General features: G+C 47.7%; 1 protein-coding gene across 2 annotated transcripts; it reads left to right on the forward strand.

The window, feature by feature from the left end:
- Nucleotides 1-9,853: 9,853 nt before the first annotated feature.
- On the forward strand, nucleotides 9,854-41,896 carry ORMDL3 (ORMDL sphingolipid biosynthesis regulator 3). 2 transcript variants are annotated; one of them, XM_084804537.1, is made up of 4 exons: nucleotides 9,854-10,055; nucleotides 22,123-22,314; nucleotides 33,756-33,907; nucleotides 35,359-41,896. In XM_084804537.1, the coding sequence occupies exons 2-4, from the start codon at nucleotides 22,141-22,143 to the stop codon at nucleotides 35,492-35,494; spliced, it is 462 nt and encodes a 153-aa protein (XP_084660663.1). In that variant the 5' UTR covers nucleotides 9,854-10,055; nucleotides 22,123-22,140; the 3' UTR covers nucleotides 35,495-41,896. The 2 variants fall into 2 exon arrangements, with proteins under 2 accessions (XP_084660663.1, XP_084660664.1); XM_084804538.1 differs by lacking the exon at nucleotides 9,854-10,055 and adding an exon at nucleotides 12,570-12,674 and having other exon boundaries at nucleotides 35,359-37,411.
- The last annotated feature ends 29,725 nt before the right edge of the window (nucleotides 41,897-71,621 follow it).

A 71,621-nucleotide genomic window follows, 5' to 3' on the forward strand; every position in this document is an offset into this window, starting at 1 on the left:
AAGCTATGCTTCTATTCACGCAGCCCAAAATAGCATTTGCCTTTTTTGCAGCCACATCACATTGTTGGCTCATATTCAGCTTGTGATCTACACGGCAGCCTTTAATCAGGCGGGCCGCTGCATTCTGCCCAGCTACAACTTCCAAAACCACCTTCAAGGATAACCTCACATACAGCGCATTACAGTAGCCTAGGCGAGAGGAGACCAAGGCATGAACTACTGATGGGAGCAGATGGTGAGGGAGGTAGGGGCGCAGCTGCCGTATCAGATGGAGTTGGTACAGTGCCGCTTGGCTGATGGCTGACACCTGAGCCTCCATGGACAGCTGGGAGTCTAAAATGACCCCCAGGCTGCAGACCTGGTCCTTCAGGGGCAGCCACACCCCACTGAACACCAGGTCAACATCTCCCAAGCTCACCTTGTCTCCCACCAAAAGTACTCCGGTTTTGTCAGGGTTCAGTTTCAGCTTAGTCCTTTCCATCCAGCCACTCACCAACTCCAGACTCTTGGGTTTCTACAGCCACCCTTGGTGAGGATTTAAATGAGAGGTAGAGTTGCGTGTCATCCACGTATTGGTGACACTGCACCCCAAACCTCCTGATGACAGCCCCCAGTGGCTTCATACAGATGTTAAATAACATCGGGGAGAGAATAAAACCCTGTGGCGCCCCGCAAGTGAGCCACCAAGGGTCTGAAGTCTCTTCCCCTACAGCTACCCTCTGGTACCTGCCAGAGAGGAAGGAACGGAACCACCATAATACAGTGTCCCCTATACCCAACCCCTCCAGGCGGTCCAGGAGGATGGATACACTGGTCAATGGTATTAAAAGTTGCTGAGAGATGGAGGAGAACTAGGAAGGAGCATTCGCCCCTATCCAGAGCCCTCCTCATATAATCCACCAAGGTGACCAAGGCTGTTTCGGTCCCATGCCCAGGCCTGAAGCCCGACTGAAATGGATCCCGATAACCAGCTTCTTCCGAGTGTGCCTTCAACTGCAACCCACTCAATCACATTGCCCCAAAATGGTAGATTTGAGACCGGGCAAAAGTTGTTCAAGTCTTGGGGATCTGGAGGAGGGCTTCTTTAACAGTCACTGCCTCTCCAAGGGCTGATGGCATCACTCCCTCCTCAAGGGAGGCATTCACCACTGCCTTGACCCCTCACTGAGTCTCTCCCTGCAGCTCATCATGAGCCAAGATGGGCAAGGATCGAGGAAGCAGGTGGTCGGCCTTAAAGATGAAAGCACCTTGTTCACTTCATCATAAGGAAGAAGCTGGAACCGATCCCACACAACCGGTTTGCCACTGGCCGCCCCTCGTTCACTAACTGTATCCACAGAGCATGGAATAGCACTCCTGATCCGGTCGATTTTAGCTGCAAAGTGCTTTGCAAACTCATCACAGGAGGCCTTAGAATGCTCCACTGGTTGTGGAACAACCGGACTGACCAGGTTCTGGACCGCTTGGAGCAGCCTCCTGGGATGGCACTCTGAGGACGTGATAAGAGGCAGCATAAAAATTCATTTTTGCTGCTCTTATCACCACGTGGTAGGCTGAAGCTACAGCTCTAACCCATGTCCAATCACCTTCAGAGCGAGATTTCTGCCACCGGCGCTCTAGGCGTCTCACCATCTCCCGCTTCAGAGCTTGCAACCGTGGGGTGAACCATGGTGCAGTCTGAGCTCTGTTCAGGGGGAGGGTGTTTCAGAGCCGCCCCGGTGATTGCAGCATTCCAGCCATCCACCAGGGTCTTGACCAAGCGGACATTTGCGTGCTCCAAAGAAACCCCGATCCATAAGATGCCTGGGGCGGACCATCTTAATGGGACCTCCACCCTGGTGGAGGGGTTGTGGAACCACAAAGTCCAACCCCACCAGGTAGTGATCTGACCATGGCAAGGGGTTGGTGGATATACCCCCGACTTCCAGATCACTCCCCACCTCTCTGGAAACAAACCCAAGGTCTAATGCATGACTGGCTACATGGGTGGGCCCAGTTGGAATAGGGTGCAGCTCCCAGGAAGTCATGGTCTCCATGAAGTCCTGAGGCGCCCCCACGAGGATGGCCTCTGAGTGGACATTGAAGTCTCCCAACACCAACGAGCTAGGGGACTGCACACGCACATCAGAGACCACCTCAAGCACCTCGGCCAGGGAGTCTGTCATGCAGCGGAGCGGATGGTACATCAGCAGAATCCCCAGACTGCCCTTCGGGCCCAACCTCCACTACATGCAATCAGCAACCCTGGTCTCCCAGAGAGGGAGTCTGGTGAGGACCAAGGACTCCCGGTAGAGAACAGCCTCCCTGACCCCCAGCCCTCGGCTGCTGCGCATACGAAAATCCAGCCAGGCAAATGGCCGCAAGAGCAGGAGCAGTGGCCTCATCCAGCCAGGCCTCCATAACGTATGCCAGGTCCACACCCTCATCCAGGATCATGTCACGGACGAGGGATGTTTTATGGGCAACAGACCTGGCATTACACAGCAGCAGATGAAGGCCAGAGGATGGAGTCACGCGTCCCCCAGCCATCCTTCGGCTCTGGACAGGCTCAGAACAGGGGACAGTTATTACGCATCTCCCCCCGTCCCCCTTACGTGGCGTGGCCTGCCCCCAGCGCTCTGCCAGCATCTGCCGCTCAGCCTCGGTATGTTCTGGCCCCAAGAACTCCCCCCACTGCCTCCGCTGGGTGGACACATGCCCCCTCGCTCCCGCCTAGCAGGTGGGCACTCCACCCCTCAAAACACAAACACAACCCCAAAGCCCACCACCCACTTAAAAAGCTTCAGCCCAGGCCCCCTGCTCCCTTGTGGCTCCCCCAAGTTATAAGCCTACATAAGTGGCTACACCCCACCCCTAGTTGGATGGCGCTGACCTTTCGCCACCCCTGACTCTCACTCAGGGGAGGCCTCCACACACCACCAACTTCCCCCACCCTGGCTCTCGCCCTAGGCGAGGGCCACAGGCCTGTCTGTCACGCAGAAGCCTGGCAACCTCCCCACTCCCAGACCAAGAGAGGGACGCTCTTGCCCACGTGGCAACCCAAAGAGGCAACCCCCTTTCCTGCCGCCCCTGCCGCCCCAGGGCTAGTTCTTTATGAGGCTCTTCCCAGAGCTGCGCCACTCACAGGTGAGGCTCCGGCCCACTCCAGCCACCACAGTCAGTCCCCAGCTGCACACCCTCACTAGCAAGCTGCAGAGTAAAACAGTCCAGCAGAGCCAGCAGAAAAGGCAGGTAAGAAGGCGCTCTTGCTCGTAGGTGACCGCAGATGAGGCAGAGATGGCCTGGTGTTCCTTGTGGCCCTGTCAGCCCCTCTGCCGGTTGTTCCTCTGTGCTGCTCCCAGGAACACTGCACTCCTACACTGCTGCACAGCTGTGAACTGCACCATTTTTTTAAATTCCTGCACATCTGCAAAGCGGCACTTGCAGTTTTTTTTTTAAAAACTGAAATGGAACCATGACTTCCCCACCTCCTTCCCCCACCCCATGTATTCCTCCTCCTCCTCCCATTCCCTGCTCTTTCCTTGCAAGGATTTCAGTGGGATTTGGGGGCAGGAAATTTACGTGTGCGTGTAAAAGGCTATTTTTCAGGTGTGCAGCTGTGAGTAACCACACAATTCATTATTAAACCTGCATTTCTGCACATTGGCAAAGGTGCACAGGTAGAGAGCAGATTCAAATAATAAAAAAATCAGACTGAAATGGCAGCATGCCCTCCTGTTCCTCCTGCAACTGCGACACTATACTGTGGCTTGTGCTTGCACTACAAATACAAATGAAACAACACACGTGACCTTTCAAACTCCTCCTCCTTCTCCCACAGTTGCATTATACATCGGTGTGTGGCGCTTACCTGCATTATAAACACTGTGGACACTGCACTGCATTCATTACCATGGGCCTCCAGAACAGCAATTCCATTTAAAAAAAAATACTGGCACAGCTGCCTCAGAAAAAAAGAGAGGCTCCGATACAGAACCTACCCTCTTCTCTGACCTGTCGGTGGTTTGGCTATCCTGTACTGAATAATTCATGGCATTCTTGAGTCCTTACAAAAGCATCTGACCACAACCATCAGTTACGTCTTTTGGTAACTGGGCATAGGTTAATAAAATGGCATGTTTATTTCAAAATGTGCCGAACTCAGCAGAAATCCACACAACCAATATTCACAAATTTGGGATTGTATTGCAATTTATTATTATTTTAAATTGTTGTTAGCCACCCTGAGTGGTGCAGAAGCACCAGAAGGCCAGGATATAATTCTGCATATACATAAATAAAAATGCACCAATTTGGGCATGAGAACTGGCTTTATTTAACGCAGTAGCTCTTAGTGGATATATAACTGTTTGAGTTTGGCAAGGCAGGAAATATACAGAGCTGCCTAGGAGCCAACAAGGGCACCTAAGAGAACTGCTGTAATTAAATCTGCCCATGTGATGGAACAAGTCAAGCGCACACACCTGTTCCTTGCAAAAAACGCGCCAGCAAAACAAGTCATCAGACACACTTCCAAGACCTTTCAAGATCTCCATGCAGATGTACCCGAAATTTACCAAACAAACTAAATTTAAATATGAATGGGCTACATTCCCTTCTTCCCCAGACATCACTGTTGTATCTTTTCATGTTCGTATACATTCCTTGGTCTAATTAGACACGACACCGAACAGGTACACAGCAGGTGAGATTTCGTGTGGAAAGGGCATGAATCGGCGGGCCTGTCCCCTGCTTTTTTCTGGCTGGGCTTTGAGGTAGGGCCTGGTGCTAGGAGATTTACTGGAGAAAGAAGGATCCCGCACCACCCTGTGCCTAATACCCCACCCCTCTATGAAATTGCCACCCACACCTGCTTTACGCCAGCACCGCCATCACATCTTTTTAGCCCCACGTAGAAGCGCACAGCTTCCCAGAAAGAAGACCCAACCACTGCCTCTGCACATTCTCACTGGGCCTTTTCCTCTTATCAGGCTTCTGTACTTAAATCCAAAGTCCTGAGCCATCAAACTCCTTTTAATGCAGACGATGGCGTAGGCACCATCCAGAAGGAGCCAGGCCGGGGACAGTAGCGCTCCTGCTCAGTATGGGAAGGGGAATGAAATGTCAGAGAACAGCTGGGATCTTCTTGTTTCTAAGAACACCCTGGGAATCCTCAGCTGCTCCTCTCCAGAACGCAGCGTGGGGTTGGTATTCTCGCTGCGTGAATTCCAGTAAATGAAAGCCGGGGCTCTCGGAGGTGGGACACAGCGGAAAGAACTGCAAAGAAATTATCAGCGGGAACGGCATTCTCTTCAGGAATGAGCGGGTGGTGAAGAGGAAAGATTTGCTAATTGAGGCTTGAGAGGTAAGAAGAGCCAAGAAGAACTTCGGAGTGGAAGGTTGATTTAGCAGCACCTGTAATTCACTGAGATGAGACTGGCCCTCCCTACAGTTCCAGAGGCCCGCACATGCACCGGTTCCTTACAAAGGAGATCCTGGGATGCCGTGAAACACCTGTGGAGATGGTCAAGCGCTGAGGCTGCCAGCTGACCTGGAAAAACCAGCCTGGCTTGCTTCTGTACCTGTAACAGTAGCTTAGTCTTCAGGAAACAACGGAGGGAGCTTTTCATGGCAGAAAAATAAGCCATTTTTACGGAGCAGAAGCTGGGGAAAAAGTTGGCAGCCCTATTATTTATTCCCAGTATTTCTATGACAGCTTTCTGGGGCCAAAGACCTCCATAGGTGGCTTCCACACAGAGTTAAAACATAAAACGCAGACAGATAAAATCCATTTATGAAGATTATAAAACTCAAGCAGTGATCTAACACTCTTATTATCCAGTACAGCAAGTCCAGTAACACAATACAAAACCAAGGCAGTAGCAGTAAAAGCAGTAAAAGATTTGAAGGCCTTTTTAGTGGTGGCACCCCAGTTGGGGAGTGCCCTCTCCAGACAGGCTTGCCTGGCAAACTTCATTGAGGTCTTTTTGGCACCAGGTGAAGACTCCCCCCACCCCGCTTTTTAGTCCCTCAGTTTTAAAAGCGGTGTTAGTATATTTTTTAGGTCTTTGCACCGCTGCTTTTATTCTGGTTTTTACTTTGGTTTTATTCTGTTTTACACTTAAGGTTTTTATGGGAACAATCCTATGGCCCCTAGACATTTACCATAGGATACTGGGGATTCCCCTCTCCAAGATCAGAGATAGCGATCCCCCCCCCCTTCAGAAAGAACTGTGCTGGTTTCTCTCTAAGGTTAGAAAAGTGACCTCGGAGAGAGGGAAAGGGGGGCATTTCAGTGGGAGGGGAGGAGACTGGAGAGGCCAGTATATAAGCTGTCCCAAGCCTCTTCCAGCCTCCTTTCCTCCCCCTCTGAAGTGCCCTTGCTAGATGGGCAAAAAAATCCATCTTGCAAAAAAATGCTGGGCGGGAGGTGAAGATTGCCTCCACTGCTCCTCCTGCCCTGCACTGGATGATTGGAAGCCTCCAAGCTCAGGTGTTTCCAATCATCGAAGGCACAATGGATAGGATGGTGCCCTATATTGTGTTTTACTGTGTTACAGTATTTTATGAACCACTCGGAAAGGTTTAGCTACTGAGCAGTATAGAAATGTAATAAATAAATAAAAATCTGACACAAGACCTTTAACTAAAAGCAGAACCTGAAGCGTTTTCAAGGCTGTTTAAAAGCTGATAAAGCAGGGTCCAAACATATATCGCTCATGAGTTCCACAACTATGGGGCCACCACCAAGAGGTCCCTGTCTCTATTAGGCACACACTCGCCTATCTGGGAATGAGCAATTCCCAACAGGGTAATTTTTCCTGAGCATTCAATCAAAAATATAGCGCGGGGGGTGGGGAGGAGTAGGTGGCTGGGATCTTCTCTACTCCTGCGTAAATTTCCCTTTCTGATGTTAATATTTTGTATAGCATTCTAGACTAGCACAGAAATGTATGCTACCACAACAAACTCAATATTCCCAAACCCATGTTTGCTGAGGTAACCTAATTACAGGCGCTGAGGGTATTTGCAGGGGAGAGCAGGGGCAGTTAATCCCTTCAAAGCCCCTCAGCCGCACTGACAGGGCTGTGGGGCAGAGGTCCAGGCCCCACTCAGCAAAATGAAACGAAGGGCCTCCAAACACAGCAGGGCTGGCCCACCACATTGTGAAGTAATTAATACGCACCACCGTCTACAGAGGGTCTTGTGTAAGGCCATTACATTCGGAGACTAAGGGAGCAATCCTACCGGGATAATTGACTGCCTCCGAACTCGGAGGCGACCGCCTATCCAATGCAGGGCAGGAGAGGCATGGAGGGGATTGTCCCCTCTGTGCTTCAGCCACCCTGCATTTATGGCTAGACAGCCGATTTTGGCTGTCTAGCTGTGGGACCTCCGAGTGCGGGAAGCGACAGCCAGACGACACGTCGGATGTGTCGCACCGGCGTTTCCGACTTTCCCGCCCCGACACGTCCCAAGGAACGCTCCGTTTTTGCCGCTCCGTGCTCCTCTTCTGAGCGCAGAGCGCAAGGCTGTTCCGCACTGCCTACGAGGCAGTGTGGGAGGGGGTGGAGGTTGGTTCTCGGGGAACCGACCTATCCTATGGCCGTCTAGCCGCTGACTAGCGGCCAGAGGATTGCGCCCTAAAATTACCTAACTGTAGCAGCAATTCTCCCCCACAACTCCCTCTTTGGCCACTCCCCTGACCCAGCTTATTTCCAGCCCTGGAGCCAGGCTAGATGTGAAGAAGAGCGCTGGGGGGCATTTGCAGAAGAGCAATGGCGGACAGGGAAGGGTGGCTTGCGCCTGTCATCCACAAAGTGCTCTTGTAGAACTGCCCATCTACCCACCCACCTGCTGGGAATCCTGTGTTTTCCTTGTAACGGTGCTGGCCCCAGGTTTCAAGGGCCCTTGGGCAAGACACCCTTGGGCCCCCCTCCCTCAGGGGGTCTGCCTTCCCACCCCTGTTGTCACTGGTTGCTGTTGCTCCTCAGCCTCTCTCTCCTCATTGCTGCCACCCGCTTGCTTGACAGGCAGAGAGCAAACGGGCAGAGGTATCTGCTGCTCTTTCTCAACAGCTGACTTGGATTCCTGCACTGAGCAGGGGGTTGGACTTGATGGCCTTGTAGGCCCCTTCCAACCCGACTATTCTATGATACACCACCACTGTCTGGGTCTGAGCTAGAGGCAGGTGAACAAGCCGGGTGCAGTGGTGAGGAGGAAGAGGAGCGGGTCCAGGAGCCTCTTGTCACGGGGCCCCTGCTCAGGCGTGGGCCCTCGGCAGGTGCCCAACCACGCCTGCCTTTCACACCAGCCCTACCTCATAACATGTAGTTCTGCCTCAAACGTGCACCTCACCTCCATAAAACCATCGGAACGGCACAATGCTACTAGTCAGTGACGGCAAAGGCCTAGTTCTCACTGAGATGGTACATTTGTAACTGGGCTACGCCATTTCAGGCTGCAGAAAGCGGGGCTCACGACACACTCACCAACCAGGGCTGTTGGGCACTTAAATGATTTGGGACCCAGGTCCAAAAGATGCGAATCTGCATCGAATCTGCAAAACATTTGCATCTGCTAACTTGTATCTATATTTGCAAATTTAGAAACAATTATTAGGATTTCTTTTTAAGTTTCACAGAAGACGAAACCAGTCAATTAATTCTCTTCTATAATCACCTAAAATAAAATGTTTCCTTTAATTTGCACTCTGCCCCAGATGATCCCAAAGCAGTAGTTTCCCTTCAGTTAACATAGATATGCAATGGCGTGAAAAAATGCTAAAAATGTATAGTGGCTAGTGGAATTTTTTTTTTTTTCACGAGCCCTTTCTCTCTCTCTCTCTGTGTGTGTCACACACGCACACCTAAAAATGACAACTTCCGCATCCAAATGGGGTTTCAAAAATTGGATGAGTGCCAACCCCGAAGCAGGCCAAGAGCGTATCAGGAAGCCCCCGCTGAGTGCATAACTCCATCGAGGGGCAGGGGTGTGAAAATGCTGGGTGGGTGGCGTGAGAGCTGGAGACGGGGGCAGAGGAAAGGGGGCAAGGAAGATTAGGAAAAGAAGGAGAAGGGGGTCCCCCGCCCCACACAAGACTGCGAACCAGCATATAGTCGGGGTGCCTGCAGGAAGACCTCCTGTCCAGAAGGGCAAAGCCCACTTTTTCCTCCGTTTCTTGTCCTTTCATCTCTCCTCCCTAAGGAAAATTGCTCCCACCCCATGCGATTACAGAAAAAGGTTTCAACTGGCGGCATAGGAAGAGTCCCCCCCACAACCTTAATTTCCATGTAGAGGGGAGATTCTTGGGGCCACAGGGCAGGGAAGGTTACCCCTTTCCTCCCCGACGGCGGCCCCTCTGAAAATCCCCCATTGCGTGGCAATTAAGCCATCGGCACCAAAGGAAATATTTTTCCCAAGTTCAATTGCCACGCCGGGGGGCGGGGGGGGAGTCGCCTTGCAGCACTTGGGGAGGAATGACCCTCCCCGCCCCGCTTCTAATCCCCCTTGAAAATTGCCCCCTGCATGTCAATAACGCCGAGAAAAAAAACTCTTCCACGGGCACCAGCGGCCGCTTAGGACCCCGGGGGGGGGGTCCGGGCCCGGGCCCCCGGGCAAGAGACCGGGGCGCAGAGGCCCGCGGGCCCAGCAAGGGACGGGCAGACGCATCCCCTGGGCGTGACACGGAGACTCGCCGGTCGCGTTCCCCGCGGCAGGATGGCTCGCTTCTCCTGCGCGAAGGCGCGGGCGGCGCCGAGTCGGCCGCGCCCCCGCCTGCGGAGGCGGCCCGGCCCGCGCCCCTCCGAGGGAATTTGGGGACTTGCGGGAGGAGCGGCTGCGCCCTCGAGGACTACATTTCCCAGCGTGCCCCGCGGCCTGCGGGCGATGAGGAGGCCGGAGAGGAGGCGCTGCCGGAGCTCCTCGCCGTGTCGCCGGCGCTTGGGGAGAGCAGCCTGTGCCGCGGGGGTCTTCCGCGGCGGAGAGAGAGAGACCCCGCCCGGCCGCCCGCCCTGCCCGGCAGCTCGCGCAACAGGGGCCCAAGGGGGAGGCCTTGTTCCTGCCTGGACTGGAAGGTCGGCGCGGCGCGGCGCGGCGGGGAGGGGAGGACGGGGGCGCGGCGCGGGGAAGGCGAGCCGGGGGCGCAGCTGGGGCGCGCGGGTGCGGGGCGCGCGCTCGCGTTGGGGAGTGCGCATCGTCAGGGCAGGCAGGGAGCGTAAAATATGGGCCCCGCGGGCATGTCGGGCGGGGGGGCATCTTGGAGGGAGGGGGGTGCCACGGCGTGGCGAGGGGAGCATGGACCGTGGCTCTTCAGAAGGGGCGCAGGGATTCAGAAGGGCGGGGGCTGGAGAGGGGCGTGTGCGTGCCTTGGTGAGGGAGACACGGCACGTGTGAATGCTTGTGTCACGGAAGCTTGGCGAAGCTGGGGTGGGGTGTGTGTGAGGGTTTAAAGCTTACATGGGGGAGGAGGAGGAGGAGAGCATCTCAGAAGGGAGGAAAGTATTTATTTATTTATTACATTTATATCCCGCCTTTTTTCCTCCAAGGAACTCAAGGCGGCATACGTAATCCTCCTCCTCCTCCATTGTATCCTCACAACAACAACCCTGTGAGGTGGGTTGGGCTGAGAGGCCGTGACTGGCCCAAAGTCGCCCGGTGAGCTTCCATGGCCGAGTGGGGACTAGAACCCGGATCTCACTCTAGCCGCCACACCACACTGGCAGTACCTGTTTTCTTTTTTGCCTCGTCTTGAACCGTTGGACCCAGCTGAGGGAGTGTAGACAAATCTGCCATGTAGCCAAGGAGAAGCGGGGCTGGATGTTGCGGGGTATACACGCGCGTGTGCACATGCTGTGCCCCTTTTCTGTGCGTCAGAGCCCAGGGCTGAATTTAGCGCCTGGGAATTGTGAGTCGCTTTGCGTACGCGCCAGCATCGCACTTTGGGACTGTCCGACTTGATCCTGGAGAACGGACAAGAAGGGGCAGAATGAGGTTTTGGGAGTTGTCAAGAAAGCGTGAGGGATTCTGACAGGGAGCAGGGAGAGAAATCTCTTCCAGCCTGAAAAGAAACGAGGTGTGGCTGCATGGCTTTGATGGCATGGAGAGAGCGATCCCTCGTTGCGGCCCAGTTTGGGTATGTGTGTGTGTGTGCAGAAAATGTGTGCATCTGTATGACATACAGGGTGGGCTGTGTATGTGACTTCCTTGGCACACCCAACTCCTATCTACATTGGATGAGAAGGGGGTGGCTGAGGGGGCATAGCATTCACCCGTGCCATCAGAAAAGGACTTTGGGACAGATCTCCAGGGCCTCACGTGACAAAGTGAGCGGAAGGGCCCCCAAACGCAGCAGGGGTGGATGAACACATTCCAAAATAAAACCCAAAGGGCTGGGATGCTATAAGACCCTTAAGCCCAGCATCTAAAATTACCTAACTGCATCACTGACAGCACTGCGGCCCTTTGACCCTTCTTTGGGGATCTGGTGTGTCTGTTGAGGCTTCCAGCGCCACTGACCCAACTGCCTTATGTATATTTGGCCACCTGGCTTCAGACTTGCTGACCTTGAGTGATGGATCTGAACTGGTGGATCTCCAGGCAAAAGCCTTGCCCTGACTGACATATTGTGCAGATACACCTGGTCAAAGTTTCCCCTGCTGCTGCTGCTGCTGGATAAACTTAAATATTACCCTGCTTAGCATCAGCTGGCTCTCCTTTTCTTTAATATTTGTCTACAATAGAACACGCTGGAGAATCTTGGAGGTGGGTAGTGGGTTTGTGTTGTCCAAGGGTGAGTGTAGACCGGTACACTTTATAGACTAGCAATGAAGAGGTTAAGAGGCTTGAGAGGAAGCAAGGCAGGCTGTCCATGTTGATGTGTTGTAGATAAATACACAGGTGGGTGGAGAAACTGGTGACAGGTCTGCAATTTATATGCAAAATCTTTAGCCCAAAGCCCTAGAGCTGTAGAATAGCTGGGGGACAGATTCAGAGAAACTGCGGGGGAGCCTCAGTGCAAATTCATGACGGCTTACTTGGATTTTCTGTTCAAAGAGAAGCAGAACAAAAGTTGGCTATATTCGGCAGAACTGTTATTTTGGGAACTATTTGCTGCAGTTTCATAACCAAGGGATTGGTCACAATAATTCTCACCCTGCCTTACTTGGATCATGCCTCAGTTCGAACACTGCTGTAGAGTTTTCAAACCACTGTAAAAAGGGAGACAGAGGGTGGATTTGGGTAAAAAGTCCCGTCCCTCCCAGCCGTTCATGGTTAGTTCTGTTGGATTAGGCTGGATCTATTCATGCAGTAAAATGAGATGGTAGAGGTTTGAGTTGGCAAAGGATATACTGTATCAGATTACTGCAGTCACATTTTTGAATGCTTTCCTATGTAACAAACACACACAAGAGTTCCATGCAAATCGCAAACTAGCACATCAGGGGCTAGACTGGCCTAGAACCTTCCCCCTTGACCTACTAGATGTTTACTTGCAAGGAGGAGTGTTTTTCTACAGGGAGGAGCATTCAAAAATTGCACAGCCAGCTGCAACCCAAAGTGATATAGTTCGCAGTACTGCCTCAGACTTCTACCATCTAATTCTGTTGCATGGGCTGACCAGGCTATAGAGATTGGGCCTGAGAAGTGGGAATCGGGTGATATTGAAGAGATTACGCTACCACCATTTGGGCAAGGTCAGTTTGTTGTTGTTTTGGTAGCTTATCTAACAAGTGGTGGCTGCGGATTCCGTTGCTTGCGGGATCCTTTCACATAACCCGACTCCGCTTAATGACTGCAAAAGTCAATGCTTATTGTGAACAAACGTGGTTTCAGAAGTCAGCCCCACTTTATTCCCAGTTTTTGGCCATCTCCCTCCCCCCACCTCCCCCCAAACAACCCTTCGCATTTTGTAGTTTGAATCTGTGCACATATAAGAGGGAAGAAGGGCTTAGAAATCACGATAAAAGGGTTGGCTGAAAGGGGGAAACTGTTTCTGCATGTTGATACATTACTCTAATTTCCTTTTTCTGCGTGTGTGGGGATCCAAGTTAGGAATGCACTGTGTCCCCTTCCCAAAGGCCTTATCGCTGTATAGTTAATATTTCTGTTCATCCAGACATTTTGGATACTCTCCTCCAGCTCATTTAGATAACTAGAGTTATTCTGTAAAAGTCAATTTCAAAAAATGCTGTCGAAGTCCAAAGTGGCGCCATAATCAGAAATGGGGCTGTGGTTAAAGAATCACAGACCAGTGGAGCGGGAAGAGTCCCGAATAGGCCAGTCCTGTGGTACACTGTGCAGGGATGAAAGACAGGGAGTGAGTGAACCCAGTCCTAAGAGCCACTGTGAGTATGGCAGTTTGCCGTACTTCATGTGGCAACTTGGGAGGGTGTAACGATGCTGTGTTGTGTCGTAGTGGGCAGAGGTGGTGGCGGAACAGGGGAGTAAAGTCTGGGCTCACATGATGCAGCCTTGCATGGAGTCAGGCCGTTGGTCTGTCGAGCCCAGCCTTTCCTAGCCTTGACTCCCCAGATGCTGTTGCAGCACTATGCCCATCACCCCCAACAATTGCCCTTGCTGGCAGGGGATGGTGGGAGTTGTAGTCCAGCAACATTTGGGGATCCAAAGCTGATAGCTCTGTACTGCCTGCTCTGACTTGGAGCAGTGCACTCCAAGCAGTGCACATCTCTCCCAGGCAGTTCTGCTCCCTTGAACTGAAGATTGCACTTGGGACTTTCTGCAGGCCGAGCAGCCACTCTTCCGCTGATGCTCAGCCCAGTCTCCCGTGTCGCACTCCGGAGCCGCACTCCGGAGCCACGCTCTGGCCGAACAGAGCTTTGAAACATGGTTTAGGGTGGTATTTACCAGCCCGGCCCCCTTAACTGACTTTTTGCCATTTAATATTGCTGCAATAATATGGACACATTTCCGAATGAAGGCGCTTCCTTTGCAAAGCATCGATAAGTACTGTTTGTTTAAATTTGTATCCCAGCTTTCAATTAGCATGCTCAAGACTGAGAAAAATTGCATTAAAACAGTTACGTGACGTCAGTGCAAAGTATTCCACTCCTCATCTGGGGCTGTTGAACTGGCTCCCTCACACAGAAAATATGACTTAGAAATCAAAGAGGGTTCTTGCTTGCGATTGTTTGCTAAGCAAATAAAGAAGACGAAACGCTAGATTCAGAAGTTTCAGTTTCTGGCTGAGGTAAGCTGTCTCGATACTCTTGTCTTTCGTTGCACAAGTTGTGTTCCAGCTAACTGCAACTTCACTGCAAGTTCAGGAGCCAAGTGAAACCAAAATACTAGAACAGGAGGACAGGCAGACCTCTCAATCATATTTTGGGGACGGGTGGCAGGGACACGTCTCTCCCCACCATGTTTCAGATTACGTGTGATAAGTATCAGGAACACGTCTGTTTCTAGACAACTCACTGTATGCTTTAGGCTGCAATCAAATAGTTACTTACCTGGCAGTAAGCCCCATTGAATTCAGTGGGTCTTACTTCTGAGTAGCCATGTACAGGGTACATTGCATTGTAAATGGGCCTTTGGTTGTTGTTGTTTTAAAAAGACTTTATTGCTAGCATTGTTATAGTTATTATGAGGCATAGAAAGTAACCCCATTTTTAAATTTATCTCTTTGCTTTGTTAGAGTTCCATACAAAACGTTTTAGCTGTACACACACATAGAACATGTAAATCAGCCTTTCCCAACCTTTGATCCCCTGATGTTGTCACACTATAACTCCCATCATCCCTGACAATTGGTTTTTCTTTCTGGGATGATGGGAGTTGTAGTGCAGCACATCTGGAGAGCACCAGATTGGGGAAGGCTGAGGATTATAAACAAACACATATACATGTGTGTGTATATATATACTTGAAAAATTGCTTAGATTCAACATTGCCTGTCATCATTTTATGCTTCAATACAAAGTTAATAAATTCCTTGGATTGCCTGTCCTTGTAGTTCCCTGCTAATGTAACTTAAGACAGGAGCCCATTCATCAGACGTACTACTCTGGTGCCAGCTGTTGTTTCTGTGTGCTCTGCATGGTTAGCTTCACCATTTTAGACATTTTTAACAACCACTCTTTCTCATACGAAGTTACTTTTGTTTTCCGCTGGCTTGTGCATATATTCACGACCTACTAGAAGCTTTTAACATTATTTCTTTATCCCTTGAAACACAGGCTTAAAAAAAAAAGAGTGACAAATGCTGCGGTTTTGTTTGTGTTTTTGTCCACCACTTAAACTTGAATTTATCCAGAAGTGGGCTATTAAGGCTTTCTGAGAATCTTGACCTCTCCCTGCCCTGCCCCCCCAGCTCTCTGTTTCCACCGCTGCCATCCCAGTGAAGTCTGGAAAGGAACCCGTGCTCTAGCTTTTTTTATCATGGTGAAGAGGCTCTCTTGGGGCCAAGCTACGTGTGATGAGAAACTTTCCCTAACCCTCTAAGGGCGCAACTCTATGGCCTCTAGACAGCCGCTAGACGGCCATAGGGTTTTTCGTTTTTTGGGAACTGACCTCGGAGTTAGTGCTCTGAGATCAGGTCCTAGAAAACCGCCGCCTTGCCTCCTCCCCGGCCGCTTCGTAGGAGGTGTGGTTCCTCCCCGGCGGAGTGGGGGGAAAGGGGGCATTCCTGAGGGTGAGGCAGGGACGGTGGAAATTCCGGTGCGATGCTACATATGTGCCATCCGGCCTCCACCTCCGCTCCAAGCCGCCCTGGCTAGACAGCTGAAATCAGCCGTGTAGCCATAAGTGCAGGGCAGGTAGAGCCTGGAGGAGCGCATCCACTCCACCCGCCCTGCATCGGATAGTCAGTCGCCTCCGAGTTTGGAGGTGGCCGACTCTCTCCACAGGATTGGGTCCTCCGGAAGAAAAAGCAGCCATGGTAGGCTGTAATCTTGACTGGAGGACCAGGGGTGGTGCGGCGGGGACTGATTACATGTCCCTGTATCCTCCCCCCTTGTGTGACAAAAAGCAGCCAGGGAAAGGGGTAGTTTTTGAGAGGAAAAATGGGAAAGGGCTAAGCATCGACAGTGTTTTGTTCAACATGGAAGCCTCTAGTGGCTTTTCCGTCAACAAAAAAGAAGTCAGAGTGAACATGTAGTTTGGTTTTCAGTGCAGTTTGGCTTGTGCAGTGGCAAACAGGGTGCACCCTTCACAAATCATGTTAAGAAATGCCGAATTGGCCAAAATTATTTTTTCCAAGAGCAATAACAAAGAAAGAAAGTTAACCAGCTAAAATCTGCCAATGCCATGCTACGTACCTCCTCCCATGCAGGGCGTGGATTTCTAATGTGGATAGTATGGCAGAGCTTGGAAGAGGAACAAAGGCCATCCAGTTGAATCTCCTTTCTCCAAAAGAACTACTTCTGACTCATCAGTGCTCCATCCTGCCCTTTCTCAGATTTACTTCTTTAGTCCAGACCACAGCATCCCACAAATAAAGAGCAGGGGTGTGGAAGAAAAGTGGCTTAAGGGCTGGATACAGGCGATAATTTTCAAGTGAGCTGAAGATGATATGATGGAGGTATCCTTTTCCCATGATGTACATGGTCCTTTCTTCTGGCCCTGCTGTCATCTCTAGCCAAATACATTATTTGGAGCATTGCCACCCCCGCCCCCATGAACACAGATGATAGAAGGATGTGTATCCCGCAGGCCATGATGCCCCCATCATGCCACCTTTGAGCTTGCTTAAAAAGACCGCACCTCCCAACAACTCTTGTTTGTGCTAAACCAAGCTGGTAAACTAAGTCAGACACTACAAGGCATATGATGATGAGGGATCTCCAGCTGATGTCTCTAGCTGACATGAGGAAGAGTCCTTTCTGACCCCAGATATAGCTGACCACGATTAGAACCAACTGCCACATTTCCAAAAAGAAATGCTTTAAGAGGTGGGCCCAAGTTTCCATCTCCCAGCTTCTTGCGCATCAAGGGATGATGGGAAAAGGCACAGAAAGAAAAGGAAAAGCCAAGGCTGCTTCCCAGAATAGGGAGTCTTCATTGTTTGTAAGCTCTGGCTCTCCAGATATGGATTGAACTGTTTCCTGTGGCCCATTTTATTTGATCAAGAGATGACTTCAGTAGGAGTACTGGGCGTCAAGGCATGTAACCTTTTAAGAGGGCAGTTGTGAAGGGTGTTAGTCTGGGTGCTGCTTCTCCTCCTTAAATCTCAGGCCAGCCTGTATGTCTTGGCTGGTACAACTGCACTGATGTGGCCAGACCCATAAATTATATTGCACAACCAACTAATCCTTCTTTCCAAATCTCTTAATTCCCACATCTGCTCCAGATGGAAAGAGGCCTATTAAAACACACACATATGTATCTACCCCCCACCCAACTGATACCATTTAGATTAGGGTTGTTTTCATAGTATTTCATTTATTGTCATTTAGGAACGTAGGAAGCTGCCTTATGCTGTCAGACCACTGGTTTATCTAGGTCAGTATTGTCTAAACTACCTAGTTGTAGCTCTCCAAGGTTTCAGAAAAGAGACTTCACTAGCACTACTTGGAGGTACCAGGGATTGAACTGATATCTTCTGCGTGCAGGGCATGTGCACTTTCACTGAACTGCTTCCCTTCCTCCGAAGGGGGAAGCTAGTGGCCAAAGGTTCTGGCTAGATCCTAGTGAGAAAGAACAAGAGTTGGCAAACTGGAAGAGATTTGGAGAAGAGTGCAGAAAGTGGGTATAGGTTACGGCATTGGGCAGGGCTTGGGATCCTGCCACCCTCCAGATGTTGTTGGACCCTGCCCTTCGCCTCCCATGTCAATGGAACTGATGCTGTTTCATCTAGTTTGACCCTAATGTTTCTGTCCTGCTGTGCTGGAGAGGCAAGAAAAAGTGAAAGTTTGAGAGGTTATGAAACCCTTGCATAATTTGCACCAGTCCTTGGTCTGCCACAGTGGTAGAGCTGAGGACTAAAGCCCCCATCAGGAATCCATTCCAAATGTGTCCTTCTCTTACACCCAGAAAGAATGAATACTCTGACCTTTGTTCCCTGTTGCAAATGGTTGCTTTCTAGCGTTACATGAAGTCCCAACTTTGAAACCTCTGCCTAGGCCTGAGGAAAGCCATTAAAGTTTTCTCTGCTCCTGGGCATAGTCACAGAGCTAAAAGGGCTGGGCTGTCTCTTTTTTGTCCGCATTTGCTCATGCAAAGATGTGTCTGTGCACTCTGTTGCAGTCATCAGTAAAACAAAATTCCACATGTAAATTTTTTACAAGCCTTGTAAAATTTTGTTGCAGAAAGAGGTTGTTAATTTTCATAGCTTGGTCTTCTTTTTTCTTTTCATTACTCTTTTAAACCAATGTCCAATTGCTTGTAGAGTTCAGAATAATAGCTGGAGTCTCTGCAAGGCAAATGTTCATGAATAGGGCTGGAAGGAGCCACTGGATAAATTCATTGCCTTTTAATTACCTGGTTCATGGGCTAAGTTCAGATCAGAAGAGTGTATATAATAGAGATGCTTGTTTGCTGTTGCACACTTTTGGAACTCTCTGCCTTTGAAAACACACGTGCTTTGGGTATTGTTTTCCTGTGTCCACAAGCTACACAAAATACTAGATCAACAGTAATCCATACCACAGTGACAAAAATCCATGAAAATATTTTATCAGTGACTCACTTTTCAGTGGTGTAAGAATGGAGAAAACACAATACACCAACTAGAAACCTGGAACAGAGAGAAAGTACATATATTATATGGTAAATACAGAGAGCCCTGTTGATCCCAGACTAAAAACAATACATACATAATGTCTGGATAACCCCCTATAGATCAATGTAAATGGACAAATGTGCTGGACTGTCAAAGCAGACCGATCCATAGACTCTGTAAAGGACCCTTGCAGGGTAAGCCCAGCCCACTGTTAGCTCAGAATAGGAGGATCTATAAATAGCTACAGAAAATGTGCCTGATTTGCATCCCAGCTGTGCAGATAGCAGTCCTCAGACAGGCCAGATGTTTGGGATCTGAGATTACATGAAGCTTGAAGGACAGAGTAGCTGCAGAAGCAAGCTGTGTGTGAACTCACTGGGACAATGCAGAACTATGGCCTCCAAAGCAATTCAGGCCTAAGTCTAGATTTAATTGTGAACGCCTGGTGGCCGCACTGCGAAATGATGCCAGAGACCTGACTGCAACCTGTCCTTATGCTGGGACACATTAACTGTAGGAAACAGAAACATTTTGAAAATTGGAGCCTTGGGAATCCCTTATTCAGAGTGGGAGGGAGATGTGTGCAATGTGCATACTGGGGTGAACGCCTGCTGGAACGTAGTTTATTTATTTATTGCATTTCTATACTGCCCCATAGCCGAAGCTCTCTGGGTGGTTTAGTTGCATGCACATTTTGATAGCGGTGCTCATCTCCCTTACAGGGCGGTGGTAAGGATTGCCGAGAATAATGCATGTAAAGTGGGCAGTGGCTGTCGCTCAGTGCTCAATAGCAGAGCACCCGCTTTGCATGCAAAAGGTCCCCGATTCAGTCCCTGGCGTCTCCAAGGAGAGCTGGGGAAGGCCCCTGCCCGAAACCGCAGAGAGCAACGATCATAGTTGCAGTTCAGTAGTTTTAGGCTCTGGCTGCATGATCCTTCAAGCCCCCACCCCCTTAAGATGGAAATATGTACTCCTTCCCTTTACTTCGAAATGTGGCAAACCAGCCTTGCTGCGTTTGGGCGCCCTCCTGCTCATTCTGCAGCTGGGGCCCTGGGCGTCTGCCCCACATCCTGCCCTGAGAGCACCACAGGCCACTACCAGGCACCAAGGTCAATACTAAGCTAGACGGCCTGATAGGTTGTAAGACAGTTTCCTGTGTTCATTCAGAATCATTAGATATATGCCAAGTGATGTTGTTAAGGAAGGGGCAGGGACTGGGGCAGCTTTCTAATTCCTTATGCTTCCCAAAGCCTCCTGTAGGCCCCATATGCTCCACCTGTAGGGCCACTCCCTACCTTCACCATCCTTACAATGCCTACAGGGGAGACGGTGGAGATGCCTTTTAAAAGACGTTGCTAGCGTGTGCACGCATGCAGGGTGGTGTCTGCCCCTGGTCCCTAGGAGTTACGTCTGAGTGGGAGACGGATGTGCCTTGACTCTGGCGTGCATGCTTGTGAACGCAAAGTGCCCATGCACAGTTCCCTTTCCAACCCTCCCTGAAGCACCTCTCCAGATAGTAGGCGTTGTGGAATGCGTTCCGAGTTGCCACTTCTCTATAATAGGTACAAACTGATCCATTGTGAGAGTAAATATTGTGAAGGGTTTTTTTTTTTTAATAAAGGAAGATATTAACTAGCTGTGACAGTATTAACATCTTTGGCCCTGGCTTTTCCCCTCCCAATAAATAGCCAGCATGATGGGTCCAAGCCAGACTGAAACGATGGCGTGGGGGTGGGTGGGAAGGCATTAATGTTTCTCCTGCTGCAGTCACAGTCTGCACTGGGGGTCTGTGTACTTGCCGTTTGTGCCAATGAGAGCTTTCCTTCTATTGCAACTAGCAGGCGCAGGGGACACGGATTCAGACTGTGACCACAGCAGGGGCAAAGGGTTAAACTCCCCCACCTTTCTTCCTGTACCACAGTTTCAGTCCAATTTGGGCCCTGCTGCACGCACTATTTATTTAAAAAACCCATCAGCCACACAGGCCTAAAGTCATGAATAACATCCTGTCCAATTTGGCCCTACCTAGCATCATCTGCTTTGGAAGCCAACACAAGGCAGAGTAATTGAATACAGCGTACAGCAGATGGAGCAGTATCTCATTGTGAGCGTGCATGTGGGTGGTGCTGAGGCCATGGCCCTTGGTATGAGGATTGTGGGTGTCACAAGTACACAGGAATGGCCCTGTGTTCATGTGTTCTAGTTGGAGAATCTGAGAGCTTCAAAATTGGGATTTTAACCCGTGCACCACCACCATGTCCCGGCTAAAGGGGAGGACTACAAGCTGATTATCCAGACCTGCAAGAAGCGTCTTGAACTTCAGTAAAGCTGAAATTCTCACTGCCACTTCTGGCTTCTCATTCATTTAAATCCCCATTCCCCTCCCACATAGATGTTGGATCAGGCTTCCTTTTTAGTCTGATGCAGGACGAGATTTAGGTTGCTCCTGGTCCCTGCCATTGACACATTTAGACCTTTTGCCTGCCTGTGCCCAGCTTCACTTTGCTTCGATTCCTGCAGCTCTTTCTCCCTGACTTGGCAGGAGTAGGGCATGGCAGTGCTCAGCTGAGTGATCTCTGCAACCAATAAAAAAAAGATTGCACCAAGAAAAGAGAGATTCTGATATATGTAAATCACGCGCGTGTACAGAATTTGTCTCTGCTTCTTTTCTATGCACTAGTCATAGGGAGGAGCAAGAAGATGTGTAGGATGAATGAACCCCTTCTCCCTCTGGACACTGGAAATCTTATTTGGTCCCTTTAGGCTTCTTAGATTTCACACACTTCCAAGCCTTTCTTCTCAGTCCTAAGGACTAGGAACCTGAGTTTTTAAAATGAAATCTAAATTTCTCAATAAGTTGAATTCTGTGCCCAGCATCACATTCCAGGATTATTTATTTATTACGTTTATATCCTGCCTGTCTTCCATCAGGGAACTCAAGGTGGCTTCATGTGGTTCCTAGGCAGCCTCCCCTCCAAGCACTGACCAGACCCAAACTTGCTTAGCTTCAGCAAGGTGGCTGCCTCATGTGCCTTCAGACTATGCCCTGGAATGTTGGATTATATTGCCAAATGCATACAGTTCTGCTTCTGTCCAACCCAGTTGTCAAGGTCTACCTTGGAAAAACTCAGACCAGTCATGGAGCTGTCAACACCGGCGAGCAGCTTTTTCCTTTGGAGCCAGAAGCTATGCCTGCCCCCACCCCCCGCTGAACAGTGTTCCCACGTTCCCCTCCTTTGCATGGGCTCATCCAGGCCCCCAAAGAAATGTACATAGCTACCTCTTCAGGGAGTGGGAGAACCCAGGCTAATGGGTCTGTTCACTTATTCCTAACTGCTTCCAATTCTGTTTGAGGCACAGATGGGATGCAATTCTGAGTGTGAGAAAGAGAGCATGCAATTTTTTGGCATTGGTGAACTGTGAATCCTCCTAACCTGGGTTTGTTACTCTGTGTTCTGTTCCAGGGCTGCGGAGCTGGAGAAATGAATGTGGGCACAGCACACAGTGAAGTGAACCCCAACACTCGAGTCATGAACAGCCGCGGCATCTGGCTGTCTTACATCTTGGGAATCGGCCTCCTGCACGTGGTCCTCCTAAGCATACCTTTCTTCAGCGTCCCTGTGGTTTGGACTCTAACCAACGTCATTCACAATATGGTTTGTCAGCCCCTCTCGAACAGCGTTGGGCTCTGATGATTCGGAAGGAATTTTGGGAGGCGTTTTCCATTGTTATTGCATATTCGGATCCAGTTGAAATGCAGACTTGTAGTTTAATGTGTTTAATGTCTGCTGGAACCCATGACCTGAGTCTGATTGTGACCTTAGATCTCTTAGGGTGCAATCCTATGCAGATAGGCAGCCGACTCTGAACTCGGAGGCGACTGCCTATCCAATGCAGGGCAGGAGAAGCACGGAGGGCATCATTCCCTCTGCACATCTCCTGCCCTGCATTTGTGGCTAGGCAGCTGATTTCGGCTGTCTAGCTGTGGGAAGGTGGAGTGGGGGAAGAGGCTGTGGACAACACATTGGATGTGTAATTCCGGCATTTCTGCCTTCTCTGCCCCGGAATTCCCCATTTTGGCCACTCTGTGCTCCTCTTCTGAGTGCGGAGCACGGGTCTGTTCAACGCTACCTGCGAGGCAGTGCGGAATGGGGGGAGGTCGGTTCTCCGGGAACTGACCTTGGAGCACGGGCTCCGAGGTTGGTTCCCGGAAAACCACATATCCTACAGCCACCTAGCCACTGTCTAGTGGCCATAGGATTGCTCCCTTAATTTCTCCCTATCCACCTTATGCTCTCAGATCACCTCCATGAGGGCAGTAGGTGCCACCTGCCTAGTTTACAAACCACAGCTCCTCAGCTGAATCGTTGCTTTTCACGGCTCCTGTTTTGACTCCTGTGAAACTGTTTCCCTTCAACCTTCTCCCCCAGAAATAGCAATCTGGTCTCAACAGCCACCAATCCAGGTGCAAGACTGAAGCTAGATTGGCCAGGAAAAATCCGTCATGTTACCAGTGGCCAATTTGCTGTGGTCAAGGAAGCCAAGCAGACTTGCTCCGGTCTTCAGTATCTGAAGCAGTAGTACCCGGATGGCAAACGAAATATATGGAGTCACTCTGAATGTTGCTCTGCCTGTCTGTTTGGTACGACAGGCATTGATTTTGTCAGAGTTTTTGGTTTTAGTTTTTAGTATCTGTCCACTTCTAACGGAGACCTCCTCCCAATTTCATTTCTCTATTAGGCTTGCAGTCAGTGTTCATTTCACACTGTCTTAAAGAGAACACATGCATACATGTGCACACAGGAAAATGTGCTGGTTCAGGTACAGCTGAACACAGCTGGGTCAGGCACAAACAAGCTCTCATTTTATTACACAGCTGGTTCAGGTACAAGCAGTGGTTTTATTAAGCCAAGAAGGAGCGTTGTGCCCGTGCACTCCCCGTGTGCCTCGGCTTCTGTCATGTAATGGGAAACTGTTTAAATCACAGTTTCCCATTACATCCAAAATGGGAAATGGTGGTTTAATCTCAGTTTACTTAACAAACCAGGCTTCATATGCTGGTGAATAAACTGAGATTAAACCACAGTCTCCTGGTTTGAACATAATGAGAAACTATTAGTTCTAACGAACTATGATAGAAGTTACGAAGCAAGTGTACAAGGGGATGAGGGAGCACAACCCTTATTCTCGGTTTAATCAACCATGGTTTATTAAGCCAAGATTGTTACATCTGAACTGGCCCCAACACACATACGCACGCAGGCACACACTTTTTTCTTTCAGGTGTTCATCACACCCACGCAGGGTGCTTCCAGACAGAGGGGACCTAGTGCTAAGTATCAGAAGACATTGTGCAGCTGTGTTCTGCAGTAAGAAGAAAGACAGGAGAAATGGTGGGACAACACAGGAGGGTTAAAAGTAGGATATCGGAGGAATTCGTCCGGGGGGGGGGGGGGGTCAGGTTCATCGAGCTTTCTGCAGCTCAGCCCCCTGGGCTCTGGGTTGCTTGTCTGCAAGCTGGCCTGACTCTGTCTGTGTCGAGTTGGGTTAGTTCATAGATTTTTGTGGTGTGGGCCTGTTTTTTTTGTAAAAACACCATTTATGCAATTTGTGGCTGCAATTTATGCAAGTTAGGCATATTTATAGCCACAGTTTGTGCAAATTGTGCAAATTACAGCTGCAAACTTGCATAAATGACGTTTTTACAAGAAAAAAGATGCAAAAGTTTCCAGATTTCGGGAACATGCACTCGGCTCGGCTCGTGAATGTAAGCCAAGCTGGGGGGGCTCGGGGAAATCCGGCGAGGCAAAAAGGGGCCAGATTTCCCTGCGACAGCCATCCCCAGTTAAAAGCGGATGATGTCATCTGAACCCCCTTAAAATTCTGTGAATGAGTCAGGGCAATTGCACCTTAAAAACCTCCATCCGGGTACACCTAAAGTCTGCATCTGGCTGTGTGCGGTTTAAGATTATTTAGGAGGGAAACCCCTCCCTAAACCTGTTATCACAACGAAAATAGCATCCCAGTTCTGAAAGGAAGAAACGCACAAGTAAACAAGAGTACGACATGCAAGGCTAACAAAGCAGGTTGCCTGCAGAGCTCTTGGAAACACGGTTTTAAAAGCAGTATGTTGAGGATTGTGTCCAAGACTGGCTGTGGTGTGCCAGTCTTGGACATAGCTGTATATTATATTATATTCTCCCTAGTTTTGTGGTGTGAGCACATCAGCCAGTCCTTTCAGCCAGTCTGTATCTCTGGGGGCCTGCTTTCTCAGTGCACCTTGACTTGCAGGGTCAGAAACCTAGACGCTGCCTCAGTGCGGCTACATCAGCCTGCTGACTTGTGCCCTGTGCCCACAATGATGTCTCTCTCTCTCTGCATCTAACCGGAGGGAAGAAAGCAGCTCTCTGACTGGCAACCCCAGCTGCTCAGCTGGCAAGTATGACTCCACTTTAGCAGTGAAACAATCAGGAGTGACAACAGTGCCGTTTGGGTTCCTTCTCCCTTGATATATTTCACTTGTCATTGCGCTGTACCGGGTCTGGCTCAAGACCATTGGAAGGATTTTTAAAATGGCATCAGCATAGAGAGATGTACCTTGTTCAAATGAAGACCAGCAACACAGAAGGAATCAATGGTAGAGGTTGGAGTTACTGCGTTAACTAAACTGGCCCACCTCCTGGCCTGCTTCTGTACAGCTGCCACCTGACTGCCCCTGCTACTCTAGTCCTTGCCGCTATATTAGCTTACAAATACTGCACAAGCACTCTGTGTGTGTGTGTGTGTGTGTGTGTGTGTGTTGTGGAGCGGGGGGGGGATAGCCACGTTCCCACATGGTCCTTTCTATGTATATTTCCACACAGTGCGTATTTTATTTAGCAGAGCAGAGGAAGCTGGTCCAGGGACTACAGAAGCAAGCAGGCTCCCAGACAGCGAGTGAACAGAGGGAGCGAATGGGGGAGCAAACAGGAGTTTGGCGGGGGAGGTCAAGGGGGAGGCCCCTAACACTATTTTGAAATTTCTTTTTCTTGTAACACACACTTCCAAAAAGTGGGACTGTGTCGTTAACCTCCAGTGAATAGAGGACAAAGCACAGACTACCCCAGTGCCATCAGAAAGCTAGAAACATAAAGGGAATAGAGACTACGGAAGGAAAAGACTCTCAGACCTGCAGCGTCTGTGCCATGTTTGTTTTCTTGCCTGAGATCAACATGGCCTACATGTGCAACAAGTGCAAGCTGATCACGCTGCTGGAAGAAAAAGTAAGAGGACTGGAGTGGCGAGTGGCGTCCCTCCAGGGAATAAGAGAACACAAAGAGTTGTTGGACAGAACGGTGGAACTACAGCAAAGTGAAGAACAGAAGCTAGAAAAGCAACAGCAAGCTGAGGCAGAAGAGGAAAACGCTGAGGTGAGGAAAAATGGAGGTAGAGGATATGCCTTGGAAAAGGGTGCCGGTTAGGAGCAGAAGAACTAGAAGCCATGCTGCACCGGTAGAAGCAGTGGAACTATGGAACTGTTTTCAGGTACTTGAGGATGAGACTGGAGGACAGCCTGCAGAGGAGGAATTACAGGGGACCCCGCAGGAGAGTGAGCAAGAGGCTGAAGGTCAGTCAAACAGAGGCAATGAAACCAAGGCCTACACCAGGAAAAGAAGAGTAGTAGTTGTGGGAGACTCCTTGCTGCATGGGATCAAAACCCAAGTATGTTGTGGAGACCCGTGGACTCATCAGGTATGCTGTCTCCCAGGAGGACAGATTAGAGACGTGACTGAAGGGTTGTCTACACTCATAAAGCCCACTGACAGGTATCCCTTTCTTCTCATCCATGTGGGAACAAATGATACCGCCAAGCAGAGCTACGAAGAAATCATGTCAGACTTTGAAGCTTTGGGAAGGAAACTCAATAACTTTGGGGCCCAGATAGTTTTCTCATCCATCCTTCCAGTAGTTAGAAGAGGGATAGAAAGGGAACGAAAAATACTCCGGGTGAATGACTGGCTACGAAGGTGGTGCCGACGTGAGAGATTTGGATTCTGGGACCACGGGCTATGCTTCCTGGAAGATGGACTGTTGGCAAGGGACAGGTTGCACCTCACAAAGGCTGGGAAGAATGTGTTTGGCCACAGCATGAAGAACTTCATCAGGAGGGCTTTAAACTGAATCCTACGGGGGGAGAGGGATGTAAAGTTGGGGGTAACAATGGACCGCTCATGCACCGCAATGGACACAACAACAGCTCTAATAGTGCCCAATCATAGTCTTCAGAAACATGTAGGAATAAAGCCAGACTATGAAGCACATGGTCTTCGATGTCTATATACTAATGCCCAGAGTATGGGAAACAAACAGAACGGACTTGAACTCTTAATATGGGAGGGAAAATATGACTTGATAGGTCTAACCGAAACTTGGTGGGATGACTCCCATGACTGGAATACAGCAATTGAAGGATATAACTTGTTCAGAAAGAACAGAAGGAACAGAAAGGGAGGTGTGGTTGCACTATATGTTAAAAATACGTATCTCTGCACAGAAATATAGGAGGAGGAGCTTTGTAGCCCCACTGAGAGCATCTGGGTTAAAATAAATGGAGCAAAGAATAAAAGGAACCTGGTGGTCAGTGTCTACTACTGGCCACCCAGTCAAGGAGTAGACGAGGATGAAACTTTTGAAAAGCAAATTGCCAGTGTCTCAAGGAAGCATGATGTAGGCGGATGATGACTTCAATTTCCCCGATATTTGTTGGGAGACAAATTCTGCAGAACATGGCCCCTCCAAGAAATTCCTGTCTTGTGTTGCTGATAACTTCTTCCTACAGAAAGTGGAGGAAGAAACTAGAGGATCGGCTATCCTTGACTTGATCCTAACCAACAGAGATGAATTAGCTGATAAAGTAACAGTTATGGGAACTCTGGGGGAAAGCGACCATGTTATACTTGAGTTATTGGTTCTAAAGAAAGAAAATGCTGAGTGTAGCCAAACGTGTACCCTGGATTTTAGGAAAGCCAATTTTAATCAACTTGGAGCAATGATAAGTAAGGTCCCATGGCAAGCGACTCTAATGAGAAAAGGAGTCCAAGATGGGTGGGAGTTTTAAAAAAAGGAAATTCTAAAGGCACAATTACAAACAATTCCAACAAGAAAAAAAGGCGGAAGACAACAGAAGAAGCTTCACAAAAAGCTTAGAGATGACCTGAAAACAAAAAGGGACACATATAGGAAGTGGAAGGAAGGCCAAGCAACAAAGGAAGAGGACAGGCAGGTAGCACAGAATTGCAGGGATGGCGTCAGGAAGGCTGAAGCTGAGAACGAGCTGAGGTTAGTGAGGGATGCTAAAAGCAACAAAAAGCCTTTCTTCAGCTATGTGCATAGTAAAAGACAGAGGAAAGAAATGGTGGTTCAGCTATTAAATAAAGATGGCAACATGATAGCAGATGACAAAGAAAAGGCAGAAGTGCTCAGTTCCTACTTTGGTTCAGTCTTCTCCCAAAAGAGGGTCTATGACCCCCCTGGCAAAGGCAAAGTACAGGCTGAAGGGGCAGGATTGCAGCTTGAGATCGATAGGCATATGGACAGGGAACACCTAATGACTTTGAATGAGTTCAAATCTCCAGGGCCAGATGAACTGCACCCTAGAGTAATAAAGGAACTTGCAGAAGAGCTCTCAGAACCACTGCCTATTCTCTTTGAGAAATCATGGAGGACGGGGGAAGTGCCAGATGACTGGAGGAGGGCTACTGTTCCTATCTTCAAAAAGGGTAAAAAAGAGGACCTGGGAACTACAGACCAGTCAGTCTGACATCCATCCCTGGGAAAATTCTGGAGCAGATTATGAAACAATCCATCTGTAAGCACCTTGAAAACAATGCAGTGATTACTTGAAGCCAATATGGATTTGTCAAGGGCAAATCCTGCCAGACAAATCTGATCTCATTTTTTGATCAGGTAATCTCCCTTGTGGACTGTGGGAATGCTGTGGACATAATATACCTCATCTTCAGCAAAGCTTTCAACAAATTGCCCCATGATACCATGATGAGCAAACTAGCTCAAAGTGGGCTAGATGAAACAACTATCAGGTGGATCCACAATCGGTTACAGAATCAGACGCAAAGAGTGCTTATCAATGGTATCTTCTCAAACTGGGGAGGGGTAACAAGCAGGGTACCGCGGGGCTCAGTCCTGGGCCCAGTGCTCTTCAACATTGTTATTAATGACTTGGAGGAAGAGGTGCAGGGAATGCTTATCACATTTGCAGATGACACAAAATTGGCCAGGATAGCCAAGACAGAAACAAAGTTCTAAGTGAACTTAGACTGGTAGACTGAAGCTCTGGGCAGAAAAGAACAGAATGAAATTTAATAGGGGTAAATGCCAAGTTCTGCACCTAGGAAAAAGAAACCAAATGCACAGTTACATGATGGGGGATACTTGGCTCAACAATACTACAAGCAAGAAGGATCTTGGAATTGTGGTAGATCACAAGCTGAATATGAGCCAAAAATGTGATGCGGCTGCAAAAAAGGCAAATGCTCTTTCAGGCTGCATTAATAGAAACATAGTTTCCAGATCCTGGGAAGTATTAGTTCCCCTCTACTCAACACTGGTTAGGCCTCATATGGATCACTGTGTCCAGTTCCGGGCACCGCACTTTCAGAAGGATGCAGACAAACTGGAGAGGGTTCAGAGGAGGGCAACAAAGATGATCAGGGGATTGGAAACAAAGCCCTATGAAGAGAGACTGAAAGAACTGGGCATGTTTAGCCTTGAGAAGAGAAGACTGAGGGGAGATAGCGCTCTTCAAGTCCTTGCAAGGTTGTCACAGAGAGGAAGGCCAGGATCTCTTCGCCATCACCCCAGAATGCAGGACACGGAATAATGGGGTCAAGTGAGACTAGAACCGGAAAGAGCATTCGGAAGACTCAAAGGCCTCCATTCCAGTCGCTTTACAGTGCTTCCGCTCAAAGATTGTCTCTGGTCCCTTTTTTGAAGGCTCCCCTTCCCCCTTGCAGGAAGCTAATACTGTCTTTATGGTCACCCAATTAAAATCCCCCCAAATAAGAGCCTCTCTGTAGAACTGCACTATCCTGTTCTAGGAAAATGAAGTTTAGTGAAACTAGGGCACCTGTTGTGGGCAGCTGAGAATGGTTGTTTAGGTAGCCGGGTGTTCTGTTGCTTTCCTAAGCCTGTGTAATGTAATTGCATGGATCTTACATCCAGTGCTCATGGTCATACCCAGTTACTCCAAAGGAGTTGCAAATACCTACCAATGCACCAACCCCACTTCAGGCTAAGAATCCTGATTTCCCCATCTGCATTCACCGAAAAGCTGGGGAAATCTGTGCCAGGGTGGTTGAGGGTTATTAAGGGCAATTGATGCACGTTGGATGTTTAACTACGCACCATCGCACGTTTTTCAGTACTAGGAGAATCCTTCATAATAGGAAACCCGGAACAGGCTCCACTGAGGACAAGCTTATCCAGGCTGTGACCCACCAAGCCAAGTGCACCTCAGAAGCCATGTATGGCAGCCCACCTTGATAAACCCGCTTCGTTTACTGCCTGCTTTGAAGGGCACAAGCAGGGTGGAGCTGTCAAGCCCCTGGCAGGCTACAATGCATGGCTGACGGACTGTTTGGATTGGTAGGTCCAAAGTACGCAAACCTGACTTATGGCCATCCTTAATTTATCATATCATATTTCCATGCTCACACGTGACGAGTGCAGGTGTGTCTTAATTTGACATTTATGCACACTACAGGAATCTACTGCCAGTTTAGGATTCCCACCCAGGGCTGGTTCAGGATGTTCTCTTATCAAAGTAGGTCAATCTAATGGATTGTCCTCCATTAGATGCCCTCCCGCTAATTTACTTTTGGCACAGGCTATAGGGACGTTCTCTAGACAAGTGTCCTTGAACAGCACAACAGTACGGAAGCATTCGATCGTAGTTCCCATTCATTGCAGCGGGACTTGCCTAAGAGAATTTCCTAGAGGATTGGGCCCCGAGGGTCAGATCCATCTGTCTACCACAGCCCTTATGGGCTCCAAAATCTCCTATCTCGTGGGTGGACCACCTCTGTTGTTAGTACGTATACACTCAATCACACAGACACGTATTTCGGCCTAGACGTGAGAGCCAGGTAGGACATTCATCTTGTGTGATGAATTGCACATTGTGTAGAGCGTTCACCTGGTGCATGTCCTTTGTAAAATATATACTTGTGTTTGCTTGGAAAAAAAGTGTGCTTCTTGGGTCCCAGCCGGGTACACTTTTATGTGCATCATAGCATCTAAAGTCTGAATTTCTTAGCCTTACTTACTAATCCGCACAAACAGCAATAGCGCCCCCTGGCAGCACAATCTTTGAATGACCTTATTCCATGCTAGTACACATCTCAATACTATATTCCGATTTTCTTCTCAGATCAGGCCTGCCGAGGTATTTATAGTAGGGGTGGGGAACCTGTGACTCTCCAGGTGGTGGATTACAGGGCTTAGGGCTCCTTAGATTGTAGGGCTCCTTCACACTGAGCTTTTATCCTGCGATTGAGGTTGCTCCTTCATGGAAGGTTGCGGGTTCTTTACATGATGCCGCGATCATCCAAGGCGTCTCCGGCAGTAAATGCCCTTTGTTCTGTTTTTAAATAGATCACAGATAATGGGGTTCATCACACAGAGCTTTATCCTGCTATTTTGATGGCTCTCTCTCAGAAGTTTGCAGGCTCTTTACATGGCGCTGTTAACGTCCAAGGGCGGCTCCCAAATTTCCCCCAGTCTGTCTCGTGTTTCCCCCAAACACAAAAAATGTGGTATTTTCCCCAGCCCACGGAACAGGAGTGCCAAAACCTCCCTGTGAAATTCTCCAGTAGTGGAAGAAACGGCTGCCATCATACTGACCATTGGCCATTCTGGCTGTGCCTGATGGGAGTGACAGTCCAACAACATCTGGAGGGCCACAGGTTCCTTACCACTCATGTATAGGATCCAATTCTGCAGTGTTCTCTTTGATCTCTCCTCTGTTAACCTGTCAGATTTTTAGAACTGTAGGAACAGATAATATTACTGTTTCAGGCACTGCTCTTTGTGGACATCAGCCACATTTCGTAGGGTTTTTCTTGATGATGGTTTATTACATTTCTATACTGCCCCATAGCTGAAGCTGTCTGGGCGGTTTCCAAAGTTAAAACATTAAAATACAGTATACCAAGTTTAAAAACCATTTACATGAAAGCCTACAGACAATATATACAAACAACATATATCTAAAACCTAATTTGAACTAAAAACAGTTTAAAAAAAAATAAAAAAATCCAACAATAAAACAACACAGCTTAAAAACAATATACAAAATACAAAAATCAGCAAAAGGAATAAGAGTTCACAAACGGGAGGGCCTACCGGAATAACAGAGTCTTTAATGCCTGCTTAAGAATCTTCAAAGAGGTCTGCAGGCACATTTCAACCAGCAGGTCATCCCACAACTGAGGGGTGGCCAAGGAAAAGGTCCTCTGGTGTGTGGCTTGCAGTGTCACTTTAGGAAGCTGCAGCAGAAAGGCCACAGAGGACTTTAGCTGGCGGACTGGGGTGTAGGGGAGGAGGCGCTCCCTGAGGCACCCTGGACCTAGAGCATGTAAGGCTTGACAATTTATAGTAGAAGAAAAATAATAAGTTAGTGTAGATTGTGCTTTTTCGAGTATTCAAAACATTTCACATTTGTTTTTACTTATTTTAATAAAAATAAGGCTGAAACACCCAAGGCAGCAAGCGTAACAATTTAAGAAATGAAGTTGGTATAAAACAGTTAACAAACAGAAAGGGCAGAAGATAAACACGACAGAATGAACAAAATAAAAACACAAAGAGAGCCAAGTGCCTTGAGACAACAGACAGGCCAGAAGCTTACTGAGATTCAAATGTTCTCAGCATCAGAATGCCGTTAAGACGGGGGCCCGATGGATCTTTGGAACTCCCTGTCCTGGGAAGCTGGGTGCCGCAGTTGAAAAGGCTCCCTTGCATGTTCCCACCAACCACATTATCTTGGTAATCCTTATAATGACTTTGTAAGTTAGGTCAGTTATTTTATCGCCATATTAAAGGAGGGGAGGTTGAAGCTGAGAAATAGTGTATAGGGAGGTGGTGGGCTCTCCCACACTGGAGGCGTTCAAGACGAGGCTGGACAGCCATCAGTCAGGGATGCTCTGACTTGGATTCCTGCACTGAGCAGGGGGTTGGACTCAGTGGCCTTGTAGGCCCCTTCCAACCCTACTATGCTATGATTCTATGATTCTTTGAGTTCATGCACACTGAAATCCCCCACTCAGAGCAGTCCCAGGGCTGTAGCCATATGGAATCTTGTCAAATCTGAGCTAGCAGGACCACAAAATTTCCTAGCAGTGATTTACATGGATGTGGGCGGAGGCATATTTTTAACCTCCTGTGTCCACACTGACCTGGTTCACATGTAACAGTGGCAAATCATGGGTTAATTAACCTACAATTTGCTACCGCTTCGGATTTCAGTATGCAACCTCCAATCGATCTGGTCATAGTTTGCTCTATGACATGTGAACCCAGGCACTTTGAGTTGTCTGAGAGTTAAACAACCCAAAGTTAACCTGCGTTTAGTTCATATTGAAATTGGACGTGATTGCCATGGGAAATCATAGGTTATGTGCAAACGGGCCAATGTCAGCAGGTAGGTGTGTGGGCTTGTCAGCTCATATGTTATTTCCTCCTTGGGACTGTAGCTACGGGATCATTCAGTGTGGTGGATTTTTGTTTTTTTTTTTAACTTCATATGAGCCAGGAGAGTGGCTTGCCCTAAGGCCACCCGTGACCGAGGTGAAACACCAGTGCAAGGCTTACATCTCGCCCTACTTTCTGCTAGCTCTCATTGAAAAGTTGTTATTCATTTGCTGTGCCGCATCCAGGTACCTTTCCTTAAGGACAGCACTTCTGTTGCAAGGCTATTGCGTTTTTAACTGCCATCCAAAATGACAGAGAGAGAGCAAGCTAGCTAGCAAGCAAGCCCAACCATAAAGTACCAGGCTGTCTGTGCTGCCCCAAATAGCCATGTGTTTGTGTTTTCTTCCAGAGCATGTACATTTTCTTACACACGGTGAAAGGAACGCCGTTCGAGACTCCAGATCAGGGGAAAGCCCGGCTGCTCACTCACTGGGAACAGATGGATTATGGTGTGCAATTCACCGCTTCCCGCAAATTCCTGACCATCACACCAATTGTACTGTGAGTAGTAAAGAGAGCCTGGGGCAGTGCAGCTGTGTTCTCTGACTTCATTGCATACTGAATGTGACTGTTTGCACTGAGAGAAAAGGGGGACTGTATGGGCCCTCTGCAAAGTTATGTGAGGTGGCAAGGGGAAAGGTGGAATGTCCTAGTTGGCACAGACTGACAGCCCACGGGTTGTCGGGGCCATGTGGGAGTGAGCAAGATCACTGCCTCCTGCCTGCTCTCCGCTTCCATTTTGAATCTGGTTTTTCAAGCAATCCAGGAGTGGCCCGTTCCTGGGTTGCTTGCTGCGATGTGTGAACCTGGAACTCTAGGTTGTTGAGGGACAAGCACCCCAGAGCTTTAACCCATGGTCTGTTGTTGGGATAAAGCTCAGGGTGGTTTCCCTCTCAACAACCCAGAGTTCCGGGTTCATATGTTGCAGCAAACAATCCAGGAATGGAGCTAAACCAGATGCAAAGCACACTGGCTTGCTCCTGCACAGCCCTGACAACCCACGGGTTAATTAATCCATGGTTGGTCATTATGTGCGAACCGGGTCAATGAGTCCTAGAAACCCAGAAGCAGATGCGCTAAATTTAGTTCACTAAGCATAAAGAAGAAACACTTTGGATCAGACCAAAGGCTGTCTAGTGCAGCATCTTGTGTCCCTCAGTGGCTTCTGGGAAGCCCACGAGCCCTCTTCAGTTGTTGCTTCCCAGCAACCAGTGTTCAGGGAGGCAAGCTGGCTCTGAACCTGGAGGTAGCCATGCGCATGACTTGTAGCCACTGATAGACTCACCCTCTATGAATTTGTTTAACCCCCTATTAGAACTCTCTAAGGCTAAGCTGATGTACATATTGTGGCAGCTAATTCCATAAGTCAACTCTGCATTGTGTGAACAAATACTTTCCAAACAACTCCTTTCCACCCTATTATTTTCCCAGCGGAAAAAGGAAGATGATTGTAATATAGAGATGATCCTGCTGGCTAGATAAAGGAGAAGGAAGAGACTCTGCATCATTTTCCAGCTGCTATTCACTTGCACCAATTTGCTCTCTTTCTTTATCCATTTTGGGTGGAAACACATGGCCACAGAGCGCATGGAGTCGGTAACTGCATGGATACGCTCCTCTCTGTAGCCCCTCATCCCTCATTCAGTCCAGCTCGTCTTCCACTCACCTCGGCTGCAAGAGAAGAGGTGGAATCGTTTCACGTGGTTATAGCCGCCATGTGTCCAGCTTCCAAGCAAAGGCCGTGTGGTCCTTGCTCATCTGTTTCCACCCTCAGCCTGGGCTAGTTGTGGGGTGGGGTTGCGGGGAGAGCAACTATAATACTTTTAAATTTAATTGCGGTCACAGACCAGCTGCTAGGAATACAAAACATGAATCAGGCTAACAAATACAGTACCAGCTACAAATACACGCAGCAAGGATAATGCAATGCTCTCCTCTTCTTTCCTTCGCAGTTATTTCTTTACCAGCTTCTACACGAAATACGACCGGACACACTTCATCATCAACACAGTCTCATTAATGAGTGTCTTGATCCCCAAACTACCCCAGCTGCATGGCGTCCGCATCTTTGGGATCAACAAGTACTGAACTCAGGTGTTTGTGGTTTGTTTCCCTTCCGGTGAGCTGTGAGAGGCCAGCGTGAGAAGCCAACTTCCTTACTTCTGGCTGCTTCTTCATGATACAACTACGTGACAGCTCTTTTTAAACGGGCACATATTGCACAGGATTCCACGATCCAACAAAACTCAACCAGCTCAAGTGATGCTTGAATCCTCGGTAGAGTTTAGCTTGCAGAGAGACAAGGGGAAGCTAAAATTTGTTGTTATTTCCTCTTGAGAGACTGAAAATAGATACAGACAACACTGAGGTTTTACAAGGTACTCATAGCTTTTTCTCTGGTATGAAACATCTGGCCCAGAAAGTTGAACACACGTAGAAAGGTTGCAAGGTGACATTTAGGATGATAGCAAATGCACTTTAACAAAACTGTCCCTTCTGGGAAATTTTGACTTCCTCCTTAAAAGGGCTATATCAGAAATGTGAAGACACACATTAAGAATAGGCTAGGTAGATTTCCCCATCCTTTGGAAACATTTGTTGAACATTTAATTATTTGGTAGGAGGGTGGGAAAGGGTCTCATGCCTTCTGCAGGGACACAATCTGTTTTCCAGTGAGAAAGCAATGCTCTTCAGAATTTTCTTTGGAAAGCTTTTGCTCTGTCTATTGTGCTTTTTACCATCCAAGGATGGGGAGCGGGGTCCTCCATAGGGGAAGTGCTTAGGTATTAAAATAAAGCTGGAGCAAGGAGGAAAAGGGAAAAGAACAGGAAATTCTTGACACTTGTGTCACAATGGTTGGTGGTCACAGCTGCCCCACTGCAGTGTCTTTGCTGGCTGGAGAGCCAGTTGCTCAGTGATCAATCTGGTGGAACATGGACAGCTTACCATGACATTTCCATGTCTTATTACGACGAGAGTGGTGGTGAAGACAAGGGAATGCACCATGGAACCCAGTCCTCCTTTCCAATTTCTATCTCTCTGTTGGAAATTCAACAACAGTCGGTTAAGTTGTTAAGCGATCAACACTGATTCGTGCCAGCACTGGCGTTCAAAGAGCAGTATCAGTTGCCACTCTTGTGCTGTCAAGCGGAGACAGTGCATTGGTTTCCTTGACACTCGCTACACGGATGGCAGAATGGGCTTTGCAGAAGTGTATCACTGTGGCAGAATAAGGTTTGCCTTGCTCTCCCTTACCTAGAATGCAGGTAGTTCGCTATATTTGGAACTTGAAAGGGCTGCTGCCAACCAGCCTGCGTTCTAAACAGCAGTGTGGTTCATTATAGCAAGGAGAAGGAGGGTTCTCTTCTGCTAATGCACTAGTAATGCATCTGAAGCTTTTTATTAGGATGGGGGGGAAGCAAACCCCCGACCCCCTGTGAGCTATAATATGTTGTGGCATGTATTGCCAATGATCTTTAAAGTACAGGCTGCAACTCAGTCATCTGGGCATCAAGAAAAATGTTTGTGTGAAATATTGGTGATAACATCTTGGATGTGTGAAGTTGCTTCTTGTTGTCAGGGTTGCAGCCTAGTACGAAAAGTGTGAAAATAATATCCCCGCCACCCCCCGAAATGCAGACAGATTGCTAGCTAGGAGAGTTATAATGGAATTAAACAAGACTTAAGTATTTCCTGGCATCTCTTTGCCAAGCCTCCTAAAAATCAGAGGCTGGCAGTAACTTGACATCTGAATTGCTTCCTTAGCAGTGTACCGGGATGGCATGCAAATATTTGATGCTGGTGCCCCAAAACCCTGAAAATCCCTTTCCAAGTCTTAGAGAGTTAAACACTTTGGAACTTCTCAGAAAGTAGCAGGGGTGGGGATGGGGTATGTAAAATATCACCACTGCTTTTAGGAGTTTCTAAGAGGAGCAGATGTCTTTCTGTTACCAAATTTGGCACAATGTACTTAATAAGAAAGAATTAAACCTGCTCCCAAAGTGGAAAAGTCAGCTAAGTGATTATGTGGGCAGAAACAGGTACTATAATATACAAAACGTCAAAGACTATGCTGCACGGGGACAAAAAGGCAGGGGGTGGGGGGAGTTAAGAGCTGCACTGGAACTGCACCAGCACAGCCTATAACCCCTTTGAGGACTGTCAATGTCCTGTATATTTTGTCAGTATTTATACCACAGTTGAAACTCCTTGTGCCTGAACCAGTAAGCTTGGAATCTAAGGCTGGGCCCTACCCAGCAAGCGACCTGTGACTCGCGTACTTGGACCTCTGTCTCCAGACGTAGTAGGGCTCGGGGTGGCAACCGTTCTGGGCCATGGACACATTTGGCAATTTGAGAAACTGTCCTGGGCACCACCACAAAATGGCTGCCATGGGAGGCATGGCAGAGGATAAGTAACCTGCTGAAAAGACTGCATACAAGGTGGGGTGGGTGGGTGGCGGGGCGGTCTGAGCCCAACGCATTAAACAACTCCTTTGAACCCACAGCTTTCAGCACCAACAGAAGCCTATTTCACAGCCATCCCAGCTACCAGTAAGGAAAGGTGTTATTTGAAAATAAAAGTGGGAGGGGCAGGGCACCTTGACGGGCACCAAGAAAGTGTCCAGGGTGTGTGTTGGTGCTCATGGGCACCACGTTGTCTACCACTGCAGTAGCGAATAGGGATGCCAAAGATCAGCCCTTGCAAATGGCAGGCAGCAAGAGACCTCTGGATTGTCCAGGCGTAAGTCCCAGGAGCCTGTTCAGTTACTCTTGCTTGACTAACAGAGCAGCAGAGCTGCCCTCGTGTTTCACCCAAGTCTCCAGCTCCTGGGCCTGCCTGCAGTGACCTGGCCCCTGCTTACTGCTGGGTCTCGCCCTGGGTGAGGCTGGCTGGAGCCATCATCTGGCCCTGCCAAGCCCTGCTCATGTTAATGGAGAATGACTGACGCGGACAATTGGAGCAAAGTGTAGGCATAAGAATCATAGAATAGTAGGGTTGGAAGGGGCCTACAAGAACTTGTAAATTAGGAAGGCAAGAGTCACTTTAGAATTAAAATGAGACGATATATACTATTGATGACCGATTTTGCTCAGAACTTGTCATCCAAGCACAGAGAGGGAGACGATCTTCCCAGCAAAATTCTCTGACAGAAGTAAATAACCGTCCCGGTGCAATACACCTGTCTGTGAAGTGGCAAAGAGGATTAACATTGTAAGTGATTCACCAAAATCCTTGCGCAGTCAAGATCCTGGGCTGCTTTGACTTGAGTAGAGCCAGTATTTTTTACTCCTAAGACATCTGGAAAGCAAGGCATGTTTAAATATTTATGAAAAGGGAAGACAACAAGACTAAACAACATGTGAAATATACTGAGGTAGAGAGGTGAATACAAGTGTCATTCATCCCATTTTTAAAAAGACAAATGTAGAAATTGTTAATTTCTTTGATGGGTTTTTTGGGGCTGTGGTTTGTTGGTGTTACTGATATGGGAGTTCAGTTCAATTTCCCTCCTTTAACTCTCCCTCCCCCAAACACTGTTCATTCTGCTGAGGAGAAACAGCTACTGAGACATCAGAAGTATACTGGAAGGCTGACGACCATCTCCCAGGTTTCAGCAACTCAGGGTGTTCAGTGCAACCAGATATGCAGGAGCAAAAGTTGAATTTCAGTAGCGATGTTAAGATGGCAGTGAACACACACTTTAACTCCAGCTCCTGTTTTGATGATAGAGCAAAATAACTGGAGGAAACACACTCTTGATGTAAATTGCTGAGGATGAAGATCTGATCAATGTTACACATGGCTCAAAAGATAGATAACTTTTGATAGATAGTTCCCCTCTACTCAGCACTGGTTAGGCCTCATCTGGAGTACTGTGTCCAGTTCTGGGCACCACACTTTAAGAAGGATGCAGACAAACTGGAGAGGGTTCAGAGGAGGGCAACAAAGATGATCAGAGGACTGGAAACCAAGCCCTATGAGGAGAGACTGAGAGAACTGGGCATGTTTAGCCTTAAGAAGAGACTGAGGGGAGATAGGATAGCGCTCTTCAAGTACTTGAAAGGTGGTCACAGAGACGAAGGCCAGGACACAGAATAATGGGCTCAAATGACAGGAAGCCAGATTCTGGTGGAACATCAGGAAAAACGTCCTGTTAGAGCAATACGACAATGGAACCAATGACCTAGGGAGGTGGTGGGCTCTCCAACACCGGAGGCGTTCAAGACGAGGCTGGACAGCCATCTGTCGGGGATGCTTTGACTTGGATACCTGCACTGAGCAGGGGTTTGGACTTGATGGTCTGATAGGCCCCTTCCAACCGTACTATTCTATGAACTTAAAAAGTATTAACACTATTCCAATATAGGTGGCCAGACCTTAAACACTGCTCAGAGTTGCACTCTTCATAATTGACAAACATGATTTTTCAAGGGTATAAATCAGTGCCTTGTAAATAAAGGGAGGAAAAGAAAAGGAGGGCTCATTAAGGCAGTGTCTGTGTAGCAGTCGATTTTCATGCAATTGTTCCACAAGCACTTTCTCCCACCACTACATTTTCATTTTCCTAGGTACAGAGAGCATTGCCCAGAGTGTCTCTTCACCAGCAGCAGTCCTGTTGAGCCCCTTTAGGCCAGGAGTGGGCACCATGGTACCCTCCCAAGTATTTTGGACTACAACTCTTAGAATCCTTCACCAGTGCTATGGGAGTTATAGTCCAAAACATCTGTCATGCTTCCTCCTGCTTTAGGCAATGTCACTCATTGTCTATAGGAGTTCCTGAAAATAGTACTGCTATTGTTACAGCTAAGAGGGGCGGGTGTGGAATTACCTTTGTGGAAACAAAAATCCTTTACAGTGTAGAGCTACCTGCTCACTCTTCTGACAAAAGGCATGACTACTGGAAAAAACTGAACCCTAAAAAAAATTGGTTTCAGAGCATGTGTGGCTAAATAGCTTTTATGCTGGCCAGGTCAAGGCTGTATGTAGCGGAGAGTAACTGGATTTTTTTTCCTGTAAACTGCTTCACAATTGGGTGGAGGGAAGAGCCCAATGTGTGGCCAATCCTATATGCTCATTTGTTGAGTGCTTGCTCAATCCTGACTTTGTAAAATGAAAGGAGACCATCAATATGGCACCCAGCCCACAGTTATCCATATTTCCTGATGAAGTTGCTTCTGGCGTGTGACAGGAGTTCATACGATGTCCTTGTTAATTGTTTTCTGCACCTGTGTAACATAGAAAAGGCTCCTTCACCGAGGTTGGTTCCCATATGGAGGCAGCATTCCCTACACCAGCCTTCCCCACCCTGGTGCCCTCCGGATGTTTTGGACTTCAACCCCCATCATCTCCAGCTAGCATGGTCAATGGTCTGGTACGTGGAGAGCTGGGGGTCCAAAACATCTGGAGGGCATCAGCTTAGGGAAGGCTGCTTCTATACTGTCAAATGTAGTTGTTGCAGAGGAAATACGGGCTTCTCATTAGACAACACCTGAATGTAGGAGGAACACTTCCTTATAACGTGAATGCGTCTTGACTGGGGCACTAGTGTCCTGGCCCAAATTGCTTGCAGCACAGGGTGGCTCAGTTAGGAGGGAATCTGTGCCTGGCCTGCAGTGCTCCTGGTGTGAGCCCTGAAACACTTTGCGTTCAGTTTCTTCCTGACCGCGAGAACCCAGGAAAGTGAAGTACTAAAGAGTGTCCCGAGTGGCCAAAAGAACTGGAATATCTGATGGCACAATGGTCCACTCCAAGGTCTTTTAAAAGTAAGCAATTTATTTCAAAATATCACAGTGAGTAGATACTGGTATGGAGGCAGCAAATTGCATGCTCTCTACCAAGTTGGAGTGGAGTGTCCACCAGGTAAAGCATGGCAGGTTCATCTCTGCAATCCATGCGTGTGTGACTGCACAGGGAAAAACTCGAACAACAGTACGTGACGGGCCCTTGCCAGAAATGTACGTGGCACTTCTGAAACCCTAGAAACAGAACGGAAGTGCAGCTACAGCCCAGCTCCTTTCATGACTAAGCTAATACCCATGCAAGATACTGTGTTTACTATAGGAGTTAGCACCCGTAGATTTAAAGTGGCAAGTTGATATCAATTGACCGCGGGGTCTCAGTTTCATTTTGCTTTAGGCCGCGTACCTCACATGGGTTTAATTTACAAACAAATAATCCACTGATTTTTTTACAGTACGGTAGTACGCTCTTTAGGAGAGCAAGATAGCTGGATTGCTATCACAAATTGGATTTTATGATATGTGTATGGATTAATCCTTAGTTGTAGAGAAAAATCCATGGAACATCCTTGTGTCTGACACAGAATTGCGTTTCATTCCCGGACTTGCTCTTACTTTGTTGTGTACAAGAAGGAAAGAAAAAAGTATTTCATCTGGAGAACCTTCTAAGATAAAGTGTGAATATTATTTTTATGAGCCCTTTCTACAGTATTCTCAGACAAACTAATTAAAAAAATAAGTATTCATGTAGTATCTTGTGTATATTCTTTGAATTTGGGGTTGTGTAGGAGCACAAGAAGAGCCCTGCTGCGATAGACTAAAGGTCCATCTAATCCAGCAATCTGTTTCCAGTTGCTTTGGGGAAGTTACAAGCAAGAGCATGAAGGGAACAGATCTGCTATGCTATTTTCACCCTGGCAACTGGTAATCTGGGATATGCTACCTCTGAAAACAGAGGTTCCATTTAGCTATCAGGACAATGGGTCCATCGTCACCTGTTCTCCACAAATTTATCCAGCCCCCTTTTAGATGCTACTGGCTGTTGCCCCATCTTGTGGTACTGAAAAGAACTGGGCATGTTTAGCCTTGAGAAGAGAAGACTGAGGGGAGATATGATAGCGCTCTTCAAGTATTTGAAAGGTTGTCACAGAGAGGAAGGCCAGGATCTCTTCTCGATCATCCCAGAGTGCAGGACACGGAATAATGGGCTCAAGTGGCAGGAAGCCAGATTATGGCTGAACATCAGGAAAAACCTCCTGACTGTAAGAGCAATACGACAATGGAACCAATTACCTGGGGAGGTGGTGGGCTCTCCCACGCTGGAGGCCTTCAAGACGAGGATGCACAGCCATTTGTCAGGGATGCTCTGACTTGGATTCCTGCATTGAGCAGGGGGTTGGACTCGATGGCCTTGTAGGCCCCTTCCAATCCTACTATTCTATGATTCTATGAATTCTGTAAGTTGATTGTATGTTGTGTGAAGAACGACTTCCTTTTGTCGCTCTTGAATCTACTCCCCATCAGTTTCTTTGGGCAGGGGTGGTCTATTTCTCCATTTCTCCATACCATGCAAAGTGTGATAAAGAAATCCTCCAGCAATTAATTATCTCCCCCCCCCAAAAAAAAAAAACCAGGAAGCCCCAAACACTTGAACTTCCTGGTGGGGGAAGAGTAGTTGGAAGAATTGTCTGAATATAAGAAATAGAAATACTTATTTCTTGCCTATTATACAAAGAAGTGTTCTTTGAAAAAGACAATGCAATTGCCAAAGAATAGTTTCATGTTGCTGTGTTAGTGTGTGGTTTCGTGGACTGCGTTCACATTAAGTTTTTTTTAATGCTGTTCAGATGTTCATGTGCTTGGCGCACGCCACCATCTCTACAGCTGCTTTTTCCTCACATTTTTGGCAGCTGACTTGCTTCTTTCTACCTGGGCAGCCCTTCCATGAGGCAGAGTGAAGTGGCCATGCAGGCAGGGGATGCTACAAGTTGCAGAGTGGCGAAATGTACATGGAATGGGGGCGGTCACAACCTTGTTCACCGGGCAGCCAAATGCCTTGGCCAGCCCTGTCACCTCTCTACCACTCAGTGTCTATTATTTTAAACACACCAGCACTCTTCAAAAACACCCGCATGACCAGCAAACAAGGCACAAAATGACTTGCTAATCATTGTCTAATTCTGGCGGTCACCAGTGTGCCCACAGACACCTTCCTTGGTGCCTGCCAGGCTCCCTGCCCCTCCCAATTTTTTTTTAATTTAAAAAAATCTGGGAGGCAGGCATGCTACAAAGCAAAGGACCAGCCACTAGGCCATCTTTATTTCCAAGAATGCTACTGGGTCCCATATGAGCACCAGAGGCATTCTTAGAAAATAAAAATGGCGAGTGGCCTTGGCCCAGGGTTTGCTTTGAAGTTTACCCAGCCGCCCAGAAATAAGAAAAAGGCAGCATCCTGGGGGGCTAGAGGGGTGGCAGGGAGTGAGGGGAAGTGTTTTGCCTGTGTTGTCTGGGGATGTGTTTTGGGGGGTGGGCCTTTGGGATGTGTGTGTGTGTTCTCTCTGTTTTGTTTTTGGTTTGGCTGGGTTTATGTGTGTGTGTGTGTGTGTGTGTGTGTATCTCCGTGATGTGTGTGTGTTTTGCGTGGTTTGGGTTGTTTTGTTGTTTTCTTGGTGTGGTATTTTGCCTAGGTTTTGCATGTGTGTGGTGTGTCTGTTTTGCCTCGGGTTTGAATTGCTGCTGTTGTTGGGGCTCTGTGGTGTCTGTGTGTGGGCATGCACACGTGCTCTGTGTGCGCGTGCGCATTTCTCTGGGCATCACAAGTTTCCTTCTTTTTAGTTGTGCTAAGTGATTTAACATTCGGGGCTCAGACCCAACATACAAATATACTCAGTTTCTTGGCCAGGTTGCTTGTCCCTGTGTCTCATCAGTTTGCCTTCTCTGAAATGGGTATTGGAGCAGAAGATTGGGTTCAAAACATTGTGTTTTGGAGCTGAGACCCCACTTCTGCTTGTACTTAGGCTTTCTTTGCACAGAGCTTTTATCCTGCGATTGAGATCACTCCTTCACGGAAGTTTGTGGACTCTTTACGTGGAACCGTGACCCTGCCGTGACCCTCCTGCACTAAATGCCCTTTGTTCCGTTTTTAAATAGATGGCAGATCATGAACTCTCAAATTACCCCCGTTGTGTTCCGCTTCAGTTTCCTCCATGAAAAGAGTAAAAGTGGCAAGAAGAGGAGCGTGGTCAATGAAAGATACTGGAAGACTCGGCTACTGGGAGAAGAAGGGGGAAAGGGGAGGGGGAGAGGGAAGCAGGTGAAAAAGGGAGTCGTTGTGATCCTGAATTTAAAATGGAAGCTGGAAGCCCCATTTTAAATGCAGGATTTTAGCCTGGCGTAGAGATGCCCTTGGGTTCTTCTTGGGCAAGTTGCTTTTCTTTTAGCCTTCCCAGTTTGCCTTATGAGAAATGAGTATTTTGTGATTGGCCATGACCACCATGGCAGCTATTTTGGGGGCCCCTCCCCTATGGCAGCAATTTTATGAGAGCACCCGTGACACTTTCACAATTCCAGATGTGCCCATCGGCCCAAAAAGGTTGGGGAACCCTTATGTGAGGACCTGTGGAAGGTAGACAGGCACTGGTGGGGGAGGGGGAATGCGGAGTTGCTATATGAAAACAAGATGTCAAGTTGAATTAGATTATTCCTGAGGCAGAAGTTGAACATCCGAGTAATTCTGAGGAAATCAGAAGGAGAGCTGATAAAACTGGTGAATTTTCTCAAGGGAGGGAACATGCCTACATTCACACAGAGTTTTCCCAGAAAACAAAATTTCAAGGTGCATTTGGAGGTCCCACTCAGCCAAAAAGTCCGAGGACTTTGAGGGGAAGTTTTTTTTTTTTTTTTTTAAAAAGCAAAACCTGAAGAGGACAAGAATAAATAGTATGAAATATACCAAGGAACAGCAGAGAATGCACAAAATACTGTATCTTTCCAGTTTTGAAATGAAGAGGCAGACAGTTTAAAAAGTGTTAATTTATTTGATGTAGGCTCCCCCGCCACCCCATCATTTACTTAAAATATTTGTACTCCACCTTTTCTCAACAAGCTAAAGGTGGCTAATAACATGTTAAAACAATAATGGTTTAAAAGCAATTTAATAACAGCAATAAATACAATAATTCTGTGACCCCCCCCCCCCTGAGAGCTTTGGCTTTTGGGTGGTATAGAAATGAAACAAATGAAAATGAAATAAAGTAGGCATAGAACACTAAAACAGCAGAGAAAAAAAGTTGTTAAAATACAGCAAGCCCCCAAATCTATTTAACCGCTGTTACGACTGAACAACAACAACAATAAAGATGTTGCAATTGCAGCCATAAGGTGGCACCTCTGTCCCAGCTTTCAGTAACGTGGCTGTTTGGTCCAGCGCAGCCAGATCTATACAACCAAAACCGTATTCTTCAAGGGGAGACTGGAGTGAAAGACTTCTGCGTGAGAATTGGAATCATAGAATAGTAGGGTTGGAAGGGGCCCGCAAGACCATCAATTCATCAACAGGTTCAATAGGGATTTCTCCTCAATCTCATATTTCACTTTCAGTAACATTACTCCATGAAACAACTCACCATGAGTGAGCGTTGTGATTTTTTGTGCTAGAAACCTGTTTAAAGATTCAGATTTGACTGGTCTTTATTAGGTACAAGGTTGGAGGGTGGTAAAAGGCAAACAGTGGCACAGCGCTTTGAGGCCCCCTCCTGCGGGGAGTCTGCCTTCCCATCACCGTTGCCATCCGCTGCTGTTGCGTAGCCTCTCTCCCCTCATGGCCGCCACCGGCTTGCTTGACCGGCAGGGAGCAGGCCGGCCGTGGCTTCTGCTGCTCCGCTCCCTCCCCACCACCGTTGTCTGGGCCAGAGGGAGAGGCAGGCGGCAATGGCGAAGAGGAGGAGCAGGTCCAGGGGGCTCTTGTCAGTGGGCCCCTGCTGGGGTGTGGGCCCTTGGCAGGCGCCCAGCCATGCCTACCCTTGACGCCAGCCCGCTGAGGCCCAAACTACATGTCCTGCTGATTTGGATGGGTGTAGCTGAGCCTGAGGCTTTTCTTTACTCCACTATAACTACATATAGTTACACTTATTCAGAACAGGACCAGCACACTCAGGGAGGGAAGGATTAAGACTCCCACCTTCGCCTCCCTTAGGGGCTTTAAAAAAATGGGAGGGAAGCCCTTCTCAGCTTTTTCCAGGGCTAAAGACAGAAAGGGTAGGGGCACTGACCGGGCACAATTTGCTTCTCCTTTATCCGTGCGGTGACACCTTTTTTTAAAAAAAGGGGGCGACTTTTTTTTGAAATAAAAATCACAATATTGGAGGATAAACATTTCATATATTATTTGTACTAACTTTGAAATGGTCTTGCCACACAAACAACATGGATTTCTCAATGAACAACTTTTCTCACAGCATCTAACCTTGCTCTCCATCACTCCTTTTCAGTAGAACCACGCATAAATATTTTGTTGGTGTGCTTTTCATTGCGCTCTTGCTCTTACAAATCCATTTGTACTGTCTGGATTTTGCAAAATCATGGTTGTTTTCAGTCGTGTTATTGCAGCAAACCTCACTCCCCATGCTCACCAACCGGGCCCCAAAGAAGGACAGGCACTTGCAGGGCTGTTTCCAGGTGCTTAAAAAGATTTGGGGCCCACAAATCTACATAAAATATGCATATGCTAATGTATATCCATATAGTATCATGCCTCTTCTGGAGGATTCTTCCTAGTGTAGTGGCTAAAGCGTTGGACTGAGAGTCCGGAGATCCGGGTTCTGCGCTGCATCCCTGCTTTTACGTGATAGGCTACGCAGATATTTGCGTAGCCCATTGTGTTAATTAAAAGCACGGACACAAATGGCATCCAGGACGCCATTTGCGGCCGTAAAAGTCTTAGTTTAAGGTAAATGCAGCCATTTACGGCTGCATTTACCTTAAACTAAGGCCTTTACGGCCGCAAATGGCGTCTTGGACGCCATTTGCGGCTGCAGTCAATCCGGCCCACCAGCGATACGGCAATGGTGGCCGTATCGCTGGCACTTCGGAGCCGGTTGGCAGGGAGGATCCAGCCAGCGAGGATTCCTCGTGGAGGCGGAGGTAAGTCTTTCAATCCTCCACGGATTCCGGGGGGCCAGATTCTTTTGAATCCAACCTCACTGGGGTCTGTGGAGGATTTCTCCCCCATCCCTACATGGGACTCCCTTGTTCCAACAGCTTCGTCTATTCCCCAGCAGAATTCAAAGTGCTGGTTATGACCTATAAAGCCCAAACGGCTTGGGACCAGGCTACCTGAAAGACCAAATTCTCCCATATGAGCCTCCCCAAGTCCTTAGGTGTCCAGGAGAGGCCTTGCAGAGGAAGGCTAGATTTGCTCCCTCGGTCTTGTCCTTCTGCCGGTAGGCAAATACCTTTTTGGGTTGAATGCTGTTTTTACTCTGCTATTGTTGTGCTTTTAAATGTGTTCGAATGTATTTGTTTTATTATTGTTTTTATCAAGGTCTATTTGTTTTACTTGGCACCTTGAGTGTCATTTTTCTTGGTAGAAAGGTGGGGTACAAATCAAAAGAATAAATAAATTGTCATGGCCATGTGGGAGTGTGTGAGCATGCTGCCTCCCACCCACTCACCATTTCCACTTTGCATCCAATTTCTGAAACAACCCAGGAATGCCTCATTTGCTGCAACTTCCAAACCCAGACTCTGGGTTGTTGAAGGACAAACAGCCCAGAGTTTTAATGCAACAACAAACCATGGGTTCAAACTGAAAGAAATAATCTTCCCAACAATAGTTTCCTTGGCATTCTCTTGGACTTGATGGTAACTTTCCAGATTTGCGGTATGCGGTCTAGCTAAGCTTTTATTGTGGTTTTGAATAAACACCAAGTGAACTGGAGAGATCTGACTCTCTTGACTTTTCCATTCAACTTCCTTTTTTAGTCAATCCCCCCATTTTTGAGAAGTTTCTTCTTTTTCAGTCAAATGTCAAATCAAATTCCTTGGCTGAGGACTATGCGTTGGGACGAGCAGCAGCCCTGAGTGGGAGGGCGGAGGACTAGGCCCTAACACTGCTTTGAGCAATTTGGAGGGGAAAAAAAGCAGGATATCAGTGTAATAAATAGAAATAGATTTTAAAAGATCATCCCGTTGCATCCCCATGCCCGTTGCATCAAAGTAAAGAAGTGTCTTTCTGAAGGAAGACAGCTGTAAAGAAATGTTTGTCTGAAGAAGCTGTGAAACAAGTTAAAAACGGGTATACTTGTAAAATCCCATATTTTTGTGTACTCTTAAGACAGTCCTGTTAGGGGTCCCTGTGCTTCACGCACAAGGATTTTTGTTTGAATTATGGAAATGTTAGAAAATCTCTGCTCTTAATTTTAGTAACTGCAAATAATGTTTACAGATACTACTGTAATTCATAACTTCCTGAGATGGTAAGGTATTCATTTTACATTCCTTTAAAGTAAGTCTATCTAGTGATTTGGCATTTTAGGCTTTTTAATGAGTTTATCTTCATTAAATATGATATCTATAACAATAAAGGAGGGTGTCTCTCTGTCTGTCAGCGCCATAGCACCAAGACTGTGAAACCAAGACACCTGAAATTTCGAATGCATACTAATAGGACTGTAGGAGTTTGCACTTCAGGGTTATTTTGTTTTTAAAACTGATTATTTAATTTTACTTAATTCAAACGTATCAGTGTGGTTGAAGCCTACAGTAACATCTTTGTTCACTAGTGGCAGACTTCCCTAACCGTGGCATTACTTTGCAGTCAATTCAGTTTGAATCCAGGAGAGATCGGTAGGCTGAGGGACAGTTATATGCCTGCCTCTACCCTGCTGTTGTGTGACAGCCCCCCATCAAGGAAATGGAGTAGACCGCTCCCTCCCTCGGGGGGCTATAGATGAACCAGGAGCCATGCCGAGGGGTGCCAACTGTTTTGTCCTGGGTTACCCCTCTGCTGCCCTGGGTTTAACTCTGCTCCCCCCCCCCCATGGACAAATTGACACCGCTGACGAAACCAAAGTGGAACCAGATTTAATGTCAAAATAGGTTGCACATCAGCTTTTAAACTGACCTGCAGGGGGAAGCCAAAAAGACCCAGGGAGCATCTGGTTCAGGATGAAGCATCCCTTGGGGATGAGGCGGAGAGAGCTTCAGCTATTGGGCAGTATAGAAATGAAATAAATAAAGAATGTTTCTGATCATTCCGATGGGGATGGAGTGGAACAGGAGCTTGACTGCCAGCCAAAGGGCCCTGTGAGAAAACACACATCCCAGAGCCATCTGGGGAGGCCTAGAAGCCTCCAAACCAATATGGCGGGATTGGAGCGCTTGGTTTTAAAGGAGAGCACCGCGAGAGTGGGCGTAACGGAAACCGGGGGGGAACGGAGAGAACCAGGGGGATATGGTTATCCGCAGATCCAAACTCTCTAGGAATGACCTAGCGTAATCATGCGGCCTGCCACAGAGGTGGCAAGAAAACAGTACACAAGGAATTGTCCCCAGTACTGGGGGGTGGTGGGAAAATAAAAACTGGAAGATCTTCGTCTATGGAGGAGCATAAGTTGGTATATAGGCATGGCCCATCCATGCCTGAATTCCCATCTGAGAGCCTGGTTCCTTTAAAAGTGCTTCATATTATTCCTCTGTCTTTTCCGTCAGTTGTCTGCACCAGGTGATATGAATCAGGGGGTGAAGGGTGGACACCAGAGTTACCTGTGTTGGCTGAGGGCCACCACCCCAGGCTTATCTTACGACCTCGACGGAATAAGTAAGAACGGGGGAGCTGATGAGTGCACCAGGTGTGCCGAAGGCCGCTGGCATGGCCAGCCAGAACATCATCCAGGAAGCCATCAAGTGTATACGTTCTGAGAAACTTGCTCTCAGTGGACTTTGCCTCAGGCCTGGACTGCAGAAGGTGCTGGGTGCAGCGGCCATGGGCTGGGGTCTCTCTGTTGTCACTCCTGGGGACTCTGACAACAGAAAGGAGAAGCAAGCTACCTTTCCTAATATGATTTGTTTCCTTGTGTCTTTTTGCTTGCTTTGCAATAAAATTGTAGACTTCTATCCACCTCTGAATCCGAAAAAGAACCTTTGCCTCTTGGCAAAACATTCTGGGGTGAACAGTTTCATCCAGCTTTTGTATCCCTGCTGCTCTCAGCTCCTTGGAACAAAAGTAGGATACTCGTCTAATCAAGCAAAGACTTCTTTAAAAAGCCAGAGAGCATTGAAATAAAACCAAGAAGCTCTTTCAGTGCCTATGAAGTCTGACTTTTTTCTGAGGAAGGGGAGAACACAAACTACGGCACAATGCAGCTGCTTTAAGGGGAGTAAAAGCAGAAACTCGCTCCGTCAGAAGAGGAAGATTCTCTTTCTCCCTCCACCCCCAAGACAGCTTGATAGGGATGGGAACTACAGGTCTGGACTCTCCTGCCATATTATTCCAAAGTGCAGTAGAGAGCAGGTGTGTCTCATGTGGCCTTATATATAAAACAGCTGAATCCAGCCTCACTTCCCAGTCTGAGAAGCATCTGAACTGCTTGAGTCCTGTAAAGCCAATGGACCAGGCCTTTATGAAAAGTCGGCTTTAAAGAGCAGGAGAGGTAAACGAAGATCATGGCATCTGGCCCCATCACTTCCTGGCATATAGAAGGGGAAGAAATGGAAGCAGTGACAGATTTTATTTTCTTGGGCTCCAAGATCACCGCAGATGGTGACTGTAGCCATGACATTACAAGACGCTTGCTCCTTGGGAGGAAAGCTATGGCAAACCTAGACAGCATAGTAAGAAGCAAAGACATCACCTTGCCAACAAAGGTCCATCTAATCAAAGCTATGGTTTTCCCAGTAGCAACGTATGGCTGTGAGAGCTGGACTATAAGGAAGGCTGAGCGCTGAAGAATCAATGCTTTCGAACTGTGGTGCTGGAGAAGACTCTTACGAGTCCCCTGGACTGCAAGGAGGTCAAACCAGTCAATCCTAAAGGAAATCAACCCTGAGTGCTCATTGGAAGGACAGATACTGAAGCTGAAGCTCAAATATTTTGGCCACCTAATGCGAAGAGAAAACTCACTGGAAAAGATGCTGGGAAAGACTGAAGGCAAAAGGAGAAGGGGACGGCAGAGGATGAGATGGCTAGATAGCATCACTGATGCAATGAATATGGACTTGAGCACACTCCGGGAGAGAGCGGAGGACAGGAAGGCCTGGCGTCCTATGGTCCATGGGGTCACGAAGAGTCAGACACGACTTAACAACAACAACAACAACAGAGGTAAGAGGTTTCCTGGTTCATTCTGCTGTCTAAGAAGAGATTTCGGTGTCTGATTGTGACCAAATTGGCTTCCAGACAAAGCTTTTGTGGTGCGATTTCTCTGCCTCATTCACAGAATTTCTGGGGCCATCTCAGATGGTTTAAAACTTTAAACAGTCTTTGCCACCATCGTGGCTAAGCTGCACCACGGGTGCTCTCCAGGGCCCCCTTGGCCACAAAGCCTGTATCCTCATGCTAGGGTCCTGATCCAGATTGGGAGCACTGTGCCTACCATGGACTAAAGATGGGGGGGGGAGGAGATGGAGCAGCACCTACGTGGCACACTGTTCATTGGGCAATGGCCCAGGCAGCTGCTGGATGCCATCTATGCACAAGTATATTCGGGGCAGTGAAGTCAGCGAGGAAACACTTTCTGTTTCCCTCTATTGACTCCTCTATATGCTGCCCAGTGGAGCATTTTAGGGTTGTTTGGGGCTTTTGGGCCCTAAGGAGGCTGTGGACCCATCAGAAGCCCACTGTGATATGTTTGCAAGGCACTTCCAAGATAAAATCTTTTGCATCCACCAGGACTTAGACTTTAGTGTTATATAGCAGGTGAATCAGGCAGGGTATCCAGAGCACAGTCTTGTCCGATTTTGCTGGATGAGTTTCAGTTGGTACATCTTGAGGATGATGCTTGGACAGGTTTGAGCAACCACTTCCATACTGAAACCTTGTCCCTCTTGGCTTATAAAAACCAGCAGGGTGGAAACAGCCAGCTGGGCCAGGGAGGTGATTAATGCCTCCTGAAAGAGATGGTGGTGAGACCACTCCTGAAGAAATCCTTCCTGGATGCAGAAGATCTCAACAGCTTTGGGCTGGTAGCAAATGTTCCTTTCCTGGAAAAGGTCCTTGAGCAGGTGGTTGCCAACCAGATCCAGATGCTCTTGGATGAGGCCAATTATCTGGATGCAGTTCAGCCAGAGTTCAGGCAGGGTTTGGCATGGAAACAGCCTGGGTCACCCTGTATAATGGCCTATGCCAGGAGAGACACAGGGAGAGTTTGAACCTGTTCATTCTCCTTGATCTCTCAGCGTCTTTCAACCATAGTCTGAGTTGGGCGGGGGGGAGGGTACTGCATTACAGTGGTGTCATTCCTGTTTGGATGGTTGGCTCCAGAAATAGGTGTTTGGGGGATATTGCCCAACTCCAATATGGACTTCCACAGGGATCAGTTTTGTCTCCCATGGTATTTAACATCTACATGAAACCATTGAGTGGGGTCATCAGGAGTTTTGGAGTGCATTGTCATCAGTATCCTGATGACAGGTAACTTTGTTTCTCCTTTTCATCTTCTTCAGGAGAGGCTGTGGGTGTGCTAGATCGGTTCCTGGCTGCAACAGTGGACTGGAGGAGGGCTCATAAACTGAAGCTCAATCCAGACAAGACTGAGATACTGTTAGTGGGTGGTTCTTCTGACTGGACGGAGGGTGCTCAACCTGTTCTGGATGGGGTTGCACTGCCTCTGAAGGAGCAGGTTCATAGCCTGGGGGATCTCCTGGAGTCATCATGGTCTCTTGAGGCTCAGGTGGCCTCAATGGCATGTAGTGCCTTCTACCAGCTTTGGTTGGTGGCCCAGCTATGCCCCTATCTGGACAGGAATACCTGGCCACAGTAGTCTATGCTCTGGAAACCTCCAAGGTGTATTACTGCAATGCGCTTTACATGGGGTGGCCTCAAACTGCAGCTTGAGCAAAATGCAGCAGCCAGATTGATTGCAGGGACCAGAAAGTCTGAACATATAACACCAATTCTGGCCCACTTGCATGGGCTGCCTGTGCATTTCTGAGCACAATTCAAAGTGTTGGTCTTGACCTACAGAGCCTTACACAGCAACGGTATGAATCTACCCAGGTACTTGATTGTCATCCAAGTGCCTCCTCTGAGGGAGTTTCAGAGGATGGCAACGAGAGAGGGCCTTCTCTGTGGTGGCCCCCTGATTCTGAGGCTGAGGTCTGCCTGACACCAACACTGTCATTTTTTCAGCACCAGGTTCTTCCCTCTACTCCCAGGCAATTGAGAGCATATGATAAGGTGTTTAATGGGTTCTGGGAGTTTATTGTTGATGGATTAATTTTTTAAAAATATTTTGTTTGTAAATGGTGTTAGAATGTTATTATATTGTATTGTAGGGCTTTAATCTTTGTAAACCACCCAGAGAGCTTTGGCATTGGGGCGGTATACCTGGAATTTAATTGACTCTTTCCCCAGTTCAAACACAAATGGGTAAAAACAGATTTGTACAAATGCTTGCTCATAGGAAGGGCCAAGTATGTTCAGTGCTGTATACTCCCAGGTAAATGTGCATATGACTGGAGCTTCAGTTTCTCTGCAAGCATTTCCAGGTGAACTGACCTCTGTATACACATCCAGTATTGCTCTGCTGTCTGTGGTGCAGCTAGGCCATCGTTGCTGCAAGGAGAGGAAGCCCTTCAGTATTGCAAGGCAGGTGGGATCCGGCAATCTTGCTGCTGCTGCCTTGCTGGAGCTGTACCTCCACCTGGGGGACTTCCACTCTGCCTCCTTGCAGACCCAGGTCCAGCCAAGCACCACCCCACTCCCAGCTGCGACACCTGTGGGAGCGGGGGCATAAAACCCAGGCCCGGTGGGGGCAGGACCCCTGCCACGGGTGTCGCCGCCGAAGGGGGCAACCCCAAAGGGGGTTGCCCCTTTGGGGGAGCCACTTCGGGGGAGCACGAGGGCGAGGGCCTGCCCCCCTGCTTGAAAGGAAGGAAGGGGTCTGTTTGCCTCAGTGTGGCCTGCTGGACTGTCTGCACTACATACGTGTTTTCCAATGAAGGGGGAAGGTGTTGGGAGCCAGGGAACGGCCATTACGGTTCAACAGGGCAGAGGGAGATACGGAGGGGGGAGACAGTCACACTCTAAAGGCAGAGTGTGTAACAATAGGCTGCTGACTGTCCCTAAACTGTCCCCCAATCCAAATAACCTGGATGGCCCTGGCAACAGACCCCATGGGTTGAAACTGCTGCTGCTGAATGCCAGGTCAGTGAATGGTAAAACAACTGCTATCCAGGACTTGATCGTGGATGAGCGCACTGACCTGGCTTGTATTACAGAGACCTGGCTGGATGAAGCTGGGGGGGTTAATCTGTCTCAGCTCTGCCCTCCTGGGTTCTCTGTTCAGCAGCAGGCCAGACCTGGGGGGCGGGGAGGTGGAGTGGCAGTGGTCTATCGGGATTCGATCCCCCTCACCAGGTGCTCTATCCCGCAGTCTGCTGAGTTCGAGTGTGTGTATTTGAAGGTGGGTGCCTGGGACAGAACAAGGATTCTGTTGGTGTACTGTCCACCCCGCTGCTCAACAGTCTCTCTTCCTGAGCTAGCCGGGGTAGTCTCGGGGTTGGTGTTGGAGACCCCTCAGCTTGTTGTGCTGGGGGATTTCAACATCCATGCTGAGGCTGCCCTTTTGGGAGCGGCTCAGGACTTCATGTCCTCCATGACAACCATGGGTCTGTCCCAGAAAGTATCTGGCCTCACCCATGCTGCTGGGCACACTCTGGACCTCGTTTTCTGTGCTGGATGGGTGATACTGATCTGAGTGTGGAGGAACTCTCTATAGTTCCGTTGTCATGGACAGATCACTAGCTGGTGGGGTTTAGGCTTGCTGGCACTCGGAACCTCTGCAGGGGTGGAGGGCCAATTGAGACGGTCCGCCCCAGGAGGCTGATGGATCCAAATGGTTTCCTGACAGCTCTTGGGGATTTTCCTGTTGTCTTGGCAGGCGATTCTGTCGAAGCCCTGGCCGATCTCTGGAATGGAGAAATGACCAGGGCCGTGGACACAATCGCTCCTGAGCGTCCTCTCTCATGAAGTGGAGCTGCACCAGCACCCTGGTTTCCTAGGGAGCTGGCAGTGATGAAACAAGTGAGAAGACGACTGGAGCGACGTTGGCAGAAAACTCAGAGTGAATCCGATCGAACACAGGCTAGAACCTATTTGAAGGCCTACTCTGTGGCAATACGGGCAGCAAAGAAAATATTTTTTTCTGCCACTATTGCGTCTGCAAAGAGCCATCCAGCGGAGCTGTTTCAAGTGGTTAGGGGTCTTTTACACGCTAGCCCGCAAGAGGATAATTTAAACCCCTCGACAGCCCACTGTGAACAATTTGCTCAGCACTTTGCAGACAAAACAGCTCGGATCCGCTCTGAGTTGGACGCTATAGTTGCTACAGACCCAGAGGATGTAACTTTGGCCCCTGCTTGTCCAGTGTTGTTGGATACTTTTCAATTTGTACAGCCTGAGGATGTGGACAGGATCCTTGGAGAGGTGAGAGCTACCACGTGTGTTCTAGATCCTTGCCTTTCCTGGCTCATAAAAGCAGCCAGAGGTGGACTGGCCGAGTTGGTAAGGGGAGTGGTTAATGCCTCCCTTAGGCAAGGCAGAATTCCAGCCTGCTTGAAGGAGGCGGTGGTGAGACCTTTGTTAAAAAAGCCCTCCCTGAACCCTACTATATTGGATAATTATCGGCCAGTCTCCAATATTCCATTTCTGGGCAAGATATTGGAGCGTGTGGTGGCCTCCCAACTCCGGAGATTCCTGGATGAGACAGATTATCTAGATCCATTTCAATCTGGCTTCAGACCTGGTTATGGGACAGAAACAGCTGTAGTTGCTTTGGTGGATGACCTACGCTGGGAACTAGACAGGGGGAGTGTGTCCCTGTTGGTTCTGCTGGACCTCTCAGCGGCTTTTGATACCATCGACCATGGTATCCTTCTGGGCCACCTTGCTGGGATGGGACCTGGAGGCACTGTTTTACAGTGGCTCCATTCCTTCTTGGAGGGGGGGACCCAGAAGGTGGTGCTGGGGGACTCCTGTTCGACTCCCTGGCCATTGGCTTGTGGGGTCCCTCAGGGTTCTGTTTTGTCCCCCATGCTATTTAACATATACATGAAACCACTGGGGGAGGTTGTCTGGAGTTTGGGGTTCGGTGTCACCAGTACGCTGATGACACCCAACTCTACTTTTCCTTTCCATCTAATTCCAAGGAAGCTGTTGGGGTGCTGAACCGGTGTCTGTCCGCAGTAATGGACTGGATGAGGGCAAACAGATTGAAGCTTAATCCAGACAAGACAGAGGTGCTCCTGGTCAGTCGAAAGGTAGATCAGGGAATAGGGATACAGCTTGTGCTGGATGGGGTTACACTCCCCCTGAAGACACAGGTTCGCAGCTTGGGTATACTTCTGGATTCAGCCCTGAGTCTGGATGCTTTCAGGTTTCAGCAGTGGCCAGGAGTGCATTTGCACAGTTAAAGCTAGTGCGCCAGAAGTCTGACTTGGCCACAGTGACACATGCCTTAGCTACATCCCATTTGGATTACTGTAACGTGCTCTACGTGGGGCTGCCTCCGAAGAGTGTTCGGAAACTTCAGCTGGTTCAAAGAACTGCGGCCAGACTGTTGACTGGGGCTGGTTACAGGGAGCATACAACTCCCCTGTTAAAACAGCTTCACTGGCTCCCAGTCTGTTTCCGGGCACAATTCAAAGTGCTGGTTATGTCCTATAAAGCCCTATACGGCTCAGGTCGAGTTTATCTGAAAGACCGTATTCTCCCTTATGAGCCTACTCGTGCCCTGAGATCTTCAGGGGAAGCTCTTCTCGCCATCCCGCCATCATCACAGGCACGCCTGGTGGAAACGCGGGAGAGGGCCTTCTCGGTGGCTGCCCCAAGGCTCTGGAACTCCCTTCCCAGGGAGGCGAGAGTGGCACCCTCCTTGATATGTTTTCGCAGGCATGCAAAAACTTTTTTTGTTCCAGCAGGCTTTGGGGATAACTAGTCTGGACCTGGGAAAATGTGACGTATGGATACCATTTTTGTTGTTCTGGTTGTCTTTTAATGTTTTAGTATCTTTATAATTTTAATATTGATGATTTAATTATATTTTTAACTTTTATACAGTTGTATTTATATTTCTGTTTATAGGTTTTAATTGTAGCAGTTTTAACGTTGTAAGGCCGCCTTGAGTCCCAGTATTGGGAAAAAGGCGGGATATAAATATAATAATAATAATAATAATAATAATAATAATAATAATAATAATAATAGCAGCAGCACTGGGTCATGGGGGCGAAGTCCAGGGCCCCACAGCCCACCCTCTCCCTGTAACAAGTAGAAGCCATGATTGTGATAAGTTATGTTCTTTAAGTAAACTTCCAGTTATAAGTATTCCCCCTCCCCCGCAAACTCAGCCTCGTGTTCATCAATACAACTCTGCTATCAGTGGCAAGATCATTTCTTTCCAGGAGAGGATCCCATTTACGATCATTATTTTACTAAGATGTTACTGATTTTTCCACAGTGCCCTTGAACTGAAATAGGGGTGTGTTTAATACTCAGTTGGCTAACATCTCATGCAACTAATAAACCATTCACAAGATGGTGAACACTTTACCTTTTCTTTTTCTCTTTCCTACCTCATGAGAATTCTTGTTTCTTTTAAACCTGGTCTTTCTTCACACAAAGCTTTTATCCTGCGATTGAGATTGCTCCTTCACAGAAGTTTGCGGGCTCTTTACATGACGCCATAAACCTTCAGGGCGTCTCCTGCGCTAAATGCTCTTTGTTCTGTTTTTAAATAGATTGCAGATAAAGAGGAAAAGAAGAAAAGAAGAAAAGAGAAAGAAAGAGAAAAAGAAGAAGAAGAGAAGGGGGGAAGCAGTAATATACAATGCATTTGATCTGGCATGCTGCCCAGACTTCTTATCAACTATAACCCAAACAAAGCTTCAGAGGAACAGTAAAAAAAAGATAGAGAATGGCTGGATTCCAACTCAAGGAACTGAAGAAGTTGGATCCCTTGTTTTGATTTTAATACCAGTGAGAAATGATTCTGCAGCATCAGGATTTAAAAACTTCTTCATCTGGCTTTCAAAAAAAATGCAAAATGTGGCAGGATATTTGATATGATATTGCAAGTTAATTTGCTTTGTCAAATTTCTCGCCTTGGTAAATTGTCTTCTTCTATCAGTGATTTCTTTAGTGTAATCAGGAATCTTGTTGTTTGCTCCAGCAAAGGAGATTGTTACCTTGTCATGGTGCTGGAGCTTGAGCACCTCAATGACGCCATGAGCTAAACCATGAAGGGACACCCAAGATGGGAAGGTCATGGCAGAGAGGCCAGACTAAATAAGATCCCTGGGGAAGGTAACGGCAACCCACTCCAGTATTCTTGCCGTGAAAACTAAATGGATCAGTACAACCAGAGATATGTCGGTATACCATCGGAAGATGGGACTCCCAGGTCGGAAGATGGTCAAAATGCTACTGGGGAGGAACAGAGGATAAGTTCAACTAGCCCCAGATGTGATGATGCAGCTAGCTCAAAGCCGAAAGGACGGCTAGCAGCCGATGGTGCTGGTGGTGAACGACGAATCCGATGTTCTAAAGATCAACACACCTTAGGAGAGGGACAGGGGGAGTGCGACCCTGTTGATTCTGCTGGACCTCTCAGCGGCTTTCGATACCATCGACCATGGTATCCTTCTGGATAGGTTGTCTGGGTTGGGAGTTGGAGGCACTGCACTACAGTGGTTCCGCTCCTACTTGGATGGCCGATTCCAGAAGGTGGTGCTGGGAGATTATTGCTTTGTGCCATGGCAATTGTGCCATGGGGTTCCACAGGGCTCTATTTTATCCCCCATGCTGTTTAACATCTACATGAAACCGCTGGGGGAGGTTATCCGGAGGTGTGGGCTGAGGTGCCATCAATATGCAGATGACACCCAGCTCTACCTCTCTTTCTCATCAAAACCAGGTGAGGCAGTGGCTGTTCTGAACCAGTGCCTGGGCACGGTAATGGACTGGATGAGGGCTAATAAACTGAAACTCAATCCAGACAAGACGGAGGTACTGTTAGTGGGTGGTTCGTCTGCCCGGCTAGGTGATATTCAACCTGTTCTGGAGGGGGTTGCACTCCCCCTAAAGGATCAGGTTCGTAGTTTGGGGGTGCTCTTGGATCCAGAACTGTCACTTGAGGCACAGGTGAACTCAGTGGCACGGAGCACTTTTTATCAGCTTAGGCTGGTATACCAACTACACCCTTATCTGGACAGAGATAGCCTAGCTACAGTTATCCATGCTCTGATAACTTCTCGTCTGGATTACTGCAATGCGTTATACGTGGGGCTGCCTTTGAAAACGGTCCGGAAACTTCCGCTGGTCCAAAATAGGGCAGCAAGATTGTTAACAGGGACTGGCCTGCAAGCTCATATTACGCCAGTACTTTTCCAGCTGCACTGGCTGCCAGTCCATTTCTGGGCCCGATTCAAAGTGCTGGTGTTAACATTCAAAGCCCTTAACGGCTTGGGGCCAGGTTACCTGAAGGATCGCCTCCTCCCATATGTGCCTGCCCGGACCTTAAGATCATCATCAGTGGCCCTTCTCCGTGAGCCCCTGCCAAAGGAAGTGAGGCGGGTGGCTACTAGGAGGAGGGCTTTTTCTGTTGTGGCACCCCGGCTCTGGAATGAGCTCCCTAGTGAGGTTCGCCTGGTGCCTACATTGTACTCCTTTCGGCGCCAGGTGAAGACCTTTTTATTTTCCCAGGCATTTTAGCTTTCTAAATTTTTATCTTTGCGGTTTTAAATCTGTATTTTAAACTCCTGTACTGCTGCTAGGTTTTATTGTGGTTGTATTGTTATATTGTGGTTTTAATGTTCTATATATTTTAAATTGTTTTATTGTGTGTTGTTTGGTTTTAGTTTTTGTGAACCGCCCAGAGAGCTTCGGCTATTGGGCGGTATAGAAATGAAATAAATAAATAAATAAATTAGGAACCTGGAATGTAAGATCTATGAGCCAGGGCAAATTAGATGTGGTTACTGGGAAGATGTCAAGATTAAATATAGACATTTTGGGTGTCAGTGAACTGAAATGGACTGGAATGGGCCACTTCACATCAAATGACCACCAGATCTACTATTGTGGACAAGAGGACCACAGAAGAAATGGAGTAGCCTTCATAATTAATAATAAAGTGGCTAAAGCAGTGCTTGGATACAATCCAAAAAATGACAGAATGATCTCAATTCAAATTCAGGGTAAGCCATTTAACATCACAGTGATCCAAATATATGCCTCAACCGCAGATGCTGAAGAAGCAGAAGTAGATCAGTTCTATGAGGATCTGCAGCACCTACTGGATAATAGGCCAAAAGGAGATGTTATTTTCATTACAGGAGACTGGAATGCTAAGGTGGGTAGTCAAACGACACCTGGAATAACAGGTAAGCATGGTCTGGGAGAACAAAATGAAGCGGGACATAGGCTGATAGAATTTTGCCAAGACAACTCACTGTGCATAACAAACACTCTCTTCCAACAACCTAAGAGACGACTTTATACATGGACTTCACCAGATGGTCGACACCGAAATCAGATTGACTACATCCTTTGTAGCCAAAGGTGGTGGACATCTATACAGTCGGTAAAAACAAGACCTGGAGCTGATTGTAGTTCAGATCACGAACTTCTTATTGCACAGTTTAGAATCAGACTAAAGAAAATAGGGAAGATCCACAGATCAGTTAGATATGAGCTCACTAATATTCCTAATGAATATGCAGTGGAGGTGAAGAATAGATTTAAGGGACTAGATTTAGTAGATAGGGTCCCGGAAGAACTATGGACAGAAGTTCGCAACATTGTTCAGGAGGTGGCAACAGAAAACGTCCCAAAGAAAAAGAAAACCAAGAAGGCAAGATGGCTGTCTGCTGAGACACTGGAAGTAGCCCAAGAAAGAAGGAAAGCAAAAAGCAACAGTGATAGGGGGAGATTCCAGAGGTTAGCCAGAAGAGATAAGGAATTATTTTTAAACAAGCAATGCACAGAAGCGGAAGAAGATAACAGAATAGGAAGGACAAGAGACCTCTTCCAGAAAATCAGAAACATTGGCGGTAAATTCCAGGCAAAAATGTGTGTGATCAAAAACAAAGATGTTAAGGACCTAACAGAAGCAGAAGAGATCAAGAAAAGGTGGCAAGGATATACAGAAGATCTATATAGGAAGGATAATAATATCGGGGATAGATTTGACGGTGTGGTCAGTGAGTTAGAGCCAGACATCCTGAAGAGTGAGGTTGAATGGGCCTTAAGAAGCATTGCTAATAACAAGGCAGCAGGAGATGATGGTATCCCAGCTGAACTGTTTACAATCTTGCAAGATGATGCTGTCAAGGTGATGCATGCCATATGCCAGCAAATTTGGAAAACACAAGAATGGCCAACTGATTGGAAAAAATCAACTTATATCCCCATACCAAAAAAGGGAAGCACCAAAGAATGTTCAGACTATCCAACAGTGGCACTTATTTCACATGCCAGTAAGGTAATGCTCAAGATCTTGCAAGGTAGACTCCAGCAATTCATGGAATGAGAATTGCCAGATGTACAAGCTGGGTTTAGAAAAGGCAGAAGAACTAGAGACCAAATTGCCAATATCCGCTGGATAATGGAGAAAGCCAGGGAGTTTCAGAAAAACATCTATTTCTGTTTTATTGACTATTCTAAAGCCTTTGACTGTGTGTATCATAATAAATTGTGGCAAGTTCTTGGTGGTATGGTGATACCAAGTCATCTTGTCTGCTTCCTGAGGAATCTGTATAACAACCAAGTAGCAACGGTAAGAACAGACCACGGAACAATGGACTGGTTTAAGACTGGGAAAGGAGTATGGCAGGGTTGTATACTCTCACCCTACCTATTCAACCTGTCCTCAGAACACATCATGCAACGTGCTGGGCTTGATGAATCCAAGGCTGGAGTTAAAATCGCTGGAAGAAACGTTAACAATCTCAGATATGCAGATGATACCAAGGTCAAGCCAGTCCATACTCCAGGAAATAAAGCCAGACTGCTCACTTGAGGGAGGATATTAAAGGCAAAACTGAAGTACTTTGGCCACATAATGAGAAGACAGGATACCCTGGAGAAGATGCTGATGCTAGGGAAAGTGGAAGGCAAAAGGAAGAGGGGCCGACAAAGGACAAGGTGGATGGATGATATTCTGGAGGTGATGGACTCGACCTGGGGGATCTGGGGGTGGCAACGGCCGACAGGAAGCTCTGGTGTGGGCTGGTCCATGAAGTCACGAAGAGATGGAAGCGACTGAGTGAATAAACAACATCAGCTATTTCTTTAGTATAATCAGGAATCTTGTTGTTTGCTGGTCCCCACCGAAGCTTGCCCCGCTCTCTTGCCAAATGCATAAGATAATTTTTTGTAGAGGCACGTAAGAATTGAACAATAATGATAACAGGACCTGCTCTGATGCCACATGTAGAACCAAGAACATGATAAGCACGCTCAATATCAAGTGGAAAATCAGATGGCAAAGCCCATAACTCACGCAGAAATTTATACATAAATTCAGCAAGACGGATATCAGTAGCCGAATCTTTAATGCCAAGAATACGGAGGTTAGCTTTGTGAGCAAAGGCCTCCAGGTGAGAAATTCGAGCAGACAGAACATTATGAGAGCCATCCATAGCAATTTCATGAGCAGTAACCGCAAGTGCGTTAACTTTCGACTCCATCTTTTGAAGACAAATATTCATTGAATCCACAGATCCTTGAAGGGTAGTGATGGAATCCTGAATTGTTTCAAGCTTCTTTGACTGCACTGATAATTGCGAAGACATAGCCTTTATCATAGCAAGCAACTCCTCTCTGTCTCCGGCATCTCTAGAAACCTTTGCTGGGGGGGCAGTTGGGGGGGTAGGTGGCATTCCCAAGCCTTTCTTCCCCCTTGATGTTGCCATCCTCCTCTCGCTTCCAAAAGCACAACAGGCAAATATGAATGTGAAAACAGAAAAACAAAAGCTTAAGCAAGTTTAATTGCAAATACCAGATAACATGACAGCCTCGAAGAAGTAATTTTAAAACTGAAACTCGGGAGAGACGCAGCAAAGAGCTGATCACGACGCCATCTCCAACTGGTTCTGAACTGGTTCTGGGCAAGTATGCATGCCAGTACTGGGCAGGGCCAGCCCACTGGCATGTAGCCCCAACATGACTGCTGGGACCCCATCTTCTCTCTCTTTCATACACACACACACACACACACACTCACTCACACACACACCCTCCCCCCTCACATGCACATTCACACAAGAAGTATATATTCACACACCAATGGGAAACTTGATTTCGATAAACAATTTCAATAGTTTGGGTTTTTTTTGCAGTTATTTAAATTGATCCACCCTGCTATTCAGTTGGGCTTAACCATTCTAATCATTGTTGAAAGTGCAAAGTTTACGCCAAAAAGGCTTGGAAGTCCAGAAGGAGAGATTACTTAAGCAAGAGGAAGACCAACCACACAACATATTGCAGTTTTTGATTTTGTTTCTCTTCTCATTGCTCCTCCCTTTAGGTCAGTCAACCGGTAACTTTTCCGTAAGTCCTTAAAATGGCATTCCGCAAGGCAATTAAACCTTGGATTAATCAGCTGGACCAAAACGGAGATTGGAACCACCTACAAAATGTTACAGACCATGAAGATTTCAGCCTTCTGCACCTGGTTCAAAAGAAGCGGAAGACTCTTCTGTGGCAGACCTGCTCTTTCAAAAAGACCTCCTGCAAGCTGGAGGATGTGCTGTTATCAAAAGACGACATTGCACAGCTAGGTAATTGCTAAGATGCAGCCTTCTTCATGCGTTATTTAGGGGTGTGTCCGTCCAGATGATGTTCGACTCCAAGTCCCATCAGCCCAAGCCAGCATGCCCAATGGTAAGGGATGATGGAAGTTTATTATTCCCATTTACATCCCACTCTTCATTGAAAACAACAACCCAGGGCACATAACAGCAGCACTGAAACATTCAACAATAAAATAATTTCAAAATAAAACTCTCATAAAACCAATGAGTCATCAAAGCTAGTCACTCAAAAATGGCCCAGCGGCTTCATGTAGGTATTAAAAAGTCAAAGGGCTTCTCTACACCAGCCTAAAATTCTGCATTAAAACAGGGCTTTCTGCTTGCATTTTAAATGCAGGATCACAATGACTCCCTTTTTCACCTGCTTCCTTTCCCCCCTCCCCTTTGCCCCTCCTGCTCCCTGTATCTGAGTCTTCCATATGTTTCATTGATCTAGCACCTCTTCTTGCTGCTTTTCCTCTTTTCACGGAGGGAACTCAAGCGGAGCACAATGAGGTGATATAATAATAGCTCATTATGTGCAATCTGTTTAAAAATGGAACAAAGGGCATTTAATGCAGGAGACGCCCTGGAGGTTCACGGCATCATGTAAAGAGCCTGCAAAATTCCGAGAGAGAGAACCATCTCGATCGCAGGATAAAAGCTCTGTGTGAAGAAGCTCAAACAATATGTGAAGGGGAATAGGTTCTCCATCACTGACTTAATCAATCTCCTGAGCAATATATAACTAGACTTATTTTTAAAAGATGAGTGAGATCAAACTGAAGTGGCTGGTCCAGTATGCTCACTACATATTCACAGTTGTGCATAGCTATACTTGAATCACCACTATCACCTATTCAGGTAATAGCCATGAAAGCTATACATGTTCGCCTGGGAGTAAGCCCAGTGAACGCAGTGGAACTCTCCTCCTTGCAGTGAGGCAGAGGGGTGCTTTTTTGACAAAGTTCACCAACCGGCTCACAACTGCTACTCTTATACTTTATTTCCAACTCTGCCTCTGCCATCCATCCCCCAAAACTGTACTCTTTCCTCAAACACTTTGCTGTTTCCTTGATTTCCTAGAATTGACAGAGCTCCAGTTGCTACTTCTGGCAGAATCTGTGGAGAGGAAGATCGTGTCCAACCAATTTATACTGGCAAGGGAGGATTTATGTCACACAAGAGACAGACAGGTACTTCCTGGAGATGAGTGTGAGAGAAAGTCACAGCTGCACATTCTCAAAAGTCCAGAGGCTGGAGTCAGTGTACACTTGTAGCTTATGCATCAACCCAGAATATAAATGAGCTTCTACAGGGCTGTAACTTCCTAAAAAGCCTCTCAGCATTAACTGCTGAGGCAACTAGCCAAGCTGATAGATTACACATTTTGAGGCTGTAACCCTATGCACACTTATGGGGAAATATGGCCTGCTGAAGTCAGGGAGACATGCTGTGTAGTATTTTATTTATGGCTTTTATTTGTTTATTTTTATTTAAAATATTCCTAGGCTGCCTTTCAGGGCAGGAGACCACCCAACAATAGAATCGCATATAATAAACAGCAAATGTTCATAAAAGCCACAAACACCAGCAAGAAAACATCTGGCCTGGACAGTATTAACATACACACCTCAGTTTGGAGTACTACAGACCAGGAAGTTCTGATTGTTTCTTTTTTGTTTGGAAACGTTGGAAACATCCTAGATAATATTTCAGCACAAAAGAAATGGATTTTACTGTAGATGCCCAGCTGGTCTCTGCTTTCACTGAAGAAGACCTGAACTTAACTGAAGTGATGATCGAGTCAAGTGGAGTGACAATGCAAAGAGATGGAGCCGGTCTCGCTGGGACTGGAGACCCAGATGCTTTCTTAGCTGTCTGCTCACTGTATGTGGCTTTGTACTCATTGGCTATGATGCAAAGAGATGCTTAAATGCATACGAGGGGCTCCTGTTAGCACTGTATGCTGCTTGACCTTTCTCCTTTGAACTGCTCCATGCCATATCACAAACTGGCTTTGTAGTTTTCCTCAGTTTCAAAAAGCTGCTTCCTCTACCAATTGTGAGGAGGGGTACTGCTCTTCAAGAACAACAGATCTAAGCCCCCCTTGAGCTCATGCAACTAGTTCCACGATTCTGTGAATCCTGGCCCATGTGTTTTCTGCCCACATCATAGGGCTGCATGCCATCCTCAGGCCTGATCTTCTTGATCTCCATTTCAGGCCTTTCTCGAGAAAGCCACAATAAGCATTTCTAAACATCCAAATGTTTGTTCATTGATAAAGGGGTGGATTATTTCTTAAATTCAGTTCCAGTGTTGATTTCTATATCTATCCAATAACACACCTCACTATTTTGGAAAAGGAGGTTTTGAAATCCTGGGCGAGGTGCTATTTTTCAGATGCCTTTGTAACAACAGAAGGGACACTGTGCAATTATCATAATACCCTGGGATTGGTGTGATAGTGATATGTTGTACCTTAGCTGTTTTTATGTTGTTCTCTTATTTGATAATGGCATTTTACTCTGCTTTTAATGTTTTATTGAGATTTGTGAGCCTGCTTTAAATACAGAAATGTGAGATCTAAATATTTATCTAAATACATTTATAACATAATCACTTTTCACACAAGAGTTTAGGAAGAAGGCTAAAGGCTGCTGTTAATCCAGCCCTGCTAGGCCCAAGGAACTACCTAACTCTCAGATTTCAGTAGCAATCCCATAACTGCATTCATTTCTATATTCACGGGCTTGAGGAACAAGAATCATTGCCTTATCCATTAGTGTTCTGAGAATTATATGTGAAGTAACGCCTACGAATAGTGCCAATGCATACGCAGAGTGCTTTTCCTTCATGACCAAAAACTGCACCCCCCCCCCCATACTTAGGATTAAAGGGCAGGAGTTCCAGATAGCATCTACTTTGGGTGGGTGAGAATCACTACTTAAATGAAAGCACCATCCCAAGTCTGTCTGGTACCTATATTGAGTCACAATGGAAGTGCCTAACTAAGGGTTTTCTGCCCCCACACCCTCTTGTGTTGGGCCAGTAAATGAAATGAGATTCAATCCACCCACCATCTCCCTCTTCCACACTTCATAGACGCCCTCTTGTTCTCCTCCTATCTCCTTTGCCTCCCAGCTTTTGCAGTATGGGAGACAACCAACAGATCAGATGACGAACCTTCCCTGGCCTCTCCTTCCATTCAAATCTAGTAATCCCTCCCCATGGATGCTGGGATGCTGTTCCCTGCCTTCTGCTCTCCACCATTCCCTCCCGCTCCGAGGGCCCCTAGAGATGGGGGCAGGGAACAAGAGGGTCCCTCTTTACCTACCACTATCTCCCACCCAAAAAGGGCAGCAGCCAGGCTTCTCATCCACAAAAGGCCTGCTATGTCAAAGCAAGATTTTTGTGGCTTAGGAAAAAAGTGACAGCGGGTTGATCAGGAAAGGCAAGAAAGAGACACAGTGAAAGCCCAGTTTAGTGACAGTAGCTGGGGAAATAACATACTTCAACTTAAAGCTTTTCTAAACAAGGCATTTATTGGGTGCTTGTCATTCTCTACTCACAGCTATTTACGGGTTCTTTAGATGACATTGTGACCGTCCAGTTTCAATTCTGTGTCTAATGAGCACTTTCTGTGAGTATTTTTAGAGCAGGGAAAATGCAGCATTTAATTGTGAAAGTGAAAAAAGTGCTGTTTCGACTTGTGTATTTTCACTATTCCATTATACCACAGCGCCACCTAAAGGTGATGTAGTGGAAAAGCAGGAAAAGAAATGCTCTTGTGTAGTGCTCAGAACTCAATTCTGTGACGTAACTGAAAGTAGGTACAGCAAATTAACAGCTGATTAACAGCCTCATGTAAAAAAGCTCTTAAGGAGCTGAGTGGATTTTGAAGCCAGCCATGTGAGCTATTTTAAAAGGCAGAAAGAAAGTGAAAAAAATATCGAAAGATGCAGACTCCCCCCCCTTCCCGGCTCCTCTTTCTTTCTTTCTTTCTTTCTTTCTTTCTTTCTTTCTTTCTTTCAAAATGTTTCTTTACCACCTACATTGGACAACATATCCAGGTAGCATACAGTAATAAAACTGTGGTATAAATAAATGATGGCTAAAACGAAGCACCACTATCTAACAGAATCAGTAGGCCACAAATTACAAATCAGAATGACAGGCATCATAAATCAGTAAATATTGAGGTGCATAAAAGTTTTCAACATGCACCTAAACTGCAACAGAGTTGGTACATCCTTTATTTCTGCATGGGAGGTATTCCATAGTGGGCACAACCACAAGAAAGGCCCTTTTCCTGGTTGTTGCCAGATGGACATCTGCAGGACGTGGCACAACCAGGGGGCCCTCAGATGATGAATGCTGTGGCTGGGCAGATCTGCTTATAGGATTTGTTATTTATTTATTTATTTATTTATTTATTTATTTTCTTAATTGCCATCTGGCCGGTCACCCAGCCACTCTGGGAGATGTACAATAATACAACAGTTTAAAACAATAAAATTTCACATTAAAACATCATATCTCGAAAAATACCTTAACCCACCCCAGAAGCCTGCCTGAACAACCACATTTTTAATGTGAGGTGGAAGCTCATTAAAGAGGGGGCATGGCGGAGTTCCCTAGGGAGGGAGTTCCACAGACTGGGGGCCACCACAGAGAAGGCCCTCTCCCTCGTCCTCACCGGCCTAGCTGTCCTGATGTTGTTGAACAGCCTGTCTGGTGTTGCTGGAGGTGCTCCTTGAGATAGGCTGGGCCGGAACCATATATGGTTTTAAAGGTGAAAACCAACACCTTGAATTTGGCCCTGAAAACAACTGGTAACCAACTGGTATGCTGTGTCCCGGGGGGATTCCACGGGGTGGCGGGGGGGGGATTGCTCCGTTCCGCTATGGACTCCAGGGGGCTGGATTCTAAAGAAGACTGGAGCCTGTGGCGGAATTCTCTAACATCCCTAACTACCGATGGGAGCAGATGGTTGGGAAGGTAGGGGTGCAACTGCCGTATCAGAGGGAGTTGGTACAGCGCTGTCCAGCTCACAGCTGACACCTGAGCCTCCATGGACAGCTGGGAGTCTAAAATGACCCCCAGGCTGTGGACCTGGTCCTTCAGGGGCTGCCGCAACCCATTCAACACCAGGTCGACATCCCCCAACCTCCTCTTGTCTCCCACCAAAAGTACCTCAGTCTTGTCAGGGTTCAGCTTCAGCTTATTCCTCCCCATCCAACCAATTGCCATCTCCAGACATTTGGACAGGGATTCTATGGCCAACCTTGGTGAAGATTTGAACGAGAGGAAGAGCTGCGTGTCATCCGCATATTGATGACACCGCACCCCAGACCTCCTGATGATAGCCCCCAGCGGCTTCACATAGATGTTAAATAGCATCGGGGAGAGGATGGAACCCTGTGGCACCCCACAACTGAGCGGCCACAGGTCTGAAGCCTCCTCTCCCAGTGCTACCCTCTGGTACCTGCCGGAGAGGAAGGACCGGAACCACTGTAATATGTTATCTCCAGTGCTCAACCCCTCCAGGCAATCCAGGAGGATACCGTGGTCAACGGTATCAAAGGCTGCTGAGAGGTCAAGGAGAACAAGAAAGGAGCATTCACCCCTATCCAGAGCCCTCCTCATATCATCCACCAAGGCGACCAAGGCTGTTTCTGTCCCATGCCCAGGCTTGAAGCCTGATTGAAATTGATCCAGATAATCGGCTTCTTCCAAGTGTGCCTTCAACTGCATCGCCACCACCCGCTCAATCACCTTGCCCCCAAATGGCTAGGGGTGCATGAAAGTCACTTACCTGGTCTCGCAGCTTGCTTCGCGGTGGGGGCGAGGCGCTTCGCTGCTCCCCCCGAAGTTCAGGCCGGGGGGGAGGCTTCCCGCCTCGCCCGGCCGAAATTCAGGCCGGGGAGGAGGCGCCTCACCTCGCCCGGCTGCGAAATAAAAAGTAAAAAAACAAACAAAACGCCCCCGTGATAGGCTACGTGACGATTTACGTAGCCTATCACGGCTAGATCTGCAAAGTCAGCCGTGATAGGCTACGTTAATCGTCACGTAGCCTATCACGGGTGACTTAAAAAAAAAGCGCGTATGCAAATGGCGGCCCGCATAGGAAGCCGCCATTTGCGTTCCTTATTTGGTCGCTGTAGTCTACGTAAACCTTTACGTAGACTACGGCGAAAATAAGGGCAATGCAAATAGCGTTGCCCTTATTTTCGCCGTAGTCTACGTAATCTTTACGTAGACTACAGCGACCAAATAAGGAACGCGAATGGCGGCTCCCTATGGGGGCCACCATTAGCCGTACGCGCTTTTTTTTTTTAAGTCACCCGTGATAGGCTACGTGACGATTTACGTAGCCTGTCATGGCTGACTTTGCAAATCTAGCCGTGATAGGCTACGTTAATCGTCACGTAGCCTATCACGGGGGCGTTTTTTTTTTTTACTTTTCTTGGAATGGCGGTGGCGGCAGCCAGTCGAAAGACCGGCTGCCACCCCTGCCTCTGTCGAAGCCCTGCTGAACCGCCGCTGCGACCCGCCACCGGGAGTGACATTCGGGAAAGGTAAGTCCCATCCCGGGGGTGTGTGTGCGGGGGGCGGGGGGGTGCAGAGAATTTCTCCCCGAAACTACTTCGGGGGGCCGAATACGTTGGCACTCGGCCCCCCAAAGTTTTGGGGAGAAATTCTCCCCCATCCCTACAAATGGCAGATTCGAAACTGGGTGAAAGTTGTTCAGGACTTGGGGATCCAAGGAGGGCTTCTTATCACTGCCTCCTTGAGAGCTGATGGCATCACTCCCTCCTCAAGGGAGGCATTTACCACCACCCTGAGTCCCTCACCCAGCCTCTCTCTGCAACTCATAATGAGCCAAGATGGGAAAGGATCAAGTAAATAGGTGGTCGGCTTTACAGATGAAACCTTGTCAACTTCATCAGAAGGAAGAAGCTGGAACAGATCCCACAAAACTGGTTTGCCACAGACCCCCTCTCGCTCACTAACTGTATCCATGGCACATGGAATAACACTCCTAATCCCATCAATTTTATCCGCAAAGTGCCTTGCCAAAGCCTCACAGGAGGCCTTAGAATGCTTCAGCAGTTCCAGAGCAACTGGACCGACCAGGCGCCAGTCGACTTGGAACAGCCTCCTGGGACAGCACTCTGTGGACGCGATAGAGGCAACATAATATTCCTTTTTTGCTGCCTTCATTGCCATGTGATAGGCTGAAGATACAGCTCTAGCCCATGTCCGATCGTCTTTGGAGCGAGACTCCCGCCACCAGCTCTCTAGTCATCTCATCTCCTGTTTCAGGGATCATAACTGTGGATTGAACCATGGTGCAGTTCGAGCCCTGTTCAGGGGGAGAGGGCATTTCGGAGCCACCCAATCTAACACCCCAGTGATTGCGGCATTCCAGCCAGCCACCAGGGTTTTGACTGAGTGGC

This window comes from Heloderma suspectum, chromosome 6 (genome assembly GCF_057233095.1).
Source record: "Heloderma suspectum isolate Gila_16-S chromosome 6, 16-S_ref, whole genome shotgun sequence".
NCBI classification, from domain to species: domain Eukaryota; kingdom Metazoa; phylum Chordata; class Lepidosauria; order Squamata; family Helodermatidae; genus Heloderma; species Heloderma suspectum.

Bases quoted from the DNA above. Each gene is read 5' to 3' on its own strand.
- ORMDL3 (XM_084804537.1), top strand. From the start codon at position 22,141: ATGAATGTGGGCACAGCACACAGTGAAGTGAACCCCAACACTCGAGTC. The intron at 22,315-33,755 runs GTTTGTCAGCCC...GTTTTCTTCCAG, and splicing joins CCAACGTCATTCACAATATG to AGCATGTACATTTTCTTACA. The intron at 33,908-35,358 runs GTGAGTAGTAAA...TTTCCTTCGCAG, and splicing joins ACCATCACACCAATTGTACT to TTATTTCTTTACCAGCTTCT.